The sequence below is a fragment of the Terrapene carolina genome, unplaced genomic scaffold, assembly GCF_002925995.2.
Source record: "Terrapene carolina triunguis isolate 2854851 unplaced genomic scaffold, T_m_triunguis-2.0 Scaffold69, whole genome shotgun sequence".
NCBI classification, from domain to species: domain Eukaryota; kingdom Metazoa; phylum Chordata; order Testudines; family Emydidae; genus Terrapene; species Terrapene triunguis.
In genome coordinates this window covers 24,252,762-24,320,200 of record NW_020664420.1, presented here as the reverse complement: position 1 = coordinate 24,320,200, position 67,439 = coordinate 24,252,762, and the positions used below count along the sequence as shown (strand labels likewise).

The 67,439-nt window shown below is 41.2% G+C and overlaps 1 protein-coding gene across 1 annotated transcript; it reads left to right on the top strand.

Annotated features, from left to right (window-relative positions):
• The first annotated feature begins 18,328 nt into the window (after positions 1 to 18,328).
• On the top strand, positions 18,329 to 46,931 carry EMB (embigin). The gene is made up of 10 exons (XM_024197299.3): positions 18,329 to 18,469; positions 24,207 to 24,296; positions 25,973 to 26,062; positions 28,235 to 28,427; positions 30,592 to 30,680; positions 36,698 to 36,825; positions 40,198 to 40,480; positions 41,541 to 41,574; positions 44,567 to 44,642; positions 45,932 to 46,931. Exons 1-9 carry the CDS (start codon positions 18,379 to 18,381, stop codon positions 44,622 to 44,624), a joined length of 1,056 nt encoding a protein of 351 aa, XP_024053067.1. The 5' UTR covers positions 18,329 to 18,378; the 3' UTR covers positions 44,625 to 44,642; positions 45,932 to 46,931.
• The last annotated feature ends 20,508 nt before the right edge of the window (positions 46,932 to 67,439 follow it).

The following is a 67,439-nucleotide window of genomic DNA, read 5'->3' as shown; positions in this document are numbered from 1 at the left end:
GCAGCGATCACAGAAAGGAAGGAAGCAGATTATCATCAAATTCATGCTTTTCTGTTTGCCCTGATACTAAAGCTGATTTTTTTGGAAAACAAGGTTATGTGTTTCAGTGATACAGCAACAGCCTCAGAGCAGCAGACCTGTGACAAAAAAATATGCACTGATGTCACAAAGGGAGAAGAGTTTAATTATTTTTAGATTTAGATTTAATTAAATCCCTATCAAAACCTATAGATGCTTGTACAGTATCTTTATAGGGCTGATCAGGTTTCCATCTTAACTCGCTTCCTCCCCCCCTCACCCCCGAATGCTGGGTTTCTAGGAGAATGTTCATTTAATTGAAAAGCATCTGCTTTTGTAGTAAATTTCAAGTTTTTTTGGCAGAAAACTTCAAATTAAAAAAAAGATTTTTGGCTGCAAACTTTTTGGTTTTCAATTTTGATGAAAAGTCAAAACTTTTCCATGGAAACAAAACCTACTTTGTAACCAGCTCTGTATGTTTGTGGATTTTTTTTTTTTAAATGTGTTCCTGAAACACCAGCTTTCCTCTCATAGCCATTCATACCCCCCCAACTAAGACTGCTGGGTGGATGTCATCTTTCTCATGATGGCACCACAATCCACACCCCCACGGGCACTATGGGATAGATCCCCAAAGACACCTAAGCATTGTAATGCTGACTGTTGCAGCACCTAACTTTTAGGAGCCTTGCCAGTCAGTGGAATTCAGTCCTGAGTTAGGTGCCTTGCCTCCCTATAAAATGAATAGGAAGAGTTAGGCATCTGAGTGGTATTTGCAAAAGCCAGCACAGTGAGCAGGGAATTCCCTAAACTAGCCAGTTGGAAATGCTGAGGAGATAGGTGGGGGCCTATATTCTGCCCCTCAAAGGGAGTTAGGCACTTAAGTCCTTTTGTGGATCTAGCACTATGTCCATATAGAGGCCTACCTAAATTGTAGCAAATGACATGGAGCACACTTAGGAGTGGTTTTTCAGTCCTCTAACATTTTCATTCCTCAAACCCAGGAAAGGCAGGTCGTCTCAGTGAAGTCTACTTCTCCAGCAGAGGCGTAGCGAGCGACCTCCGTACCCTCCGACCGGAGGGGGCCCCGCAAGGAAGGGGGCCCCTAAAAGTGGCAACATAAATACCGCATTCCAGTTTCTGCATTGTAAGGGGCCCCGCCCGGACATATGTTCGGAGGGGGCCACCGTTCGGAGGGGGCCACGTTCTTTGTTGCTACGGCCCTGTTCTCCAGTCTTGCTAGTTACTGAGTGCCACCTGGGAAATCGTGAGAATTGAAAGTACTCAGAACCTTCCAGGAAGTCCACAGGAATTCACAAGATCTGTATTTCATGCTCAGATTCAAGTTTCAAACTTGGTTCATTTCTTCAAGTTTACCTTTGAGTAGCAAATGAGCATGGAAAGATTTAGTACAAGGAGTGAATGCTTGGAAATGCTTCTGTAACATTGTTCTGCAGTCTTACAGTTGTTACTACTAGAGCACGTAATACTTATTCTGGCTTCAGGAAACAATATTTATCACAGGGAGATATTTTTATTAAAGTTACGTGTTAGAGAACTTAACACCATTCAGAATACAGCAGGGCAATTTTTTTAACCAAAACTGCAGATTGGGGTCAATTAAAAAAAGATTTCAAAAAGTGTTTTGTTTCAACATTTTCAGAAAAATGTTTCAGCTGTTTGATTGGAAGTGACTTTGTTTTGAAGTTCATTTCAACGTCATTAAAAAATTAAAAAAGGATGAAAAAAGTCAAAACACAAAACATTATTTCAAATTGAACAAAATGTTTTGTACAACCCCAAATGATTTTTCTTGTTAGTTGATCTTGCTCATGGGTCAAACACTGGCAGCGCCAACCCTGTAGTACTTTAAGTGAGAGCAAGGACCCAAACATACCACAAATCCAACATCTACTGGGTATATCTTCACAGCAAAGAAAAACCCACAGCTGGCCTGTGGGGTGGGAGGGTCCCAGAGCCTGGGCTCCAGCCTGAGCCCAGAAGTCTTCCCAGCAATGAAACAGCTTTGCAGCCTGAACCCCACAAGCTCGAGTTGGTGGGCACGGGCCAACCATGGGTTTTTTTTTTGCTGTATAGACATACCTACTCTGACCTCCTCATGGTGCAACATAGGTACCCTTAAGGAGTAGTGAATAGGAGGGGGTTGCCTAGACTTGAGATGGCTGGCAGTCTAGGCACTTACTTAAGCCAAGAAACTGACAACATGAGCAAGAATAAAAAAAACATACTAGATCGGACAACACCCAGCCCCAAAAAGGTTCATTCCAGCCCTTTGGAAACTTTGATTGCTGGGGGGGAAAACAATTGGCTAGGAAAGAACAGTTTGTTCAGTGCCAAAACATGAGTGCACACTGGAACATGGAATGTGAGAACTCTATATCAATGTGGCAGAGCCAGAATGATAAAGGGGAACTCAAAAACTAGAGCTACATCCTTTTCCATAGATACCAGTTTGTGAAATATTGGACTGGCAGTGGCAAATTTTTCATAAACTGATGTAAAATAATTTTTTCTTGAAGGACAGAATGTCCATAGAGAAAGTTGCTTTCATACTATCAGAAAAAGCTTATTGTTCTTTGAAAATTTATAGGTGCAGCTCATCATGCAGGGCTTGTCTTCACTACGGGGGTAAATCGACCTAAGTTACGCTACTCCAGGTATGTGAATAACAGAGTCGACATAGCTTAGGTTGACTGTGACACTCTGTATCTCGGGGGAAAAACCCTGCACCACCATGTTCATCCTTATGATTGTATGGTATCCAATGAAAAGTTTGTCATGTTGGGTGTCTTCAGAAGACTCATAATGTTATAGGTTGTAATTTCATGTATATAGTTATGAGGCTGAAAATGTGCCCTCATGGCTTAAAACAAGCCCAGGCAAAACTCTCCAGGAACAGAGGGGCAGTTCACACCTCATCAGGGCATGTATGGGACAAACCCAGCTCATCCTCACAGGAACAAAGGACACTGGCCTAGGCAGCAACAAAGGATCTGTTGGACTCTTGAGTGAGTCACCCCCCCTTCCCTTGGTAAGTCAGGGAGTATGATGAGGTAATGCTCACCTGACCCTGAAGGGGAGGCAAAGCCAAGAGGGAAGAAAGAACATGATAAAAGGGAGAAATGTTTGCCATGCTCTTCCTCTCTCTTCCACCTCCATCTACAGACATCACCACCAAGCGACTGAAGCACTGATCAAAGGGGAGAGCCTGGCTGAAGGGCAACCAGCCAGCCTGTGGTGAGACGCATCTAAGTTTGTAAGGGCACTGAAAGTGTTAGATCAGCTTAAAATACGTTTTGCTTTTATTTCATTTGACTAAATCCAACTTCTTGTACTTTGACTTATAATCACTTAAAATCTATATTAATCATCTCAGAGAGCTGGAGTACCAGTTTCAACTGGAGAGCGCTCAGCCATCAATTTTTCGGGTCTTCACTAGACCCACTAAATCGATCCCTGCTGCATCGATTGCAGCAGCAGCATTGATCTCCCCATAGTGAAGACCAGCCCACATAATGAGCATTGAACTACAAGGGAAATGTGGCCCTGTGACTATAATACAAACCTATGCACCCACAAGATGCAGGAGATAATGTCATAAACCAATTGTACAATGAACTTCAGAGACTTCTCAAACCCCATCTAGAGATTTTTTGCTCATAATGAGGTACTTTAATACCAAGATTAAAGTGGATAAGAACATCATCATGGGAAAAGGAGGAATAGAATTAAGAAATGAGCGAGATGACAGAATGATTTTTGCTTCAGTTCTACATTACTTGTTTATTACACATATAGCACTTCAGCATAGGTGAGTCCATATAGAAGAATGGATTTCTAATGAAGGTACTACAAAAAACATGATCAACTTCATCTTAGTAAGGCCATGCTGGAAAACAAGTGGACTAGACTGCAAAGTCTACAGGAGCCTAAACGCAGACTCAGACCATCAACAGTCAGAATCAGACCAGTCCTTTAAAAAAAAAATTAAGACAAGAGACTATAATGGTGAAGTTTTAAAAAATACAGACACTATGGTAACCTTTCAGAACACCATCAGTGGCTGTTTTGTCCCTCTTAGACCTAAAGGACACAACGGTAGAACCTCTCTGGGCAGAGATGAAAGACATAATTCCTACCATGAGCAAGGAGTATTTTAGGGATGCAATTGTATCCAAAAAGGAAAGACTGGGAAACAGAAAAAAACCTACCAAGAATAAAAAAGGAAGCATATCAAGAACATCTGAAAGCTTAAGATTGCCCTGAGGAGAAAGAAGTACAGACAGCTCAAGAAGGAACTAAAAAGGCTAAAGAAAAACTGGCTTGAGAGAGAAAATGAAGAGCTTAAACCACACTTATAAAAAAAAAAAGTAATGTGAGAGGGGATTTTTCAGAGAGTCAGATTTCTATCAAAGGAGTTACAGGTGTTAAATAAGCCATGTGATGTTCAGGGACCTATGGAATAGATAAAGATCAAAAACTTAAAAGATGGAAAGCATATTTTCATCAGCTATTGAACATGTATAGTCAAGTAGACCCAGCTGTTCTTGAGGCTATCAACTGCAACAAGAGGAACAACATGTATTGGAAGCAGAAACTGAAGCCACAATCAGGTTCCTGAAAAACAAGGCACCTGGTCCAGTTGGTATCCCATAAAATATGGCACAAGAGGCATGGTCATGCTCCTTTGCAGACTATTTAACCTCACTAGGGTGAAGGGTGAAATCCCTGAAGATTGTCAATGCACAATCATTGTATCAATCTTTAAATAAAGTGACCCAATAGACTGCAATGACTACAGACAAATAAGTCTTATAAGCATTCCTAGCAAGGTATTCTGTACAGTGATTTTTGGCTGAATGAAAAGAAAAACGAAGTAAATCCTTTCTGAGTCATAAATTGGCTTTAGACCTGTATATTCCACTGTAGATCAGATATTTATTTTTTGTCATATCTTGGAGACATGCACAGAGTTCAGAAGTTCCCAGTTTTGCACGTTCACTGACTTAGCTTCCACCATAATAAATGACAACAGAAATGAAGAAGGCATTGACAAGAGGATAGCTTGTTAGCAGAAAGTTTGTATTTCTGAATATAAAAATGTTTGGAACTTTAAATCAATGTCCCTGTCGGCTAAAGCCAGATTATATACAATACTCATTTTACCCACATTACTTTATGGTCATGATAATGGGTACTGACAAAGTGTCTGGAGCAAAAGCTGTAAACATTTTAAATTTGGTGACTATGGCATATCATTTTGCTAGAATCTTCTATGGAAGAGTGCATGGTGAGATGGCCATGGACATCCAAGGAGACAGTGGTATAACATAGTATATAAAACCATCCAGGCAAAACCCCAACAGGCCCAAATGGTGATTCAAAACAGCCATGAATGGAATCTGTTCATAACCTCAGCCCTAACCAGCCTTGTTATTGGAAAAAAAGAGATGATTATGATGAAATTTTTTTGGTTTTGCATGACTTGAAATTATTTTTTATTTTGGCCCCTCCAAATATATATATATCTGCACACCTCTGATTCAGAGAACTGGTTCATCAAGTCCAGTTACCTGTCTTTGATAGGGATCCAGAGAAATAAAACCCAGTCTATCAGCCCCCACTCCAAATAGACACGTAGCCTATTGTGCACTCCCTCTATTCACTCAAAACAGCCATTCCCTTTCCCCTATATTATCTTTGTATTCTTTGCTCCTTCTCTCTCTTCCCCATTCAATTCTCTTTCCCTTCACTCTCAGTCCTCCACATTTCTGACTATCACCACAAGTTGTTTCCCCTACTCTGTACTATTGGAGCAGTAAAATCCCACTGGGTCCTAATGAGCAGGTCTTGATGACTCAACATCAGAGACAAAGACCAGGCACCATCTCTAATACACATTTGGGTATTGCCAGGTCAATGGGTTTCCAATCACTTTTGACAATTCCTTTGTTGTTGTTCCATGTAGTTGTATTTTTGCCCCATTAACTGCTTTTATAAATACACCTCTACCCCGATATAACGCGACCCGATATAACACGAATTCGGATATAACACGGTAAAGCAGCGCTCCAGGTGGGCGGGGCTGCGCACTCCGGCAGATCAAAGCAAGTTTGATATAACGCGGTTTCACCTATAATGCAGTAAGATTTTTTGGCTCCCGAGGACAGCGTTATATCAGGGTAGAGGTGTACATGCTACTTTTTTGGGACTAGCGATGCTGTCAGCCTGCCTGATCAGGAAGGTTTCTGGGTTATCAGGAGGAATGGTTGAATTTCTTGCTTCAGTAACCGATAAAAAGAAACCGATGAACCAAAAATTCTCCTGGGCTCTGAGAATCAGTGAGAGGTACTTGGATAAAATGCTACAAGTATTAATTATTAACACAGTGTTTATTTTCGGCAATATCTGATATATTGAGGCTATTTTCAAAGCTCAGTTTGGGCTCATTTCACTCAGCTGACATGACAAGTCATAGCACAGACATTTCAGGTGACTAAATCCACAAATCAACAATAAGCAGTTTTCAGGATGTTATACTTGTTATACTTCAAGATTTTTCGATAGTCAAGCATCTGCTCCAACTCAGAGATCGTTGCCCATCTGAAACTGTTGCAGTTTCCTAATGATTGCCATGTGAAAAGAAGTCTCCCAAAAGTCCTAATATATTTCTAGTGTGAGGGGGAGAGAAGTAGATAGGCAGGGAAGAACACGGAAATACTCTGGACATTTCTAGATGGACATGAATTACACCAAGGATGGATTTAGCTCATTCTTTAAGCAGCTACTGCACTCTCTGCATCTTGAATCATGGGTCTGCCAAAATGTTTTGAACCTTAAAGCAAAGGTGACAATTTATTAAACCCATTTTTTTTTTTTGCCAGAATCTCAGTTTTTCAGTGGTGTCTGGCTGTTTATAACTCTGGTGGTTTGTGAGATATCTTTCCTTAAGATATCTTACCTGAGAGTAATCCACTATTCAATATTGCAAGTTCTGGACCTTAAACCAGAATATTTTTTAAATCCTGCTGAAAACATTTTTTCCTCTACCTCTGTGCTATAATCTGTTAGATATTCCTTTAAATTTTGCTGGATTTTTTTTTCTACTAGCTGCTTTCCTGCATCTGATATCATGAGTGACAGAATCCAGTACCTCATGAAGGAATGGTTTAACGGATTGTGCTTACCTCGTAAATAGACGTTTGTAGGGTACCATGTAACCATGGGACCTAAACAGTAATCATTAGTCAGATGGGGAGACTGAGAGATGTGCCAACTATAGTATATGACATCAGATTAAATGGCTATATACTGCCTATTTAATACATCAGGTGTCTGATTAAAAACTACAGATGGACTTGAACCAAAGGCCGAGATTCAAACGTCTCTGAACTTTAGACATTCACATTCAGATCCAAACTTAGTAGCTCAAACCCATCTCTAAAACCTAGTGATCCCAATGTTTAATAAAAAATGGATTTATTTTCACAGAGCCTACATTTCAGTACAGCAATGATTTGGAGATCTCTTTTTGTAACATACGAATTCCGGTTGGCTTTATTAAGTTATTATGAATTGCTGTATCATGCAAAGCCCGTGTCAAAGTGTATCCACTATCCTTGATAGGGCCTTCATTCAAATCAAAAGAGTACTTTATTTTAATGACAGTGCTTTGACTGGACAATATATACGCTAAGGGAGTTTGCTCAAACTGGGAACAGATACTTCCTCCTCTGTCTGAAGGGAGGTAGGAAGTGGAGAACAGTGGAATAATATAATATAATAATAATATATTATTATATATAAAGTTACCAAAACAGGACAAAGACAGGTTACCACAGCAAAAGGTTGGAAAATGTCATGGGAGAGAAGTGGGGAAGATATGCAGGAAATTTGGGCATAGAAAGCCAGGGCACAGACTGACCAATGTCAGAGGGAGCAAGCTGACCTAGGGAGAAGGCTCCATGTTTCAGAATATAAGCCTGTACTGGAGTAGAAGGACTCTGCCTGTGTCAAAAGGACTCGGAGCCCAGTCCAAAGAATGCCCTGGAGTAGTGAGGAAACTGAGGCAGAGAAATTAGTGTAGGGTTTTAGGGGAGGGGCATTTAATAGATCTGTGTATTTCTCATGTTAAGGAGATTTCTCTAGTTAAGGAGATTTCTTGAGCTGCTGGGAGGGGGAAGCCCAACCAGATCCATGACAACTATTTACTAAATTGTTCCATATGTCACATTAGACATTCAGGGAGAAAGGGAATCTCAGCTGGTGATATTGTATATTGTGTTTCAAACAGTATTTTTGAAGTGTAACATGAATGGCTATCAGAGTTCACTCACCACTGGCATGCCCCCTCATGGTTGGGTGTGGCATAACAGGCTTTTTTCCATCTGCCACACCCTGCCAACAGCTGTTCCAGCTCTATTGCGGTCTCTTCCCATAACTCAGCTCTCCGGCTAGGTCATGATTTAGTCTCACCCCTTTCAGGGGGAACAAAGTCCAAAAGATAAAAGCCCAAATTCCTTACAAAAAGGTCATCATCCCTAACTCTGCATCCACAGTCCTTACACCCTTCTCTCAGGGGACCACACCATCTTACCAATACCTAGTAGGGGAACCCAAGTCCTCTCACTCCACTGGGCTCCAGTTCAGGGAACCTAGGACAAGCAATCAAGGTTCACTCCACCAGACTTCTTCCTGCTGCCTCCCTGGACTTCTTCCTACAAAGCCTTCCTTAGGCCTTCTCCCTCAATCTCTCTAACTTCACCCTACTTCCAGGGCAAGGACTCACAGGGCCCTCCCCAGGAATCCCCCAACAAAATCCCAAAGCAACAAATGTAAACTTAAACCCACTTCTACCCTCATTGGGGTTGACCTTTCATCCCTCTCTAGTTTCTCCTGCTCTGTTCCCTAGTTAAATGCCTTCACAGATTCTCTGCCTAGAAGTCCAGTTCCTGCCTTTTTTCAGGGCACCAGAGCTCGCTCCATTTCTCTCCTGACTGCTTGCCAGACTTCTCTACTTAGTCAAGGAAGGATCTGAGGGCTTACTCTCCCTTGGGCTTTTCTGCCTGGCCATCTCAGAGCCTCCTAAAGAGTGACTGCAGAACTCCTCCCTATCACCCCTGTGCTCTAAACAGCTTCTATTTATAAACTCTTCCAGACCCTCTGCAGCTGGGTTTCATCATAATTAAGCCTGGTCCACCCTCCAGGTGCAGCCTAGTATGTTAACTGGCCTCACACCACATTAACCATGATTAGGGTGGTGCCGCAGAATCACTATCGTTAAGGACGCATCACAACTTCTGTTTAAAGATCAACATTTCTAAGTGCTCAACATGGTTAGTCAGATTCCTTTGAAATTTGGTGTGCCTCAGTACGACAGGGTTAGTGACCCAAATTTGGGGTCACTTGAGCTAGGGGCTGTAGAGATATGAGCCCTGGGGGGAAAAAAGGAAAAAGCTATTTTTCAAAAAAATTATAGGTGTTTTAAGGAAGTTTTTTGTTTGTTTGTTTGTTTGTTTTGGGGGGGGTGAGTATGGTGTGGAGCCCTAGAGATCAAATGTTGATGCAATGTTGATCAAAATAGTCTCAATCTTTCAAGTTTTACCCAAGCTAATGCATGGCACCTACTAAATCTTTGGGGGACACAAATTGAGAATGATTATTTAAGACAGGGGGTCCCAAAAATGTGGGACATACATGGAACAACTTTCAAGAGGGTGCAGCAAGGCCTGGGTCAGCCCCCCAGAGGGCAGAGAGGGAGCACCACCCAGCCCCACTTGGCCCCCTGCCCCCAGCTGCGGCTCCTCACCCGGCCGCAGCCACAGTTCCTGGCTCCATCACGGCTCTGCACCTGATCCTGCCCCCAGCCTCGGCCCCCCCAGCCAGGGCTCTGTTCCCAGCCCTGCTCCTAGCTGCGGCCCAGCCTCGGCCCCCTCCCACTCCCAGCCTCGGTCCCCCCAGCCAGGGCTCCGTTCCTGGCTCTGCTCCCAGTTGCGGCCCCAGCCTCGGCCCCCTTACCCCGGTCCGCCCCCCACCCCCCACCTGTGGCCCCCATCCCGCCCAGCTCCTGGGGGGGAGGAGGGGTGCGACTGTGAACAGTTTGGGGAACCACTGATTTAAGACAATGTACCATTCGGAAAAAAAAAAAGGCGTGAGGGTTTCCATTCACATCATATGCTTTAAAGCTCAACTCTTGTACGCGCTCTAAAATCTGTATGGTTACTTGGATTATTTTCAAATGTGTGTGCATCATGGAGGCATGGGGTGGCATTAGTGATCCAAATTTGAAGTCAATTGGTCAAGGAGTTCCCAAGTTACAGTCTCCCTCCTCCCCCCCCCCCCCCAAAAACAAAACAAAACAAAAACCCAACTCAATTTGCTTGTGTTGCCTTATACTGTTCAACAAAGAGATACTAATAACTGGATGAATCACAGACCTCATTGAGATTGACTGGTGTGAATTCAGCCTTTTAATTAACTACCGATAACTTATTCACAGCCCCCCACCTAAGATAAAAGGAGTTTTGCACTGAGTGGCTGGAGGTTATCACAATTTGTGAGTCATGGATGGCAATTGTTTTGGAGGTGGGATATAATCACAGTCTTTGGGGGGGAAATGGACATTAGAATGCTTCCTGGGAAAGCAGTGTTATTAGGAAAGGCATAGGGGAAAAGAGGAAGAGGGGTTTATGGCTGCAGCAAAGGGAGCAGGATTATGGGGAGGGGGACAAAAGGGGATGAGTGGTAGGGGAAGGGAAAGAGGTTGGGAGCTCAGGTGAGGGAAGCATAGGGGTTAGGGGAAGTGGAGGGTTGGGACACTGGGAAGAGGGAAATGGAGATAAGTGGAAGGGGGATTGGGAGAGAATGGGGCTGGGACACCCATCAGTCTCACATTCTCCCTTCCTGTTTGTGCGCCCATAACTGGGGGGTCTCTTGCCCCTTTTTGGGGTCTGAGACCTCCTCTCTGCCATTCTCATCTGAGCCTGAATATGGGGAGCCTCAAATATGGGGGGCTAGGGTCTGGGCAAGTCCTACACCTTTGGGGGGCGGGGAAGCTGAGAACAGGTATACTCTATATACACCATGGGCTCTAAAGCACTAAGTAGGAGGTTGAGGACATCCAGTGAGATGAATGGAACAGTTCCACATGTCTCATTGTTTCAGGTTGTATTCATCTCCAGGGGATATTCAGCTGAGAGAATCACATTGAGATGAATGGGCTACTTCCCACCTTTACAAGACTCCAGTGCTGCAGAAGGATGTGTAGAGGAGTCCTTTCACTCCATCATCTCTCTATCCTTCATATTTAAAGGCTGACATTTCTAAGTGCTCCAAAAGCGTGCACAGCTTTTCTTGAAATTTGCTTTGAGTTGTGGGAGTGGAGAGTAGGATTAATGACCCAAATTTGGGGTCATGTAATCTAGGGGTTCCTTAGATATAAGCCCCAACACAAATAGCCATTTTTCAAAAAGTTCTTGATGTATTTGATTTGTTTTGTTTTGTTTTTTGAGCAAAGCTAGACATCTAATTATTGCTACAATGTGGGTCAAAATGGTCTCGATCAGTCAATTTTTACCCAAGCTAGTGTATGGCACCCACTTAGTCTTTGGGGGACTCAAATTGTGAAAATCATTTAAGAATATGTTCCCTTCTTCATTTGTGTAGATATGCTGTCTGGAAGGATAACACTGTGCATTTGCCAATAAAGAAAAAAGACTGTGAAAGGGTTTTTATGCAGCAAATTTATGCTTGCCTGGGTAGTTTGAGAGAATGTGCTGACGCCCTACCCCGTCTCTGATGTTGCTAGTCTGAACCTTTGTACATCTGTGCAATAAAGATTTAATAACTCATGTTGCTTCCTACAAGTTGTTTCTGATATAACGTAACATGGTTTTTATTTTAGGGGATGTTTACTGCGAACATAGCAGAATAGTCAGCAGCTGGTCTAGCCAAAAGTTTGTTTTATATCAAGTGTGGAGAAGCTGGAGACAGAGGACATTGTGTTTATGGGAAAGTAGGGGGCAAGGAGAGGATTTGCGGCTGTTGACGGTGTTGGAAATGAGGATGGATGATAGGCAAGCTTTGGATTGGTTGTTTGAGAAAATCAGTATTTTACTATCCCCAAGGGAAGGGTGAGGGCAAGTGGCTACACGGAGCTTTGGAACTGACAGTGTAGGTAGCTTAACTGCTAAGGAAAAAGAAATACATGCATTGCCAGGGTTGCCAACATGCAGATTGTGGGTGATTACTGGATCACAAGGCTGCAGAAGTTTGCAGGAGAGCAAGAAGAATACTATGACAGGGGATTGCTGACCACAGGCTGATTTGGGTGGCGGCCTATGTTGGCATCACACTTTGCCCACTCTGCAGTGTCTAACTGGTGACATAAGAGTATAAGAGGGGTAGCTGTGTTAGTCTGGATCTGTAAAAAGCAACAAAGAGTCCTGTGGCACCTTATAGACTAACAGACGTATTGGAGCATAAGCTTTTGTGGGTGAATACCCACTTCATCAGTGGTTTTGTGGTTTTTTTTTCCTTTCTCAGCTCTTCCCCGGGGGGAGGGGGGGTTGAAAGGGTTTGAGGGTACCCCACAGGAAGGCATTCCCAAGTGCGCCTTCCTGGGCTCTCAAAGGGGTTCTGAACTTGGGTGGTGGCAGCATCTACCAATCCAAGGTCAGAGAAAAGTTGTAAACTTGGGAATAATACAATCCTGGAGAGGCAAGTATTAATTTTTAGAGTCCTTGCAGGCTCCCACCTTCTGCACTCAAAGTGCCAGAGTGGGGAATTAGCCTTGACACCATCTTTCTCTCAAACATATTTTGGAACAGAAACCCTGTCTGTGGTTTCTTTTTCCAGCCCTGACACAAACTCCTGCACCCTCTAATCGTTCTAAAACATGACCAGGAATACCATTCCACTGTGACATAGTTGTCCCGCACTCCAGACACTGCATGTGAGTAGAGTTATAGGAGAGGGGATGTAACAACAATAGAAACCTTTGAATACCAGGGAGATACATCTCCTTCTTGCAGTGGGGAAGCCTGGGTACAGTAGTGGGGAAGACGCCAGGCGGGGGGGGAGGGGAAACACAGTGAATAGGTCAGGGGCATGGCTGGAAAGGTGTGTCGCAGCAGGTCTAGTGGGGCCCAGCTGATTTGTGTTTAGGGGCGGGGTGCACATGCAGACTGGCTCAGTATGCAAATTGAGGGACACGATAAGTACAACTGCCTAAATGACAACTAACTCCTACCAACAACATATTTTCTCCTGTTCAAAAAACTAGGAAATTCAATGGCAAAAAACTATGTTAATGAAGAGTTACGGTTGCTTGGTGGTATGTCATCCCCTTGCAGAAAGCTGAGCAAAAAATCAAACTTCTGAAAATCAGGATATGCACTGTTAAGGTTGCCCATGCAACCTTGACTCTTCCCTCTTCCAGCAATGCAACAACATGGCCCATTAACAGACATACCTTTACTCTGCCAATGCCACAGAATTCCATATAGCAGTATTAAAGGATAAAGGTATTTCTTGAGATATTTTACAATGGAAAATGTTAGTCCTGAGAAGATCAAGTTTAGAATCTCCTGAGATTGGGGGGACTGGATAGACAGATGAGCACAGAAGGGCAGGCAGGATATATATGGCTCTTTAACAAATCATGACATAGGGCACTTAGATACTTTGACCTATGTTCCTGCACATCATGAGCTTTCAGTTCAAAGCTGTGTGCGCAGGGGGAGGAAGCATGATGCTGCTGCAACACCAACCCTCCTGGAGACCTGATATGATGCAAAGACCTTGTTGCATTATTGATGGGAACCTTCTGAACAATTCAACTCTTGCATCTGTTGAAGTAACTGTATCTAGAGAGGGAGGAGAGGTAGCAGTGCTGTCCCCCTCCAGAGCCTTTCGTTCGGAAAATGCCTCCCTGTCAGATTTTACACCCAGGTGCAAAATCTGTCATTAGTTACCTATCAGCTTTTTGCTGACATGGAAAAACGCATCCCTCTCCTCCTTGGTCCAGGGATCCATATCAGGAATAGGTTCCCCACTCATTCCCAGGCATGCATGTCCTGATGAATCAGAAGCAAACCTGTCATAAATGGCGTCCTCCCCACTTGCCTCCAGCTTGGTTCAGGGGATGCAATTCCTGATGCTGGACTGGGAACCTTGTCAGAAGATACAACTCCAGTTATTCTTAGCTTTGTTCCAAGAGATACAATTTATGACAGGGGTTGGCAACCTTTCAGAAGTGGTGTGCCGAGTCTTCATTTATTCACTCTAATTTAAGGTTTCGCATGCCAGTAATAAATTTTAACGTTTTAAGAAGGTCTCTTTCTATAAGTCTATAATATATAACTAAACTATTGTTGTATGTAAAGTAAATAAGGTTTTTAAAATGTTTAAGAAGCTTCATTTAAAATTAAATTAAAATGCAGAGCCCCCCGGACCTGTGGCCAGGACCCAGGCAGTGTAAGTGCCACTGAAAATCAGCTCGTGTGCCACCTTTGGCACGCGTGCCATAGGTTGCCTACCCCTGATTTATTATATGATTCTGTGTCATTCATGAGAAATTGCATTTCTCCCCTGTACTCAGCACTGATCCAAAGGATGCAATTTCAAACAGTTCAAAGAGAAGTACCATAGAAATGGATTCCCCACCAGTCCTCTGAACTTTCCCAGGGAGGAGCAATTTTTGACAGGCATCTTTCAATAATCGGGAATTGATAGTCCCCTTCAAAGAGCAGGGGGATTTCAAAATTATAAGGATTTTTTGTTTTTAAATAAATGTTATATTTCATTAAAAACATCTTTGATTCCAGTTACATTCCAAATGTGAATAATTTTTTTTAAGAATGACCCTTAGAATATTGATAAATTACAATTTCAGTTTGGGAAGGAAACTCAGTGAAAAATAATATGCTACCTAGACTTCTGGGGTTTTTCTCTATCACTGTCCCAGTTAAGAATGTGGATTACCAAACAGGATCAAATTTTCTGCTGACATAAATGGACACAGCTCCATTAAAATCGAAGACTTTACACCCATTTACAGGAGAATTTGGCCCAGGGTTGCAAAAGGAAATTGGGGTTGCTAAGTGATAAATCCAAGCACTGAATATAATGGAAATGAAAAGTCAAGGAAATCATGCGAGGACTTGGGAAGGGCTCCTTGCAGTTCTCCCCCAGCCAGACATAGTGCTTTTAAGGCACCTTTATGCCTTAAAAAACTAAAAGCACTATGTCTGACATAAAGAAGTCACAGTAGTGGTGAGGATCTCTTCCTTTGATATTCAGAGAAATTAAACTATTTTTGAGGAAGCACATATGAGCTTCTTTTGGTACTGAGTCCAAAGGAGAAATTATGTCATCAGCTGTTTTATGCAAAATCCAATATAAAGATCCAATAATAATGTAAAATTTATTACGCCAATTAAAAAGGAATTAAAATCAGTCACTCAAATATTCATACATCTACAAAACAAAAATATAACCAGCCATGAGAAATTTCACTGTTATCGTTCTCCTCCCTGTTATTCTAAAAACACAGAAATATTCTATCTGCTTTTGCAAACAAAGCAATTACAATAACTTCTTTGTTTTAGAACTCAGATACCAGTCTCACAGTTTTGACTTACAACCTAAATCTCCGGGGAAGGTTTAGTTTAAAGCTCATCATAAGAAAAACAAAATATTTTAAATTTAAAACTTACAATTTTTGTCAAGGGTCCATTTACCTCTATAAAATCAAGAGCTGTTATGAAACAGAGGGTAAAGATGAAGTGATAATATTAGTTTCTGAAATATATACTTTATATTAAATTAATCATGTCTTTTTTACAAGTAAAACATAGGTTTCTGAAAGCTGTTATGAAGTTATGTTACAAATCGTTGTAATGAGCCACAAAACCAGTGTTTCTGTTAAGTCTGCGGTTTTAGTATCTAGCAAAGTTATGTATCAGAGGGGTAGCCGTGTTAGTCTGGATCTGTAAAAGCAGCAAAGAGTCCTGTGGCACCTTATAGACTAACAGACGTATTGGAACATGAGCTTTCGTGGGTGAATACCCACTTCATCGGATGCAAAGTTATGAATTTCAGGTCCCAGGCTCATCGCTTGAAGGTGTTGTGCAGGTTTCCTTTGAGGACAAAAACTGAGCGGTCAGATATGGAGTGATCGTTTTGTGAAAAGTGTTCACCCATGAGTGTGTTTTTGTCTTTTATCATTTTTTCTGTGTGAGTTGATTTGAGCGCGTAGCAATTGTCTCTTTTCATCCACACGGTTGTTATTGGGGCACTGGATGCGATATACCACATGTTGTGATAGGCATGTATGGGACCCATGGATCTTCAAAGGTGTATTGGGGGAATACTGATCCTCGTAGTACTGGAGATATGTCTGGAGCTTTTTCATCTATTATTATGGCAGGGTCTGGTGCTGCTTTGATTGGTGTGTCCTGGTCTGGGGGGAGCTTGCTTCTGATGATGATCCTGGTGAGGTTGGAGGGGTTGTTTAAAGGCCAGGAAAGAAGGTTCAGGAAAGATTTCTTTCAGGATGTGGTCCCCATTGAGTAATGGTTGTAATTGTTTCATGATACCTTGTGTGGATTCCAGTGTGGGTAGTAGGTGACAACTAGGGGTGTGCAGTCAGTGTTTGGGTTTCCCATATAGAAGCAGAGCTTGGGAGAAGGAACAGAGAACCTACACTTGGAAAGGGTATAGAGAGGAAGATCCCAAAGGAGCTCTGGCTGGATCCATTACATGTTACCAGTGTGGGTATCAGGAACCCATGAAAAAGGATTGCTCATACATGGAATGCAGATTTGCCAACTTTTGTGGCAGGGCCAAGACTGGAGGAAAGGAAAAGGGACAGAAACGGTCCACCATTTCAGTAATGTTGGGGAGAAAACTTCAAAGGGACCTTGTAGATACAGCCTCAGCTTGCTCTCTGATCTGGCAGGAGCTGGTGAAACCCACTGGATAATTCCAGGAGCAAGTTTGAACATTGAATGTATCCATGGGATAAGAAATGCTGCCCTGTGGCAAAGGTGCCTCCTTGAAAACGGGTTGGGATAGTGGAGGGGTTGCCCTACCCATTGTGTTGGGCACTAACTGGAGCCCCTTCCCAATAGGAAACCGAGCTGGTGTAGGGGCCAAAGTTGGGCAAAAGGAATCCTGGGAGGGGGGAAATGAAACACAAATGGAGAGAAAAGAATAAATCAGAGGAGGAAGGAGTAGATGCCACTAGACAACAGAGCCTAAGTCAGGACAAAAGGAAGGAAGGGAGAGTCCCCTGAGAGATTGAGTGGGGGAGAGGGGAGTAGGGGTGTTGTAAAAAAATAACCAGAGCTCCTAAACAGAGGTCAAGGGAGCTCTGTGGAACTCAAAAGCGTGTCCCTTCCACTACCAGAAGCTGGTCCAGTAAAAGATATCACCTCACCTACTTTGTCTCTCTCAAATTCTGGGACCAACATGGCTACAACACTGCAAACAATTATGAAGTTATGCACAAAACTCAAATGTATTATTTAAAAATAAAGAAATGTCTTTGAAGCAGGGGTGCTAGAACAATTTTTATAGTGGGGGTTCTGGTGATGGAAACCATGTATTTGGTGTTTGTTATTACTACTTCAAGCCAGGGGGTGCAGCAGCACCGCCTGCACTCCTAGTTCCAGCACTACTGCTTTGAAAAGGCTTCTGGTAGGAGCTCCAGGCTGATAAATATAGGCGTGCCAATTTGGGTTGGATGTATTCCCAGAGAATTCATCACATGCCATAATCTTTATTTAAAGATTAATCTTTAATTCCTGGAGACTCCAGGCCAATCCTGGAGGGTTGGCAACCCAGTTAAATATCAACACTAGGTGTAGTGATGCTGGGCCAGGGAGGAGGATTATGCTTGGCAAAGACAGGGCCTTGCTGATAGAGCAGCAGCTTTACAGAAGGTTGGGCCTAGCCTGTGGGTATCGTGCCAGTAGCCCAGAGCTCTCTGGAGAGGAGCACAAACCCCTTTGCCCCCCGATTGAGCCCCCTCTCCCCCATTGTTAGCCACCTGCTCTCCCTCCCCTGCCCCCGCCCCTTCGACTCTTTCCCGCCGCCGGCGTCTGTCCCATTTTGCTCCAGGAGCAGAGGCTGGTGGCAAGCGAGGGCAGGCGCAGGGCAGCGGCTTCTCTTGTCGCCACTGAGCCTGCTCCTGTCCCTCGCGCGTGCTGAGCACCGAGCCGGCCGCCGGCGCGCACGGTAGAGTCTGGCTTGCGGGCGGGAGGCGTGACTCCGGCGCAGCAGCCGGGCACAGAAGGAGTCTCACTGCAGAGGTACTGCAGCTGCCCTGCCCGCACCATGCGCGTCTCCGGCTCCGGGGCGGGCTCCATGCGGCTGCAGCTGCTGCTCTCCCTGGCTGCTCTGTGGCTGTCGGATGCTAACGAACCAGGTAAATATGAGCATCCTCCCTGTTGTTCTCCGCACCGGCCCCCGGCAGCTGCGTCCTTCAGGGGATGTTGGAGGGCAACTAGGCGAGCGAAGCCAGCGGGTCTCCTCCTGCAAGTGGCGTCGCCAGCTAACTTGCTAGGCTAACTTCAGTACCTCCATCCCCTCTTTGGATCATACTGGGAGTGGACGTGGGGACGGTATGGAGACGTGCTTTCTTGTCTCGGTTAACTGCAGCCAAGCAAAAATCCTCTCCGCCCTGAAGCATCCCTAAGGCTCTGGCTTAGCTAGTGAAATTCTCCCACACGCCCCAAGAGAAAATAATCACTTTATATGGGCACGTCAGATTTGTTTGATGCAGGGGTTGGGGGGTTTTGTTTGTTTGTTCCGTCCCTTCTTCAGAAGAAACTAGAGCATCAATTGGAAGACGTTCTTGCTGCTTTGCACTAGACTTTTTTTTTTATCACGCGCCCTTCCTTCTGTGCTTGTGCAATGACTGGAGATTTTTCTTGCTCCTTCTTAAAAACTTTGAGTCAAGTAGCTTGTCTACACTACCAAGTTTTGTTGACAAAACTTATGGCGCCACCCAAAAGTCGACAAAACAAAAATCGCCAAAGAGTGTTCATACTTACTCCCTCTGTCGACAGATCATGTCCACATTGGGGACACAATCATCCACAGGGTGAGCAATGCACCGTGGATATGTATCCCACAGTGCAGTGTTGTGGGAAGGAAGAGCTGATTGCTGCACATCTTGGGATTCTCTCCCAGTTTTCCCACAGCCCCCTCAGCTGCCGAGAACAGCATCATGAGCAGCTCTGGGAGCTCTCCGTGCTGAAGAATGGCAAAGCAGCACAGCAGTCTGTACCCCTCCCCCCGCAGCAGCAGTCTGCCTGCCGCTGTGTTCCTAGTGCAGGGCAGAACAGGAGCATTCCAATGATTTGCTCTTTGTTTGTTCCCCAAAGGGAGCAGCACACAGATACTTCCCCGAGCTTTGAAAGGGAAGGGCCACATGCCTGCAGGGCAGCAAAGATCAAAACACTGAGCAGAACAATCAGGGCAGGCATTGTGGGATACTGGCGGAAGCCAGTTCTTCTGTCAACAAAACCATCAGCACTGTCTACACTGGCTCTTTGTCGACAATAAAGGGAGGGGAAAAAACAAAAATCTCTCCTAGGAGTGTAAGTTTTTGTCTCCAAAACTGGGCGTTTTTCGTGACAAAAGCCCCATTGTAGTGTGTACACTCTTGCTTTTTTGTCACCAAAAGGCAGTTTTTGGTGACAAAACTTGCCGTGTATACAAGCCCTCAGTGTGTACCAGTAGAAAGTGCAAAGTAGTTCTTGCACTGCGATCTTTGAGGAGACATAATTTGACTGCAAGTTAAGGCATCTTCCATGGCTACTAAATAGACTGTGACAAGCTCCCTTTTTCTTGGGTGTGGGGTTACACATAGGTATATTGGATCCTAAAATCCAGGGGCTAATCTAAGAGTTTAAATTTCCTATTTCACAGATTTATTGGGAGGATTCATTAGTTAATGGGGGTACAGTACTTTGAAAATGTCAAGTACTGCAAAAGGTCTAAGAATCAGCTGTCAAGTGATTAAAAAAATTAATTGCGATTAATCGTGTGTTTAAAAAGCTTAATCGCGCGATTAATCACACCGTTAAACAATAATAGAATACCATTTAAATATTTTTGGATGTTTCCTACATTTTCAAATATATTGATACAGAGTGTACTGTGCTCACTTTATATTTATTTTTGATTACAAGTATTTGCATTGTAAAAAAACCAAATAGTATTATTCAAGTCACTTAATACAAGTACTGTAGTGCAATCTCTTTATAATAAAAGTTGAACTTACAAATGTCGAATTATGTACCAAAAAAACCTGCATTCCAAAATAAAACAAAGTAAAATTTTAGACCCTGCAAGTCCACTCAGTCCTAATTCTTGTTCAGCCAGTCACTCAGACAAACAAGTTTATTTACATTTTCAGAAGATAATGTTGCCCGTTTCTTGTTTACAATGTCACCTGAAAGTGAGAACAGGTGTTCGCATGGCACTGTTGTAGCTGGCATCGCAAGATCTACATGTGCCAGATGTGCTAAAGATTCATATGTCCCTTCATGCTTCAACCACCATTCCAGAGGACATGCTTCCATTCTGATGACGGGTTTTGCTCGATAACAATCCAAAGCAGTGCAGACCGATGCATGTTCATTTTCATTATCTGAGACAGATGCCATCAGCAGAAGGTTGATTTTTTTTTTTTTAGAGGTTCGGGTACTGTAGCTTCCGCATTGGAGTGTTGTTCTTTTAAGACGTCTGAAAGCATGCTCCACACCTCGTCCCTCTCAGATTTTGGAATGCACTTCAGATTCTTAAACCTTGGGTCGAGTGTTGTAGCTATCTTTAGAAATCTCACATTGGTGTCTTCTTTGTGTTTTGTGAAATCTGCAGTGAAAGTGTTCTTAAAATGAACAACATGTGCTAGGTCATCATCTGAGACTGCTATAACATAAAATATATGGCAGAATGCGGGTAAAACAAAGCAGGGGACATACAATTCTCCCCAAATAATTCAGTCACAAATTGAATTAACACATAATTTTTTTAAGGAGCGTCATCAGCATGGAAGCATGTCCTCTGGAATGGTGGCCGAAGCATGAAGGGGCATGCGACTGTTTAGGATATCTGGGATGTAAATACCTTACAATGCCAGCTACAAAAGTGCCATGCAAATGCCTGTTATCACTTTCTGGTGACATTGTAAATAAGAATAGGCAGCATTATCTCTTGTAAATGTAAACAAACTTGTTTGTCTTAGCAATTGGCTGAACAAGAAGTAGGACTGAGTGGACTTGTAGGCTCTGAAGTTTTACATTGTTTTGTTTTTGAGTGCAGTTATTTAACAAAAAAATCTACATTTGTAAGTTGCACTTTCACGACAAGAGATTGCACTACAGTACTTGTATGAGGTGAATTGAAAAATACTATTTATTTTGTCATTTTTACAGTGCAAGTATTTGTAATAAAAAATAATACACACTGATTTCAATTACAACACAGAATACAATATCTATGAAAATATAGAAAAACATCCAAAATATTTAATACATTTCAATTGGTATTCTATTATTTAACTGTGCGATTAAAACTGTGATTAATCGTGATTAATTTTTTTGAGTTAATTGCGTGAGTTAACTGCGATTAATCGAGAGCCCTGGACTAAAAAGTCTTTGTTTTATAAAAGATGCACTTTCTGAAAGCTATTGTTGGAAAAGCTCCATGTAAACTAACCATGAGAATATCAATGACAGGCTACTTTTGGCCGCTGTTGAAGATTTTATTTATTTATCTGGAGATCATGGTATTTTAAAATTCAGCACTTAAACAATGGAGCATGAAATAGGACCCAAAGGCTATGGTCTGTACCCTGCGGGTAATTAACATGGTTCTCAGCAACTCCAGGGCCTGCCAATCTATTCGGAGGCAAGATCAGCTTGTTCACAAAGGTCTCTCTCTTGAATTAAGAGTGTCAGGGCTGGATAGATAAGTAGTGGAAGGAAGGCTTGGGTCAGTGGCTTCTCTGACACAAGGCACTTTGTATCTTATTTTGGAGTGCCCTGTACTACAGCCAAAAAGACATGGCCTATATAAATGAACATTTTATTGTTGCTATTTATGGTTTATTAATTAAAAATATTATATAATCCCATCTACTAATGAATATAGCTGGGGAGGGGGGGAAACTGATAAAAATTGAGCAGAGGCATGTAAGATGAGAACTGTTTTCACAAACCTCTCCACCGTGATAGGGTTGTTTGAGTCAGTCTGTGCAATATGAAACTCATGTAGTTTCTTGGCGTCTTCTGTCTCACCCCCACATATTTTTCTTCAGGTTGATATGGCATGGCCTTGTGATAATTTTATTATGAAAACGTGAGAAGATAAAAAGTCCAGAAAGAGTCCTTTTCTACGAAGTCTTCTGTAAGATTTCAAAACCTACTGTGTCTTTAAGCATTGATGTCTATACAGCAGCATGTACATGCTGTCCTTCCATGAGGATTAGAACCCTGCTGCCAGACACAATTCCAGGCAATCCTTGTGTTGATCAGAGCAGTCACCTGCAGCAGTTCTGGGCTTCCAAGTGCCACAACAACAATTAACCTCATTTACCTGATGGATTAGGATTTTTTCCATGCCTCCTTTATTAGTTCCTGCAATGTGCAGTGATGCCCTCATGTTGTTATCCCTACTTGCTTCCACCGTGTGCTGCCAGGGTCTTTGTTTGATAGAGGCAGATAGACCTAACTCAGCCTGAGTTGTTAAAAAAAAGAAAGAAAGAAAAGGCAGGCCAAATGCCAAGCTTTGCTAATCAGCCACCTTCCTCAAGCATGGTCCTGACACTCTAGTAAAGAATGTTGACGCATTTGTAAAACTCTAGGGATATAGCAAATAGGGAAAAAACAAACACAAAACCCACAGTCTGATGCTTCGTTGGAGAAAGCTGTTTGGCTATGGGACAAATGTACTGATTATCTGTAACATACAATTAAATACCTGGTGTCAACCACCATTAATACACAGGCCCCTAGCTGCATTGTCCCTCAACATCATCCCTCCGATCAAATTGGTTCATTGATGACTGAGACTGGTTGAAATGTGAAGATAAAGAACTAGCACAAATGGCATAAGACAAGTCTGGTCTGAACCAGATTGTGGCTCAAAGAGTTCATATGATTTTGAGCTGCAGACACCTGTGAAAGAGGTCAAAGAGATCCTTCTCAATCTATACTGGACAGCAGTGCTGTTGGTAGGAAGAGTAAAGTACTTTATGGAACTGGCAAATATTCTGACTTTGCCTTCTGCTGAAGGCAGTACACAGTGTCACTCCATCTAGACACACCTCTGCTCACAGTTACTCAAAGGGCAGCAGTCTTTCACATCCTGTTTTTGCTACAGTCCTGGCTGTTTAGCAAAGCCTGTTTTTTGTTTCAATCTCAGCTACTTATAGACATGAACAAATTTTGTTCTTTCTGTGCTTTTTAGTCATGAATGTGGCTATCATTTGTCTTTGGCTATTGCCCGTGTAATAATAATTTTTAAATAACTTGAGGTGAGATTATGCCATTTAGTGGAGCCATAATACCCCTTTGGGGGGGTAGAATGCCTTCTAGAGCTCCCAGGCATGCAGAGATAGCAAGCCTACTGCAAAACTGTCAAATTCAGTCAGCCAGTGTATGGGAGCAGCTGAAGACATGACCCTACTTCCTCCTCACCTTTCTCCACCGCCTTGGGGTATCAGGCATTCCCAGGGGAAGAGTGACAGAGCAACCCCTTCCCCATCCTAAGTACACATACTGGAATTTTTCTATCCCTTATTAATTGGTGGGAGGGAGGATCGCTGTGGTTTCCCTGCCTACTGTGTAACAATGTGGGACCAGTCAGAATCTGGCCCATAGCAATTTTAATGAAGACTCACACTACTGATTTACCACTAATATCACACCCTGACAATTGACATGTATGTGATAAAGGAAATTGACTGAATGGAATTCTTCTGCAAGGTAACTATAGCTGTGCACACTGAGCCAGACAGCTGTTTGAAAGAAATTCAGTCCATATTTTTATTTAATTCATGAAAAGAACCAATTTCTAATTCAGTTATATCTGTCCCATCATTTCAACTGAAAGGAAATAAAATAGTTTTAACCCTTTTTTCTCCCCAATAGGTACAGCTATGACAACACGAGATATCAATCAGCAAACTCGAGAGAGCATTTCAGATTATACCGTAAAGGGACAAGACGTATCTACCCCTGGTAAAAAACACAAATCTTAATTGTTATACTACAGTATGCTTAAGATTATAATTCTTTTCTCCAGTTATCCCTTTTCTCAAATGGCTGTGACAGTATGATGTCAACTAAATCTTATGAAGTAAGTACCTCTCATGAATTCTATTCTTCAGAAGGGGAAACTGAGGCCCAGAACGTTTAAGTAGCTTGTCCAAGGTCATACAGCAAGTCATTGTAAGATTCAGAATTTGAACTCATGGGTGGAACCCTGAAGTTAGTGGGAGTTTTGCCTTGGCTTCTGTGGAATTAGGATTTTACCCCATATCTCTGACTTCCTGGGCCAGGCCTAATCAGCTACATCACAGTGCCTCTTAGGCAAGCTGCTCAACCTCTGTTTTAATTCCCCCATCTTAACACTTTTCCTTAAAAAACAAATTGTACTAATCCTCTTGGTCAAAGTTTTGCAAAACTCATTTATTTCAAGCCATTTTTTTCTGAATTGCTATGATTTTGCTGAAGTTTCACGCTGACCATTCACCCAGCCTCAATTTCTAATGGCTCTGTTGACAGTCATTGACACCTCTTGGGATTGGGCTCCTATTTATTAGTGATCTGGGTGCGCACATTTGTCGGTCTTGTTAATATTGTACAGTTTCAGTTTGTGACTTTTTTAACCAGAAAATGTCTTTTTAATTGTGCAAAATATATTTGTTGTTCAAAGCTGCAGTTTTTGGTTTAGTTACTTCCCTGCTTTATTCCTGAAATACAGACAACACCTGAGAGCAAACAGCAGTATTGAATTTGAAAGAAATAGAATTGTGCTTTACAGTGGTTACTGTTTGCATGAGAGCTGCTTATTTCCTCCATTAGTAAGGCTATCTAGAGCTCTGAAAAGGCAGCCTCAGAACAGCTCATTTTCTCCTGTCTAAAAGCACAGGAGTTTTAACTTCTTATGTGGAAAATCTGGAATTTCCCCCCACCCACAGTTTCCATTGTAGTCCTTGCCCTTTAAGATTCGTTCTATTCCTGCAGGAAGGAAGTGTCTTTTAAACATGAATGCAGTGTTATTTAATAGGATTCACTATGCAGGGCAGGAGATTCTCTTCATGATAGGAAGAATTTTTATGGACCAGGGATGGAATCCTGACTCCATTGAAATCAATGTGAGTTTTGTCATTGATTTCAGTAGAGCCAGGATTTTACTCCAGGACTGTATGTCTTGTGGTGGTGATTCTTATTTTCACTGTAATCCCAGCTATTCATAGAGGACCCATTTCATCAAGGTATTTAAGCATATGACTGACTTTAAGCACTTGAGTAGTCCCATACACTGAATGGGATAACTCACACACTTTAAGTTCAGCATGTGCTTAACTGCATTGCTGAATCAACTCCTAGCATAGCTAGATATTTCACTTTCCACTTGTCATGATCATGGCTACAGAGTTGTAGAAAGAGCCAGCGGCCACTTAACATTTTTAAATGGCATAATAATAATGATGATCTCAGGACACTACTAATTTCGTACTCTGACAATTAATACATGGTACACGGCAAAGAAGCTGAGTGGAAATTAGTCTTCTACAAGCTCCCTGCATTTCTATTAAGATTATTAAAATAAACAGTTACAATATATCAATAACACTCTGCTGAATAATGACAGCTGTATGATAATCACTTCAACTTTTCTTTTTTGATAGGTTCACATCTCAGCACACAAGATTTTAATCAGCAAACTGAGGAAAATATATCTAATCTCACATCAGCGGTGTATAGCATATCCATAGATGGTAAATGTGTTTATTCTTCACCCTGAAGCATGTTTAATGTTAGAATTATTTTTCCAGTTATTCTGTAACATCAAATGGCTGTGATAGTACAAAATTATTTGCTTGTACTGCTTCATCTTTATGCCTAAATTGTATTTAAGGTAGGCATTTCTCTTATCCACAGTTTAACTAGTAACACCGGAGTAGGCAAAATCTTAAACTACACGCCTTCTAGGAGAGAGGAGATTAATCAGCTTGGCCCATTATTCATTGTTATTCCATTATAATAGCTGTTTAAGCTGCAGAAAATCAGACTCAACATTTTATTAAAAACACAAGTTGGAGCAATAAGTATTTTGTCTTCTTTGCTAGGAATGACAAAATGTGTGAACCATAAATCACTTTAAGGAGTGGGAAATACACTGTTCTAATGAATCCACCTATAGATAAGTTTAGGGTACACAGCACCTTGCAGGAGACACTCAGCATCTCACAGGAATGGACGCTCTGGGAGGATGAAAGGAGAGCCACAGATGGATCATGTAAGGCAGAAACTTCCAGTTACCCAGCTGGAAGCTATAACAAATTTGTAGCAGAAACAAAAGCCCCAAGCCATCTTCAACTAGAGCAGATTAAAATAGACAGCAGTTTCTAAGTGTCCAATTCTACGAGGTATTGAGCACCTTCACCTTCCATTGGGTGAAATTCATGCCTGTGCATTGGGCCAGTGCAATATTTTGAAGGCTGAACTGTGATGGAAGTGATGCATAGACCTTGTGCTAGACCTCCTTGTGAAGCCACTAGAGTTTAATATTTCCCTAACAGTTATCTCTATCTTTGTACATCTCTCAGTACATTTTCCTCTAGCTACTCAGATGCTATGGTGATTGGCACTATAGAAATTCCTACATCTAACACCAGAGAAGTATAATTTCCCATTCATCTGAAGTCCGGCATTTTAAAAATAATGAATCTTGAATGTCACCCATATTGTTTTAGCCTTCATTATTCATCTGATTCTTCAAATGGATTTTAGTGTAAATTTTGCAATCACCTTGATTCTTGATTATAAACTGATATACAAATCTGGCAGATTTAATGCTCTTATTATATTTTTGCATCTAAGAGATGTCACCAGAAATAGATAGTTATTTTTAGTAAATGGATTGTGGTTGTGACTCCACTCTCCTACAGAAGAAAACACAAGACCCAGGCCTTATACGTAAACTTTAATATTCCTTGATCTGGGGCTTTAACATTCCACCTGTGGAATTTTAAGCTCCCTTGATCTATAAGCCTCAAATGCCTATGTCAAAAGCATATAAAGAAAAAAGTGTTTTGTGGTGAGGCCTTGTGTCCCTTGGAATGATGCTTTTCCACTTCCTGTGTTGTATCTTACTTGTCTCTTAGATTCCAGTTTCTCTGATGAGCTAGTGGGGCATGCTTTATGGCTTCCTTTCAGCGGCTGTTCTTCTCAGAAGGGAGTTGGGTTGTGCAATGCAGTGCAACTCTTATATGCAGGGTATGCTCCCAGAGAGCAGAACTCCATCAGACATACAGTCAGGCCAACAGCAGTTATAGCAGCAGGCCAAGAAGGAAGGTCTAAGGATGGAATGAAATGTCAACAGAGGGCTTGGGGTTATGGAGTCAGAGATTTATTTATATCTTTCAGGATCAAAAGGCTTATTATTCACATGCTTTTTCAGCCTGTAAAAAATGTCTATTTGCAATCAAAACCTTTTTGGTTATGCAAATCATTACACCCAAAAGAAACTGGTTAAAAGCCAAAAATGTGTCATTTTTCCTGTTGGTATGGGAATGTTCTCACGTTGCTGCTTGCAGTATTGGTAGTTTGCCATTGGGAAAGCAACAACAGCAGCAGCAGATGGATCTAAAGATATCTTTAACAACACACAACCAGATCAAGCAACAGTAGTGTTAAGGGTCTGATTCAGCAGCACTGAATTTGGGAGTTGTGCTGTTGACTTCAATGGACACAGAATCAATATCTAAAACTGTAGGCCCAAAAGGACCTGAGGGTGCAATTTTCAAAAGCACCAGTGCAGCTTTTCTGTATTTTCACCAGTGTAAATGAAACCAGAATTTGGCCCAATAATTGAAAGATATCCCAACCCCCCAAAAGGAAGTAGTATGTTTCTTTTAGATAATTTCATCTGTTTTATTCTTTGATAGGGTTTTCCAGTGCTCCAGTGGAAGAAAATGTCATATTATATAATCCAGCTAACATTGCACTCTTGTGTAGCTTGACTAGAGCATCCACTGATTCAGCAACTGATGAAGTGACGTGGAAGAAGGATAATGAAAGAGTTGAAAGTAGCAATGTCTCCATTAATGAAACGAAAAATGTCTGGAGTACTCAATATACGTGAGTCTTCTTTACAGTTTGCCTGGCACAACTAAAGGAATTAAATCAAATACATATGTTGTTGGGTAACCATTATCAGCTTGGGCTGTATATGTGCTGCCGAAGCAAGCACAAATACTAATATCTGATGAAAAATGTTTTCCATGTTAAGGTGTGATATCTATAAAAACAGGTATGTTACAAAAGATATAGACATTAAAAAGGTCACATTGAATGAGGAACAGTACCATGACCCATACATGGGAGCCAAGGATTATGTAAGGGGTTAGGGTCAGCTCTTTCACCTCTTCCTGTCTTGAGGTAATTCAGTCCCTTCTCCTCTCTGTCTAGTAAACAGAGGACTCCTCCAGGCAGCGGAATCTGAAATGGGAGTAGTAGGAGGAGATGGTGCCTGGCTAGGGAGGAGGAGTTGGTTTTCCCTTCTCTCAAGTAACTAGAAAAGTCTCTGTACCAGTGTTTTTCAAAGTTCAGGTCATGACCCAGTACTGGGTCATGGCATGTAAGGCATTGGGTCACCTTGCTCAGCACCCAGGGACCCTACCGGCTCTGGTTAGCACCGTCGACCGGAATGTTAAAAGTCCGTCAGCGGTGCTGCCCAGCTAAGGCAGGCTAATTCCTACCTGTTCTGATACCGCGCTGCATCCCGGAAGCGGCCAGCAGCGGGTCCGGCTTCTAGACAGGGAGGTCACGGGGCTCCGCGCGCTGCCCCCGCTCCGAGCACCAGGCCAGCCAATGGGAGATGTGGGGGGGAGGCGGTGCCTGTGGGCGAGAGCCGCATGGCGCCGCTTTTGCGCTTCCACCTAGGAGCTGGACCTGTTGATGGTCGCTTCTGGGACACTGCGCAGTCCGTGGTGCCAGGACAGGCAGGAAGCCTGCCTCTGCACCCCGGCTGCGCTGCTGGCCGGGAGCCGCCGGAGGTAAGGCCATGCCCCAATCCCCTGCCCCAGCCCTGAGTCCCCCCCAAACCCGGAGCCCCCCCTGCACCCCAAACCCCCACCCCCGGTCCCCCCCCCCAGCCCCCCCCCCCCCCCCCCCCGCACACCAACCCTTTACCCCAGCCCTGAGCCACCCCCCAAACCCAGAGCCCCTCATTCCTGGCCCCATCCCACAGCCCTCTCCCCCGCACCACAGCCCTCTCTGCCCCAGCCCTGAGCCCCTTGCACACTCCAAACCCCTCATCCCCAGCTTCGTTGGGTCATGGGCATCAACAATTTTCTTCAGCTGGGTCCCCAGAAAAAAAGTTTGAAAACCACTGCTCTATACTATCTGTCTCTTCTAAACCACCTGTATTCATTACCACGGGAAGAAGGGATGGAGGAGCTCTTTGTCCTTCTCCTTCCCCCACTCCATCCACTGCACTAACTCCTCGTCCATATATTACATGGTGGATATATTTTGGGGGGAAATATTGAAATGTGTTTAAATCTTCTAAAAGGAAGTTTTATTGGGTATTTCAAAAGTTTCCAGAGAAGAAGACTCTAGAGCCACCATTTTTATAACACTACAAATTCTCCATTGTGGTAGAAATTGGGATAGGAAATATCAGGGTTGTGCACGTACACAGCTCCCCGTTACTGCACATGTGCATGCACAGTCTACATGTGTGTCTTCCATACTGGCTGTGACAGAGCCAATTGGGAGTCCAGCACTTGCTCTACTCCCAGACAATGGGACGACATCCCTTTAAAAATTATTCTATGTGGTGATCTACAGCTGCAAGATCCATAGGCTTCATGACTCATAGACATTAAGGCCAGAAGGAACTCATATAGTCTGACATCCTACATAACACAGGCCATAGGTTTCACTCAGTAAACTTGCATGGAACCCAGTAACTTGTGGCTGATCTACAGCATATCATTTAGAAAGACATCCAATCTTGAGTGTGTGTCTATGTGTGTGCATGTGTGTATTTGTGAAACACAGAAAGAGTACAATGTATGTGCATATACACCCATGTGTACATTTTCTAATTTTTATATTTCATAGAGTTTATTTATTCTCTTTCTGTCAAACTGCATGAAACCTGAACCCCACACTTTTAGCAACTTGTATTTCATGTTCCAATCAATCTTTTCTTGTTTCCTTTTTTTTCTATAAGTGTCTGGTATCTAAAATGTGAGACAGCAAAGATAAAGGCATTAATTATTTCGCTTTTTTTTAGGTTGACGATCAGAGATAGAAACCAAATGGGAAATTACACTTGTGTTTTTAAAAGTGACCAAGAAGTTAATGCCACATTTCATTTACAAGGCAAGTTGTATTAACTTTGGTTGTTTCACTTGAAAATCATATAAACATTCATAGATTATAAGGCAAGAACGGACCATTGTGATCATCTACTCTGATCTCCTATATAACACATTGAACTCTTGTAATCATAGTTGTTAACTATTAATCATTAGCCATTCAAGTTGAAAACAGTTATTATTTCCTTATGGTTAAAACTGCAGCAGTAGTAGCTAAGCCACTTAAGCTAAGTGAGAATCTTGAGTAATTATCCATGCTAGCCCTTCCTAAGATATGAAATGAAGAGTTTTGAACAAAGGCTAACTTTTTATTTAACAATGGATTAAATTAGTTCCTTCCTTTACATGGAAAAGGCTAAAAGAGGGCGTAAGCCTAAATTCTGAAGTGCCCAGCTTGAGGCATCTTAAAGTGGTCTGATTTTCAGAGTGGAGGCTCGTTACTCTTAGAAAAATCAGACCTGTTAATGGTGTCTCAATTTAGACATTGAAAAAGTGAGGCAACCAAATCACTAGTCACTTCTGAAAATTTAAACCTCAAAACTTAATTGAGTTTAATAGGAAAATCACTAGTGACTGGTACAGTTGAGACAGATTTGGGATAAATTCAGATTTGGATGAATATTGGCAATTTCAGATTCAAATAAGCATTTGCGAATTTAGAAAGAATATATATATATATATATATATAAATACACATATACAGTAACTCCTCACTTCAAGTCGTCCCGGTTAACGTTGTTTCGTTGTTACGTTGCTGATCAATTAGAGAACATGCTCATTTAAAGTTGCACAATGCTCCCTTATAACGTCATTTGGCAGCTGCCTGCTTTGTCCACTGCTTGCAGGAAGAGCAGCCCATTGCAGCTAGCTGGTGGTGGCTTGGAACCAGGGTGGACCAGCAGCCCCCTATCAGCTCCCCACTCCCCTAAGTTCCCTGTGCGGCAGCCGCCCAGCAGGCTATCAATTGCCGGCAGTTCAGCTGTCCCTCCCCCCACTGCCATGTGCTGCTCCTGCCCTCTGCCTTGGAGCTGCTCCTGGGAGCCTCCTGCTTGCTGTGCAGTGGGGGGGGGGGAAGAGGAGGGCTAATGTCAGGGTATCCCCCTTCCCCCTGTTCCTGCCCCCTGCTTACTCCTTCTCCATATAGAGCAGGGTGGGGACACAACAGGGCTCAGGATGGAGGGAGCTTGCTGGCCGCAGCTGCTGTCTCAACTTGCTGATCTACTTAAAAAGGCAGTGTACTTAGAGTGGTGTGTATCTCTGTCTCTGTCTGCCATGCTGTCTCCACTCCCTCCATTCGTGCTGCCTTGTAGAGTGTGAGGCTACATTAACAACAATGTGTTAACCCTTGAGAGCTCAGCCAAGTGCTAGTTCATCATTTAGCAGTAAGGCATTCCCTGGGAAATATCCCACCCTCTTCCACCCTCTGACTCCACCACATCAACCAACCTACACAATCATCATTGCTGTGTACAGTATTAAATTGTTTGTTTAAAACTTATACTCTGTGTGTGTGTGTGTTTACACACACACACAGTATAAGTGTATATATAATATATTTTTTTGTCTGGTGAAAAAAATTTCCCTGGAACCTAACCCCCACTATTTACATTAATTCTTATGGGGAAATAGGATTCGCTTAACACAGTTTTGCTTAAAGTCACATTTTTCAGGAACATAACTACAACGTTAAGCGAGGAGTAACTGTATATGCAATCCATTTTAATAGACTATATTAGTGTGTCCATTAAATATATGCATTTTAGAACATGTTAGAAATTTTAGGATGTACCCTAAATACTGGCAGGTGAAATTCAGTTGACTGAGAAACAGGTAAAATGAAAGGACTGTAAAATTTTGTGACATTTAATCCAAAAGACATTCTGCCCCTTGCTAACTTTTGGAGCCATTAAAATGAAAAGAGATGCTCAAATAAGGAAATGTAAAGTGCTCTTGAGGAGCAATGATAAGCTCCCCTCACCACCCAAAACCAGTAAGCAAGCAAACAAACAAACAAAGCATTTAGCACTCACTGGTTTGTTAAGAAAACCAGTGGAGCCAGTATGCAGTACTGGGTAGAACGCTGCTTGGAGACATTTTTTAAAATAAAAAAATAAACCATACAGAACTTGCACTCAGTGGGGCCAGAAACCAGCACAGCTCCATGGAAGTCAGTGGAACTCTGCTGATTTACATCAGCTAGGACCTGGCCACATAACTTTGAAAAAAGATGAAACTTTATCCCTTACACTGCAGTCTGTCGTAGAAGTATGACATCTGCTTCAAACCTTCAACCACTAGAGAGCAAGACTGCTACAGTGCAATTACTTCTGGGTTGATAAAGAAGAAAGAAGTACAGTGTTTTATTCAAACTCTCTTTCGTCATCTGAAATGGCAATATATTTTTTCCTTACGAGCATCTGAATAAGATTTAGCTGAGTGCCTAGTCTAGTGTGTATTTTAAATAGGCCAAAGGAACTCTTATTCTTCTGAAAGTATAAAATAGCTACTATGAAAAGTTAATCAGAGAAGTCACCTCTGACAAAACATGATGAATAGGGACTGGTTGATTTATCATCATAAGATGGGAGAATTGCTTCAGAATGGTCAAGAGCTGCCACTTTTGATGCCATAAAAGCTGCTGACTTGACATCCTCTCAGATTGATGTCACTGTGCGGGAAAAGGGGAAGGAGTGAGATCTGAATCTTCCAGTTGCTAATGTGGTGAGAATAATGTCCAAGCCACAAGCAATGCCTGATATGCTAGTACATCTGATTGCTAAACACTGTGGTTTAAAGTCAACACGACTATAATTAACTCCATGATTACAAACAAGGGATGAATTTAGCACTAACAGCACTTAAGCTTGAATGCTAGAATTCTGTGAAAAAGACCTGGGGTGAAATCCTGGTCCCACTGAAGTCAATGACAAAACTTCCATTGACTTTACTGGAGCTATTTCAGCCATGGTGCCTACAAGAAACAACAGGAATGTAAGAGAAGCTTATAGAAAGAGATTATAGAGGGCATAGGAGCTAACACACACAGAGTGCTCTAATGTATTCATTAATATTAAATGTCTACACAACACATATACATATGTACAATAAGCAAGAAGATATAGGAACATCAGGATCCTGGGCAAACGTAGGCAGGACTAGTTTCAGGAGCTTGGGATCCAGGAACTGAAGCTAGGTGTCAGAGCCAGTATTGGGGTCAAGAGTGAAGCTGAAGGTCAAGCCAGAGTCAGAGTGAGGAGTCAGTCAAGGATCAGAGCCAAACTCAGAAATCAGGACAGGGATCAGTACCAGGTATTGGGGTCTGTGTTGGGATTCCAGGGGTCAATCTGGAGTCAGAATCCAAGTCAGAGCCACGGTCACTACTCGGAGTTCAGCAGCAGGGCAGTCATGAAAGCCAGCTCAGGATCCACACTGTAATTTGAACACTTCTTGCTACACCCTGTGGGCTTGTATATCAAAGAGCCAATCAGGGATCACTAAGACCACTGTCAGTCAGATGAAATGTCCTGTGTGGTTCTACCTCTGCGGATTGTGGGTCACAAGGAGGATCTTATATCTGCCACTGGTGGTAACCTGGGGCTGTTCATTAGCTGGTTCCCCTCCAGGCTTCAGTTTAAATCCTGCTCTTCCTTAAAAGGAGAGGTTTATTTTTCAGTTGTAACTGTTCATCCTTATTTAGGGCTATATTGTGGCTCCCCAGTTACACAGGAAAGGGAGCAATCTAGGACTTTAAGCAATGCTGCATTCTAACCCTAGTGCAAATAGAGGTGGGCAAAGTCATTGCCTACTCACCACCCCTTCTGCCTCCAAGGTGCTGCTAAGGTGGAGCAATTTGGTAACAGTCACTGCATTTCCCTGAGCTGTAATTCTGTGTGGCCTTCAAGAAGACCATGCAGAAGCCTGGGCGAAGACGCCGTACTCCCTTCCCTACATGAATTATGTGTATGGCTTCCCTGATGTATAGTATTAGTCACAGAAACTGCCAGTGGCAGCTGTACTTGTAATACCTAGGACCATATTCTGCCATTGCATGCTAAAATCTTTTTTAATTCAGTAAACATCCTCTGGAAGAATAAAAGGGTTTTCAGATTTCTTTACTCAAATTTGCCTTCTTTATTATTTATGACAGTTCCTTTGCTTCTCTGACCTTTTTGTTTTGTTTTTGCCCTCTTCCCCCAAATTGCACAGGATTGGCAACAGTTTTTACTGATACTGTCCCTTTTTACTAAAACGGGCTAATGATTAAAGTTACTCTGACTTTAAAGGCCCTTTTTAAAGATACGAGTAAAATATGGAATGATGGTACGCAGTGACAGCTGGATTGATGTACATTGCTAACGTGTGTAACAACTACGCTTCTAGTAGTAAGGCTCATCTAGAGTTGAGCAAGTAGTGAGAAATGTTCTTGAGTATTCATTTGAATTTTTTATGAATTCTTTTCAGTCACATTTGCACACTTTTCTGCAATCACAGAGTATGCAAGCAATCACATTTTACTAGCATGAATGCTCCTGGAAAGTGAATTTGAAGACTGCAAGCTTGAATACTCACAGAAAGTGAATATTAAATTTATTTATTTAAATTCACAACAGAAAACGTATAGAATTTACACTTATCCTATTAAGGAAGAGAAAAAAAATTACTTGAGGCAAATCTTCAGCTGGTATAAATTATCATAGCTCCATTGAAGGCATGGATCTGGCCTGCTATGTCTTGTGTGATGACCTAGCATCACTAAACACGTCATCTCATATTCCAAATAGCAAGACAAAGCGAGTGAAATGTAAGAAATAAAATACATTTGAGAAAATCATGATCTGCTAGTAGATATTCCAAGAACAGAAAAAAAGAGGTGACATTCATCAGATAAATTATCTGTCATGGTTTATTTGCTCAGCTCTAATTATATATGTGGGATGCAGCAATATGTTCAACAGAGGATATGGGCTTCTGGGAAGGCTTTAGGTCATCTAGAATGATGATAAAATTACAGCACAAGTAATTCCAAATTAATATCTTATACTTTGTTTCTTGTGGCCCAATACTGTATCTTGCAGGATTGGGCTGGTACTTCACTTGGTATCTACACCAAGCAGTCAGTGTTTGAAAGTATAACACAGGGGTCGGCAACCTTTCAGAAGTGGTGTGCCGAGTATTCATTTATTCACTCTAATTTAAGGTTTTGCATGCCAGTAATACATTTTAACGTTTTTAGAAGGTCTCTTTCTATAAGTCTATAATATATAACTAAACTATTGTTGTATGTAAAGTAAATAAGGTTTTTAAAATGTTTAAGAAGCTTCATTTAAAATTAAATTAAAATGCAGAGCCCCCGGGACCAGTGGCCAGGACCCGGGCAGTGTGAGTGCCACTGAAAATCAGCTCGCGTGCTGCCTTTGGCACGTGTGCCATAGGTTGCCTACCCCTGGTATAACATTTCCATCACCCCTTCATTTTTTTCAATCAAGACGAAGTGAAAACTGTTCTGCAGCAATATTTCTCAGCACACAAAACTGACCAAATACTATTATTTTATGTTATTATAGTCTGAAAAGAAGTCTTGCAGTTTTGGAAATTGAATGGATTTTTATGCTTAGCTTATGTATTCATATAGATTGTAGCAGAATCTGAATCATGGATTGCTCACAGCTGGGTATGGGGGTGGGAGGGTGGAAATACCACAAGTCAGTTAATACTTTAGCTTTTAAAGTTACTTTTTGATAGCTACTGCACTGATGCCAAATCCTGCAACTGCTCTGCAAGCAGAATTCCCATAGATATCAATAAAAATTCTGTAAGTGGAACACCAGCCAGAAGTAACCTTTACATAGTTCACACATTAGAAGCTATATGCTATACAACAGTTTGCAAATTAATTGAGGATATGAAAAGAGAATGGACTTGCTACTAATACATTCTTAAAAATTAAAAGCTTTGATGTGATATATATTTCAGTTAAAACCCTTACAGCTAACTTAGTAAATTTTCTCTATTTATTCTTAGTACCTCAGATTGAAGGAAAAGAGCATCACGTAGTCAGTTATGTAGGAGATACTGTTGTCCTGGTATGTAAAAGTCTCAAATATATTCCCATCAACTGGATCTGGTACATGAGTAATGGAAGTGACCAGGTAAGATTTCCCTTCATTGGTCACACAAAACAACGAAACAACTGATTGCAAGCACATTGTCCTTTTGCAGAGTATAATTAATTCATGCTTCATATACCTACAGCAGCTTTCACAAATCCTACCTTATTCTTTAGATAGAGTTGATATGAATTCACATGATAAAACTATAATCTATCAGTGTAGGTCATCATAGATATCTTTACCGAGGACCTGCACCATATGATTACAATCTAATGGACTCAAAACAAATCAGATGGGTGGGCCCAATCCAGAGGTGTTCACTTTATCCACATTCAGTCAAAACTTCTGTTGACTCCTGTGGGAGCTTTTTTTGAATAAGAACCGAGAGACATACTGTCCTCCATAGGGAAAAATATGTATTAGCTCACAATTCAACTTACAATTTCCTCCTAATCATCCTGTTGTGGGACCTAGTTAGCCATCTCTCTTAATCCTCAGGAGTCTGGAGGGCAGGCGTTTTGTATGGAGTCCAATGGCTTCACAGTATTCCCAGTGTCTCCACAATATACCCTGGGTTCCCTTTTTGTTCACGCAACATGGCTCCTCTTCAGAACCCATATATAGATGGTCTCCCACCTTGTTGCTGTCTAAAATAATCTCTCAGATTTTTTGCAATACAGAGGGGAAGGAAGCACAAGGTAATGCCGGGAGCATAATCATTATCTTATGCTGCTGTATCACCACTGGTGTGAGGAATGATGTCCTGGAAGACATCTGTGCCTATCTGCCTGAGCTATCCACAACTCTGGAGTCCCAGCCCCATGGGAAGATCACTGCTTCTACATTTCCACACCATCCATCCTTCCCCTGCAGCATCTGTCTTCTAGAAGAATTATAGGGGAGCCCAGGGTCCTGAATAAGGACTACAACAGTACATTTAGGGCAGATATTTAATTTTTCAGTAGAGACCAGTAGCTTGGAAAACTCTATAGGAAAGACAGAAGGCTTTGTTTGCCTAACAAAGCTTAACTAAAATGCAGCATCAAGTTATCTGGATTTTTATCCATTTGGGATGAAAAGACAAAAGAAGGTAAGTGGTCTGCCCAACTGTATACAGTAATTTAGAAGTACAGCCTTGATTAGAACCCAAATCCATATGACTCCTTGCTCTAATTTCTAGACCAACACAGCCACATTAACCCTTACAGCTATAATGTTCCTTAGTCATTTATACCAGGTCTCACCCTAACAATAACTAGGATTGGTTACATTTTTCATTTTTGCCAACTTTTCGCTTTGATGAATGATCAGTTTTTAATTTGGAGATGTTATTTAAGTGGCCATCACACTCTTCCAATTCCCATTATTTATAAATACTTGAATTCACATGTTTACACCAGTGTAGCTCCACTGACTTCAGTGGAGATAAGCCAATTTACATCAGCTGAAGATCTGGCCCAAAGTTTCAACATTAAAGAAATGGTGCCAGTAAGTGGGAAAATGCAAAGGACAGCAACAAATGAAGTTGAAGTAATAGAAACAAAACAAAAATGTTGATCACATTCGGAAAATAATGTATGTTCTGAGACCAAGTCCTGAAGGTGCTGAGCACCTCCAACTCCTATTTTAGTCAATAGGCCTGATCGTACATCAGCGAAGTCAAAAGCAAAACTCCCATAGAGTCCAGCAAGTGCCAGAAGATCAGGCTCAAGGGACGCGGCAAGTATTCAACGCTTCCCAGGTTTTATCCCTGAATATATGTAGCTTATCTTTAGCTGTACCACCTCAGGCAGTATTACTGTCAGATCACATAAACCAAGCAGGGTTGGGCCAGGTTAATAATCTCCAGGGAAAAAAACAAATGCTGGTAGAATCAGTAAAAAGTAACAGAGGGTCCTGTGGCACCTTTAAGACTAACAGAAGTATTGGGAGCATAAGCTTTCGTGGGTAAGAACCTCACTTCTTCAGATGCAAGAAGTGAGGTTCTTACCCACGAAAGCTTATGCTCCCAATACTTCTGTTAGTCTTAAAGGTGCCACAGGACCCTCTGTTACTTTTTATAGATTCAGACTAACACGGCTACCCCTCTGATACTTGGTAGAATCAGTGTTGGTAATTCACTAGACTGAATTCTACCTTCAGAGTCATCAGTGAACTTAACTGCTCAGTGAGGTGTTGTGGGATGCACAAAAGAGGCATTTTAGCCAGGCAGACTGATGATCCAATAAGAATTTAATCAGGAATGAGCACTGGGTCTGCCAAAAGTGCCATGGTATTTTTAAGTGATCGAGAACGAGGTGTTACATCTCATCCAGAAGTGAGCACCTCTAGCAGCACACTGAGCAATTAATTCACTGATGACTTTGAAGGTACAATTCAGCCTAGTCTACACTAGGAATTTACATTGGTATAGATAGCTATGTCCCTGGGAGACGTAGCTATAATGACCTAGCCCCCAATGTAGACAGTGCTAGGTCGACAGACGGATTCTTCCATCGACCTAGATACTGCCTCTCAGGAATGTGGATTACCTATGCCAATGGGAGAATCCCTCCCGTCGGTGTGAGTAGTGTCTATACTGAAGAGCTGCACCAGCGCAGCTGTGCTGCTGTAGCATTTTAAGTGTAGACAAGCCCTGATATTTGTAGCACTTTTGTTTTCCTTGGAGTTGCCTAGCTAAAATTCCTCTTATTTGAACTGAATAAGATATTCTTTCTTCACCTGTGCTGTTATGTATTGAACTGAACAGTTGTGTACTGTGGCTGTGTGGACATAGCTTGTAATTAGTCTATAAAGCAGGGATGTCAAACTTACCTTGGAAGAAAGGGAAGAATTCTATGTTTAATTATGATCTGTGAGCTGGGATATAAATTCAGGCCTATATGCGCCACACAGTGCCAGGTGAAATGCCCACTGGTATCACTTAATGGTTTGCACAGATATCTAGAGGAGCATATGGCCTTTATGCAGTAACTAAATGTTCACTTACTATTATTTAGTGCCTTTTCTTGAATTGATCATACACTGTGAAGCCCACCACTGTTAATTCCCCTTTGTTTCTCATCCTTCCCCATCCTTCTTTCTCCATTTCTCTCTCTCCCTTGTCTTTGTGAGTCTTCTCTATTCTTTTCTCTGTATTTCCTTCCCTGCAGCAACTCCCAGTTCTAGTGCGGTGGAGTTCACTCCATCCCTTGCCCCATTCCATCTACTATGCAAAGTGTATTTACTTGGATAAAACATTTGGAATGGATACATTTCGATAAAATGTGCTACATATGCAACACCATTTAATGTTATAACTAATGTTACCTGTTGTAAATACAGGGATTTTCCACTTTCAAAGTATAAAGGATTTTATTAAACATTTTTGACATTGCAATCATATAATTTTTAAATGTCTTTTTATATTAGGTTGCTATTAATGATTCTTTGGTGCCAGATAAGTATATAGTCGATGAAAAATATGCCAACATAACGAAACTCAAGATTCTGAAGATCTCAGAGAAAGATGATAGATCATACTGGTGCCAAGCTGTATTTAAACTAGGAGAGAGCAAAGGAAAAGTATCCCTTAAAGTTCTCACCTATATGACACCACTCAAACCATTTCTTGCAATAGCTGCTGAAGTTATTATTTTAGTAGCTATTATTTTCCTGTATGAGATCTACTCCAAAAAGAAACAGATGCATGCAGGTACGATCTCTTTGTTTTTTTAAATAACACTTAGCACTTTTTAATACTATAATCTGTTAGATACAGTGGCATACTCTACACACTGTTTCAATTTAAATTATAGTCAAGGCCAAATTGTGGCTCCTAATTCTGCATGATAGTTGTCTATGTATTTTTCTCTAAATGAAAATATCTTCTTTTGAGTATTAATCATTATTTCAGTTTTAATTTCCTAATATTTAGGGTCAAATTCATGTCCTAAATGCTTTTAGTAGGGACACAGGTGCCTATGTAGAATCTAATCCAACCTTACTCACACAAGTAAAATTAGCAAATAAGGACTTCAAGGTTTGATTTTAAATGCTCCCAGAACAGTGAGTGCACAAACCCTCACAGGCACTGATGGAGATTACTCATGTCAAGAATATCATAGTGGAGAGGGGGAGGGTAGCAGTGTATTAAAACAAAATGCATTGATCACGGCCCCTGAGCCCAAATATCCCTTTCAGATATCCATTCTGTGATATGAGCTGGGACAGACCTGCAGAGTGTGATCTCAGTGGATTTTGGAAGAGGCTGCTAAAGTTGCATTCCATAGTTTAGTGGTGGCTTTTCAGGCATTTGCCAGTGCATAACCTGAGGGCTGAATTTATCCCAAGGGTCTGAAATGTTAAAAGCACGGATATGTGACTCAAACTGCCATGTGTTCAGGACAACTGATGGGATGTAACTTAAATGTCATTTCTGTACAGAGAAAAAGCTCAACGCTCAGTTTTATAAACTGTTGGAGATTCCTCAAACTTTCCTAAAAGAAGACGTTTGTGGGAAATACAACAGCTTAATCTTAGGCAGGCTACAGAAAGATATTTTGAATAAAAGGGAGCATAGTAAAATTGTACTTCAGCTGTGTATCCTGTATGCCGATTAGTACAGAATTTCCTTGTTTACTGTTTTACTGATTCTTTTATATGTTAGACAATTAATTTATTATAAAAATGAAGTGAAATAGTTTTCAGTGTCAAATAACTTCTTAACAGTAAACACATAATATAATAACCATACAGTTTTCTTTGTCCCACAGAAGATGGAAAAGAATTTGAACAAATTGAGCAACTGTAAGTAGTGACTATTATTTTTACAATACTTAGACTGTACTAACATTTAATGGAATATTAAACAGCTTTGACACTAGGTAACTCAGAGTCAAGAACAATATATTGCTCTTAGCTTATGACATTGTAAGGTATAAGTATGAATGCTGAAGTATTGTTTTAATTCCATTCCCTAACACGTTCCTAGTTCCCAGTTCTCCGTAAGTCCAGCATGTGTAAAATGCTGCTGTCTGCCCTCTTATTTATTTTGTCTGGGGTTTTTTGGTGGTAGGGATGTTTTAATTTATTGTTTATCACAGAATCGAGCTGGTAGAATGGCCTGAAACTGTTCCCATCAAAGACTATAACTTACTCAGGATGAGGGAGATAATTCTCAGATAGAAAACGCTTCCAGAATGTTTCCATCCATTCACTTGTACTGTGTTTCTAGTTTAGTCTGCATTATGGGGCACACAAGGCTTTCTTTCCTGTATATAGTACATGAAAGACCCTTCATACTCTAGAACTGGTGTGGGTAGGTTATGTGGTGGGGGCATGGGGTGGTGATGATTTGGGGAGCTTTTATTGGCAGTTAACATCACCATGCCACCATGGTAGTGGATTTTGGGGGAAGGTCCTGGGCAGGAGCTGTAGATATGAAGCTAGTTCGATGCACTAGCCATTTTCCCATCCATGTGGTGTACCAGAGTACACCAGCCACAAGAAGAACTGCAACACTGTGGCTGAAGAAGCAGGTGGGAGGCAGCTCTGCTGCTGCTCTGTAGCTTATGGGTGAATTTCTTCCCCCAGAGGCTTATGGAACTCTGGATGCACAGTAAAGACAAGCTTTAGCCTTCTTTGATATCCATGCTTATACCAGGATTAATGTACTAATTTATTGAAATAAACTATAATTACCTTACAAAGCACAATCACTTTCCCCTATACTCCTCCACTGGCTTCCCATTCATTTAAAGAGCCTATTCAAAAGTACCCTTCCTTCCATGGAGTTGCTCTAGGCTCTCATGAACTTTGTTTTTCTCTACTCCCCTCCTCGCTTCTTCCTTTCATCAAGAGCTTGGTCTCCTCTTTGTCCTTCTGTATGATGTCCGCACTGCTGATGCAAACGCCTTTCCATCTGGAGTAGCCTCCTGCTATCCCTCTCCCTCTCATTTCCAAAGCCAACTAAAAATATAGTATTTTCTCCCTTGATTATATCTCTTAGTTCCTCTTTAGCGCTGTTGTTATTTATTTAACTCTATAATTATGTTTACTATGCTGGAAAGTGTTTTGGGATACAGTGGCTATGTCTTATGTTGAGGATTGAGTAGCTGTCTTACTTTGCCGTGTCTTCACATTGCCGTACTTTCATCACAAACAATCTGACTGAAACTGGGATTTACTGTTTTTAAAAGAGAACAAAATAAGTTCTTACTCATGGTATATAAAAATGCACATTATTTTCACTGGAAAGCCTGCAAAGTGTCCTTTGAAGCCATTTGATCTTTATTTAATACATTATTTACCTACGAGGTTGGAGTTCTGTCCTACTGGATAAATACACACTTAGGGAGTTTTTATAGTGTGTACTGTTTGTGTGATTGCTAACGCTCTCTGGCATTAAATTAAACAGCTATATATTAGTAGCTGTTTAAAGCACAGAGTTATGTACCAGATGGCCTGGAATTTGTCCTTTGGAGCCATTCCATCAAATTCTAACTTTTTGTGATGTGTGTTGCTGTCCTGAATCCTTATGATTGGTGACATAAATAATAGTCTCATCAAAAAAGTGTATTGCAAGGGGGACTGGATGGTTCAGGAGTAAGTAATGGGAGCAGCCGAACTTTTCATGTCTACACTAGTTAAATCTAGCCCAGGTCTGAGTTGACCAACAGCAGTTACTATCTAATAGCGGTAGGCACAGGGGAGACTACATGAAATGAAATGATAGTTTTAGTCCTTTTCCTACTGGACAAGTGTCCATCACACAAAAACCACGTTAACAATTGGTGCTAATGTGCCCCTTTTTAGCACGGTCATCAGAGAGAGGCTAAGGATTGAATGCTATGGAGACTAAACTACACTCTCGCCCTTAGGTGGTCCCTCCAAATGGGTTGGGCACATTGGAAATCATATATCTTCATTGCCTGTAGTGTAACTATGTATTTAACAGATAGGACTGGATTCCAGGATTGCCTCTTTGACATTCTTCATAAGAACAGATTTCACTCCCAACTTAAAAAAGAATGAGGGATTTTAAAAATCCTTTAGAAAAATGGCCACTGAGCAGATTCAGTCCTGTAGCTAGACAAAAGCCTTCTTGATTATCCAGAGTAACAGCTGAAGGATCGGGCCCTATGTTATTAATATTTAAAAGTTTAACATTTTGGCCCTTTTTAACCCGAAATACCAAAAACGGAGGAACCATACTATACACTGTTTCATCAGTTTTTGGTGAACTGATGAACCATACTGAACACTTGCAAAATAATTTAATAATAATAAAATCAGTATCTTTCTTATGTTTTGTTTATAGAAGTGTAATTTTAAATGTGTTTTTATTATACCTCAACTTGGGAACAATACCTTATATCCTGATTTTCAGCACAAAATGAATTTTTACTACTGAGTTATTGTAGTAGGAACACTGACACAACCTATTATAAAAACATTCATGTCAATTTTTCACTGTAATAATCCTTTCCAAGGGTTTTATGGTTTCAGGAAATGACTGGGTTGAATGCAGAAAGCACTGGATGGTTAGGCTACCTGATTCGTAAAGGTCTCTGAATAGGTTATTTTGCTATAATAATATTTTATGTAAAATACATATTTGTTCTTTTCCTTTTTCTCATGCCTTCAAGTAACATCACAGTGGAAAAATTTAAAATGCTTTTAGTGCATGCTAGGTAATCAGATCATTGGATTGGGATGAACACTATGATTTTTATTGTACAGTCTATACATGTTAAAAGCTTATTTTGAGTTTTGGATTTAAACCTGTTTCTTTCTTCAGTAAATCAGAAGATAGCAATGGTGTAGAAAATAGCACCACCAGGCACCGAAAAGTTTAAGTCAGTTCCTAAAGGAAGGTAAGTAAAAGAGAAGACATATTAGAGATTTACTAGGCTCTTTATGAGTAGAATATTTCAAAGGACAAAAAAAAATCTTTCTACTGTCCTTATCTTGTACATTTTCAATATACATTATGTGGGAGTGGCACAGAACTGGAACAAATAATATGTACAACTCATTCATGACTGAAGAGCCCTTAGCATTTAACTCAGAAATCAAGCTTAGTGCTGTTTTCAGAGCTATATTTTAATTCATTTTTATTATCTTCATCATTACCATCATGAGTACTTTACTACATTTACATAGCACTTTTTTAAAAATGGGGCCCAAACATGAAAAACCCTAATCATATGCATATCAAACTTTAAATATGCCAACAGTCCCATTAAAGTCAGTGTGACTGCTCACTTGTATAAGGACTACTCATAACTAGGAGTTTGCAGGATTAGGCCCCAAAACAATAGGGGTAGATAGCACAGTGAGGGTAGGGAGTGAAGGAGTCCAGGATAGTGGGAAGGGCAGAGTTCAAAGTAGATGACATGGCATTAGCAAAAGGGAGCAAAGACAGGGAGGGAGATAGAGGACCATGAGCAACAGAGAAGAGAGAGAAGTAACAAATTGGTCATTTTGAAAGAAGTGAGTGACAGAAGGGGTAGACGAGGAGAGTGAGTAATGCTGAAGGAGCGCAAGTGGTGGTAGTGAGAAAGAGGAAATTCAGAGACAGGTTTGAGCTCCCTGATTCTTTGCCCCAATCACAGTCCTGGCACAGACTACTTTAACTTGTGCCAACAGGCAATCTTTCCCAATGGATTGTCTGCCAGCTGAGGATAATAGTGCACTTAGCCACTCCCCCCACTCACCCCTCCCGGCACCTGATGTGTCTTCTGTGACATGGGAGATTGGCATTCAAGGTGGCTCCCCTGGCTTTACATTCACTGGCTTTTCCCCCATAACCAAGGACTTGTAGAAGGCTTCCGCCCCCTTTGCATTTAAGGACTGGGAAGCGAGTCCCACATGAAGAGAGTGACCAGATCAGAATGAGATTAAAGGTACAATTTTCAAAAGTGCCTAACTGATTTAGGATCCTAAGTCCCCCACTGACTTTCAATGAAACATAGGCTCCTAACAGCATTGGAAATGGGACTTAGGCACTTTTAAATGTTTTTTTACCTCAAATCCAACAGTGAGTCAGAATGAAGTTGGAGATCAAATAAAGAAATTAGAGAATGTAAACAGTAGGCATTAAACAATTGATAGAATGCATCTGTGTCAATAAACAATAATATGTATGTTCTGTTTAATTCAGGAGATTTTAAACCAACAAAAAGGAAATATCATTTGACCATCACAAAACCACAGGAAGATGTACATGGCTATGCATTTCAAATATTTACAATGCTTCTAATTAGAGCTCATTAGACTTGTAACAAAAATAATGAAGATCTCCTATTCTGCTTTTAAAATATAAACATGAAACTGCCTCTTTGTCAAATAGTTATTCTATAAAGACTATACTGTATCCAGACATTATACATATGTACTCTCAAATATCTGTTGTTGTGTTTGTGTCTCCTTACTGGTAAAAGTCGATCTTTATGCTACTGAGACTTCCTGGCCTCAATCCAATTGGTTAAGAAGATTAACCTGTATAATTTTTGCTTCCCTACATTGGGCCTGATCCTGCATTCAGAGATCATCCAACACTCTTAGTGACTTCACAGTGTGAGCAGATGATGCAAGATCAGGACAACTATAAGCTGATAATAAATTTTACAATGTAAGTTCAGATTCACAACATCTTAGAGAAAATATTTTTTACTGGTAGACAGAGCAAATACAACACACAAAAGCCATTTTTTACACCAAAGGACTAATCAAAGGGGAATCTTTATCATATTTTTCAAACGATATTAAGGGTTTTATCATTTCCTATGAAGATTCTTTAACCCAAATTTGGTTAGCATCATTTGCAATTAGGAAGAAATAGATGGCGAACTCTGGAAATTTAAGATGATACACATTGCCTTAAGATTTCCTGTCCTAACACAGAACCATTTTTTGTACAAAAATGTGACATTTTTTACTTTATAAACTACCAAACAAATGAATAAATAAGCTTGACATTAAAAGGCCCTAGCATTGATTTATATATCAAGAGACTGCCTTTACTAGGCATCCTCATGTTTTGACAAAATATCATCACATGTAATGAGTTCAGTTCTGCTCTATCTTTATTAGAAGACAACACATCTGAAGTGACCGTTTTTGGCCGTCCTTTTAATGGACACTTAAGACAGATTTGTATTTATATATTGCCTTTCATCCCAAAGAATCCCAAAGTGCTATTTTAGGGCAGGAAGTGAATGAAAATAAACAATATGAAATAAAATATCATAATAGAATAAAAATAACCTGTTACCAATTTAAAATCCAGGGAGAATGTTGTCTACGTGGAATGTAATTAAACAAACTTGAATGTAACCAGAACATTTGGGTTAATGCCCCATCTCTTACACAAATTGCCATAAAGTCTTCAATGACTTTGGCAGGGCCCCACTCTTACTTCTTATCCAAAAGACAACCTTTCCAGGAGCACTGTTATATGTACCTCTGTGTTGTAGCATCCTTGACTATTCTTTGGTAGACTCCCATCCAAGTACAGAACAGGTTTAATTCCGCTTAACTCATGAGATTTGTCAGGATCTACTCCTGGGAGAATTCTGCGCCACTGCATACGTGCAGAATTCATGTCCCACGCAGATTTTTTTTCTCCACAGAAAATAGATTCTGCCAGGGAGACACTGCAGTTTCACCTTTTGCCCACGAGGGGCTGCTGTGCTGCCATAAGAGAGGGCAGCCAGCTGAGGGCCAGAGCAGCCAGCCATGGAGATGGAGGGGGCAGTGGCTGCCTTCCTCACAGAGCCCTGCCCACGGGGCCAGCTGAGAAGGCACAGGATATGGGGGGGACAAACAGAGCAGGGCACATGGGGCTGTTGGGGGGGATCACATAGACTGGTGTTCAGAAGGGCTAGTGGGGGGAACAGACTGGGGCAGGGGCACAGGAGCTAGTGGGGTGACAGTATTGAGCCAGGGGTTGAATGGGAGTGGGGTGCAGGGAAACATGGGGATGTGGGGGTTGCAGGGACACATGAGGCCGGGTGGGGTGCAGGGACACACGGGGACAGGGGCAGATGTGCCTGACTGAATTGGAGAGGCTAGGGATCAGACAGAGTCTGCATGGGGGAGGCTCCCCAACCCCCTAACAATCCCCTTCCCTCTCTTCCCCCCCCCGCAAAAAAGCCCTGTTCCATACTTCTCCCATCCACACCCAACAACCCTCCAGATTCACTCCCAGGCTCCTTCCCAGAAATTATTTCCCTCTCCCTCAGCTCCTTGGTTACCCCTGACTCCCCCAAGATTTGCAATATGTTTCTGTATTGTAGTTTAAGTGAATTATTACTCAAAGTTCTGTATTAATATGTCTAGTAAGGCATCTATTTGTCAAAAATATTTCCTGAATCTTTTTTGTTGTCTGTATTGTTACAAACATACTGGCTGGCTGGTATTTTGAAATAAATTACCAAAATAATTGAAACTGGAGTGATTATATTGTATTATTTTGACAAATAAAATATGCAGAATTTTGCAGAATTTGAAAATATTGTGCACAGAATTTTTAATTTTTTGGTGCAGAATTCCCCCGGGATTAAGGAGCACCACACAAAGTGGTAAGGCTGCAGATAGCACTATTATATAGCATTGCCATTATGGCTTATGGTATTGTCATAGAACAGCTGAGAGTCGTAGTAGTTTAATTTTAAAATATGCTAGTTAATTATAGTATGTACTCAGTAAATAAAAAATGTGCAAGCTATATAATCAACTACTTTTCCATTGCAAGCTCCTGCAATTTATTCCACAGAAAATTTAAGAATCCCTTGTTTATTACAAGGGAACATTGTGCATGTTATTTTTCTCCTTCATTTGAAAACAGTCATCAAAAACCATTCCCTCTTTGTTCTCATTGTATATTTTAAATAAAATAATAATATAAGCAAACACACATCATTATGTGCAAGTTTCCTGTTGCAAGAGAAAACAAAGCATCTCTTAAAATCTTAAATTGCACAGCCCAAAATGGCCTTTTGTCATTTGGCCCTCGAGAGAGAGAAAGAGAAAAGAAACCACATTAAAACACACCAGGCAGAGAATTGGAAGGGAATAAAACCTCATTTACAATCTTCATGGGTCTGGAAATTGTAGCTGCTGATTGTATTGTGGGTTGTTGGAAATCGATATCCAGTCTGACCTGTTTTTAAATGAAACTAAAGAATATGAGTTCAATGATTTGTAGCCTAACCAGCACACATTAAAAAGCCTAAATAAAAGCAATGAGCAGAACAGAAGTTTGAAATACTTGGATAAAGATCATTGATAAAGATTTCCCTTGTCCAGATACTGTGCTTAATTATACTCAGCCTCAAACTTTCTGTGCACTGCACATTAAACCAAGAGTAAAACTTAATTATAGGTTTTTACATGAAATTTTATCATGGTTAGATTTGCATTTATTGTTAGAACAAGTAAACATATATGCAACTTTTTAAAAAAAAGAAAATACTTGACTTGCTTCTTGTATATTGATCATCTGAAAATATAACATTCTAAGATTATGGCTTTTTTGTAGAAAGCATAGTAATTAAAAAGTATGATTAATTAAACAGCTTTTATTAGATGCCATGTAATGCAGACTGAATATATTTTTTGCAACAAAATAGTGGCATGGATAATATTCTAATAAAGAAAATATCTGAAAAAGCCATTTGTTAGAGATAAGGACAGTTTATTCATGATGATAACCACAGGGCCTAGTCCTGCGTTGCTGGTGCATCCGACATTCCCCTTGAAGTTAAGGTGTGAAATCCTAGCCCCCCATTGAAGTCAATACGATTTTGCCATTGACTTCGATTTCAGTGAGGCTAGGAGTGCACTCCAAGAAGTGGAGACTCTGGTCCATTGTGTCTATTGGGTCTATAATATATGTTAATACTATACAATGTTAATGTAATACTATATAATAAATGCCAAGTAATGCACTTTGGAAAACATAATCTCAAGTATACATATAAAATGATGGGGTCTAAATTAGCTGTTACCACTCAAGAAAGAGATCTTGGAGTCACTGTGGATACATCTCTGAAAGCATCCACTCAATGTTCAGTGGCAGTCAAAAAAGTGAACAAAATGTTGGGAATCATTAAGAAAGGGATAGATAATAAGACAGAAAATATATTGCCTCTATAAATCCATGGTAGGCCCACATCTTGAATACTCAAAAAGATATATTGGAATTGGAAATGGTTCAGAAAAGGGCAACAAAAATGATTAGGGGTATGGAACGGCTGCCATATGAGGAGAGATTAATAAAACTGGGACTTTTCAGCTTGGAAAAGAGATGACTAACAGGAGATATGATAGAGGTCTATAAAATCATGCCTGGTGTGGAGAAAATAAATAAGGAACTGTTGTTTACTCCTTCTCATAACACAAGAACTAGAGGTCACCAAATGAAATTAATAGGCAGCAGGTTTAAAACAAACAAAAGGACATATTTTTTCACACAATGCACAGTTAGTCTGTGGAACTCCTTGTCAGAGGATGTTGTGAAGGCCAAGACTATAACAGGGTTAAAAAAAGAACTAGATAAGTTCATGGAGGATAGGTCCCTCAATGGCTATTAGGGAGGATGGGCAGGGTGGTGTCCCTAGCCTCTGTTTACCAGAAGCTGGGAATGGGCGACAAGGAATGTATCACATGATGATTACCTGTTCTGTTCATTCCCTCTGGGGCACCTGGCATTGGCCACTGTCAGAAGACAGGATACTGGGCTAGATGGACCTTTTGTCTGACCCAGTATGGCCATTCTTATACTCGTCTCTTGATACTGGCTTGTAATTCCCAAACTAACATCAGTGGGAGTCATGTGCTCCTAGAGAAGAATATAACCCAGAATATAAAAAAAGTCTTTCTTCTTTTAAATAATAGCGTTCACATATTGCTATATAATTACATGCTGTTTCTCCAAGACAGTCAAAGCACAACAACCAAACATGAAAACTTTGCTTTATACAATTGCAAGTGTCCTTATAAAGGAGTGCATACAGGCAAGACAATTTAAGACAGTACCAGAAAGAGAGGTTTAAAGTGAACGTTACATTGTGTGTCTTGTATTCCCTTCACCATCAAAGTGACAGCCCTCTAAATTTTCACATTAGACATAATTAGTGTGTTCTGAATATAAATAAATAAAAGTATTTACACCAATGGTGGATTCTGAATTTGAACCATGGGGCTTCAGTCTGAAATTTGTGTTAAGGCCAATGGAAATTTAATGGTTAAAGCGTAAATACCACACTTTATAGTTGTGACAGTGCATCAGGGAAAAGAGACTGGGAGACAAGTTAATGCAAAATTACTGAACAAAAACGGTAATAATTTATAGTGTGTTTGCACTATATTATAGAACAGCCTGCACTTTAGAAAATACCTAGGCATGTTTTAAAAATGGTGGTGATGGCAGCTGTGAATAAGAACCCAAAGAATGATACCATTTATGTTTATTTTTTCCCCAAGTGAGGATGCCTGTTTATTATAATTGCTGTTGTAGCATCACCTAACTTTAAAATTACTAGGCTAAATCCTGAAAAGGACTGAGCACCTGCAATCCTGTTGACTTCGCTGAGAGTACACTACCTCATAGGATTGTGTCTCAGGCGAGGTCCACACTTCCCGCCTGATTCGGCGGGTAGAGATCGATCTTCTGGGATCGATTTATCGCGTCTCATCTGGACGCGATAAATCGATCCCAGAAGCACTCCCCCATCGACTGCGGAACTCCTGCTCGCCGAGAGGAGGAAGCGCTGTCGACGGGGGAGCTTGCCTGCGCCGCGTGGACCCGCAGTAAGTAAACTTAATTCGATCTAGGAAACGTCGACTTCAGCTACGCTATTCTCGTAGCTGAAGTTGCGTTTCCTAGATCGATTCCCCGCCCCCGTGTGGACCAAGCCTCAGACGCTCAGCACTTCTCAGGATGCGATCCATTATCAAGAAAGGACAATACAGTTATGAGTAAACTGGGCTTCCCATCTCACAGAATCTCCAGAGTAATCGGTGTCTCTAGTGTCCAATAACCTCACAGTTTTCTGGCCCACTATCATCTGACATTGTAATACCACTGCAGAATGTAGAATAGTTGCTATAGGCAAAAGATCATGATGTATTTATTCTGTGAATCAGAAAACCAAAAAGTGCAGGAGATGGACAACTGGATATTCCATGAGAAAGAATAACCCAATTTCTATATGCACAAAATGGTTACTTATGCATACCTTTTTAACATGCAAATATAGGCTTAGTCAGGACAATTTAGATCACCAGTTTTGAAATGTTGACCCTGAAAAATCCATCAAGAACAAAAATCCTATGAAAATAATACTAAGGTCTAGTTCCAGTAATGAAGGGCAAGCAATACAGAATCAAAGCCAAATCAATCCTTTAACCAATTTTCCTTAAAAAACAACATACACATAGTTCTAGTTGCAGGCATTTAATTCTTCAGATCCTTATGCATGGAGCTAGCTGTAATAGTTGACATGTATTTATGGGCTGACTGTGGATACTACATAGTGTTTGACACATCATGCACTCTAAGGCCAAATCTTTCTTATCTTACTCAGGGCTGGTCCACACTAAGCCCCCAGTTCAAACTAAGATACGCAACTTCAGCTACGTAAATAACGTAGCTGAAGTCGAAGTATCTTAGTTCGAACTTAAAGGTATTTACCGCGGGTCCACACGCGGCAGGCAGGCTCCCCCGTCAACTCCGCCTACTCCTCTCGCAGAGCAGGATTACCGGCGTCGACGGCGAGCACTTCCAGGATCAATTTATCGCGTCTAGACAAGACGCGATAAATCGATCCCAGAAGATCGATTGCTTGCCGCCAAACCAGCGGGTAAGTATAGACGTACCCTCACAGGAGATGTTCTGTTGCCCCCTCTCCAATCCCTCAAATATCTCCCACTAGAGGAAAAGATTTGCAGGAAATTCCACAGGTAGACCCACATAGAATTTTCCCGCCACCTTGTTCCCTAATTCTATAGATTGCTCCATGGGAGGAGCAGTCTGGGCCCATATTTTCCTGTTGAATGAGCATCAAGAGCTATGAGACAAGACACAGATTTAAGATTGGCTGTTGATAGTGCAATTCTCATCTTTGAAAGCTCAATCCTTACAAAATACTCCCTTGGTTTTAAGACTATGCCACTGCTAATGCAGGATGGTTTAACATTCAGCTATAAGCCATTTGTCACAAAGTGCTGAGTGGGAGCAGAAAGAGGTTTTCCACTGAAACCTGCATCCACATTTTTCTTTCTGGGCGAGGCTCCTAACAGTGGTTGAAAACAAGCTTATGTAGCTGTGCTAGTTTTCACATGCACAGGTGCAAAACATGTTCTATGGCTTTGTGTATGTGGAAGAGGCATAAATGTTAAATCCTTGGCAATTTTCATTATTTTCTACCACCTTTAACTGCTTTAGCAGATTTACTGCAGGATTTTTTTCCCCCCACCAGATCATACATTTGTAATTTATTATAACTAATGGCTGCATGACGCTGCTTAAGGTTTGTTATAGTTACAGAAGTCCACATCTAGAATCCTTATTCACAAGAAATTTTCACTCACATGAGTTGCCCTTTGAATTCACTACTGCTAACAGTTTCAAGAGTTTGGCTCATTATAAATTAAATATTTGCTTATAAAACTTTAAATTTGCATTGTTGTTCTAACTAAAAATAGTGATTTTTCATAGGAAAATGTTTTGCTAATAAAAGAGAATTCTATTATATTTGTTTTGTTTAACTATAGATGAATGGGGAAAGCAAATCAGATATTACAACCAACTGACCTATTTTTGGATTAATTTCTCAAGTTGACAGTAAAAATTATGCAGGAAGGAATTCATTTATCATGCTTTTATTCAGTTCAATTTTGTATTTTGCAATATCTTTGTGTGTTTCAGAGGAAACTTTAAAACTTTATTTTTCTATCCAAGGATTACTGAGCCTAATGCTATTTATCATGCCTTATTTTACATCTTGAATGTAGGTCTGTATTCACTCATCTATGTTTTATTGTATTTTCTGAGCTATATGGTATGTGTAGTAAAGAGAACGTTTTTTTCCGTATGTTTACTGTATATGCAACAACAAAAAGAACTAAAATACAGGTAGAGGCAATTGGCAGTACTTTATATACAATTGAGAAGGCTGCATAATGTGTATTTGGGTCTTTGCTATTGTATTTGTATCTTACACTTGGGTGATTATCAAAGAACATAAGAACAGCTATACTGAGTCTGACCAATGGCCCATCTAGTCCAATACCCTGTTTTCTGACAGTGGCTAATGCTTGATGCTTCAGAGGGAATAAACAGAACAGGGCAATTATTGAGTGATCCAACCCCAATCATCCAGTCCAGCATCTTGCAGTCAGAGGCTTACAATCTTAGTCCTTCAGTTTACTCTGGTTTCCAGATCCCATACTCAGTCTCGGAAGGCCATGAGCTGCTGGCAATGAATGCACACATACACCACCTGCCCACAAGGCAGGTAATCATACACACGGCATTCAGTGCAATAAACTGGATAGCCCCCACCCTTCTGCTGGACTTCTACCTGCATTATTTTTACTTTTGCAGGTTTTTTGTTTGTTTTTGTTTTGGGAGGAAGAAAGGGTGTTTATTGGTCTAAATTTAGAGAATGGTAGGTGTATCTGGCTTTCATGCTCCCTCTTTAAACTCCCTTGCAAAACTTCCCTGTTTGCTGCTCCTGTTCACTAGTTCCTCTGTTCACTTAGGAGCTGGCTTTTTAAACCCCCATTCTCCCTGAATAGCCCTGCCCCCTTGTTAAGGGATCCTAAAGGGATTAGGGTTTAAAGGATGGCAGGCTAGCGCCTCATTAGGAAGCTCTCAGCCTTGCCTAGCAGGCCACTAAGCTCAGCACACAGCCCCCCAAACAGACCACATTGTAAACTTCAATCAAGCAGGCACAGGGCAAGCAGCAAGCATGCAACAATCGATCAAACAAACTAACAGGCTATGGCTCTTATGTTCTATTATTGTATATTGTTTTTGAGAAGAATCTATTACACTGTGGAGCACAAGGAATGCATCCCATTTCATCTGATCATTTCACAACTTCACAACTGCCCAATCACAGTTCTAGGCAACACACCCATAAAGTATTAGTCACATCTGCACACTCATACAGACTGTTATGAGACAATGTAGCTGCATCGTAGGAACTGACAAGCTACATTGCCTGCTCTCAAAGTAAGTGTATATACAGTAACTATTGTTACTCTCTCCACTATTTCTGTATACACCTCTACCCCGATATAACGCTGTCCTCGGGAGCCAAAAAAATCTTACCACTTTATAGGTGAAACCGTGTTATATCGAACTTGCTTATAAGGCGGTAAAGCAGCCCCCCCACCCCGCCCCCGGAGCTCTGCTTCACCGCGTTATACCAAATTCATGTTATATCGGGTCGCATTATATTGGGGTAAAGGTGTACTTGGTTTGAGAGCTACTACATAGTGTCTACCAGTAGATGGCAGCATTTACAATTCAAAAAGTTACCTAGAAGTTTCTCAATAACCCATAGGTATGCTCAGATGGGATTTAATAATTCTGTTCGAGGTAAGATAAACCAACTATTTTCTTTATCACAGGCTTAAAAGTGGATTTTCAGTGGGACTTTCTTAGTATCCTTTATTTCTCTTCTTTCCCAACAACAACATGGTAACAACTCAATCCTATTATACGCCCAGAGCCAAATTCTGTTTGCCTTATTTACCCAAAGAGTCCCACTGATCTGAAGCCACTAATGTCCTGCAAACAGTAGCAAGGGTCACCAGAATCCTGTTCTAGTCAGCCCCTTCATCTGTCTGAATGTGTCTGTTTTCCCCTGGCACAGGGAGAGAGACAGATGCTTGAAAAGGGAAGTAAAGTATACTCTGAGCCCAGTGGGCCTCTACCAGCAGCTGAATTCCTCATCCGTATGGAAGAAGAGAGGGTAAAGAATAACTTTTTCTTGGCCTTTGGGGGAGAAGAAAAAAAGAACCCCAAGGGCTCCTAGATAGGACCATGAAGGAATATCCTTGTTGCTACTGGCTCCTGCTTCCCTTCCACCGAACCGTGGGGTAGGGAGGGAAGAACTCTTGTCCTGGTTTAGTGAGCATGTAGGTTTGATGCCTGTGAGAGTCTGGGCTGAGCAACTGTGAGGATGAGCACATGGGTGATTTGGGGATTGACTGACGGGAATTGGAGGGAGGGGGCATGGTGGTAGGGGTAATTGATTGTGTGAGGTGAATGCATGGGGAGGAGTGATAGGTTAACTGAGTGGTTGGGGGGAGGAGGGATAAGGTGTGGTGCTGTGCTCAATTTTCTCCAGTGACTGAACAACATCTCTGGGGCCTGATGTTGGCCTCCCCTGCCTGCTGTCCCACAACTGCCTCACATGAGATTGTCTACTGGGGTAAATACAAATACAAACAAAAAGAACCAAAAAGATGTACTGATTGCTGGGTTATTAAAATAATAATATTAAAAATTCCCCCTACTGAAACAACTGTTTATCTCCCCAGGGTGGTAATACTATTATTAGTCTAATATTGGTTGTTGATTTTGGTGTGTTGGGAGTAGGTGGTAGAGGAGGCTTGTGATATACAGGAGATCAGACTAGATGACCTGATGATCCCTTCTGGCCTTAATTCTATGAATCTACATTAAAAATGGAGATGAGGGAAAGATGGTGAGAGAGTAGAAGCAGGTGATTTTATATTTTGTCCTGACCACTGCAAACTTGCCCTGAACCCTGTATTCTGCTCATCCAGTCAGACAGCTGAAATAATACTATGTGATTACCAAACAGTGCAACACAGCTCAAATTTCAACTATGAAAGCCGTAGTCTGGAAGAAATATGTAACAAATGTTACTGAATAATTTAGAGTACCAAATAGTGTACATTCAAGAAAATACAGATCTGCCCATAGACATTCCACTAAAGCGAGAAAGGGAAAATTAATCTATTTGTTACAAATTATTCAAATAGCAATACCTATTAAATATCTGACTCCAGTGTTCTTCAATGGGTAATGCAGCACATGATACCATATGTACCACAACTAAACAATCTTCTCAGGCTTTCAGTAAACAACAACCAAAGGTCTACTTTTCGATGTGGGCTCACAAGGGTGCCATTTACACTTGCACAACTGTGCATCAGTCTTAGAAGGGTATTTTGCATGCAATCAGGTGACTGGGAAAATATGGAGCACATTTGACAGCTAGAAGCTGAAACATAACAACTTGTATTAACCACACATGTAAATACTGACTCATATTCAAGCCTAGAGTTGAACCAGTTTGTCTGAGCTGTGACCACTTGGTCTTGACCACTTCTTTGAGGTGTATACAACTGGAAAACTCTCCCTCAGCTGGATATGCAACACTAAGATCTACCTGCCACTCATCTGTTCATGTACAGAGACATGCTGGTACAGCTAACAGTTGTAGGATCTCCCTAACAGTTCATTCTTTCAGATTTACTCTGTGACTTTCTATTTCCTTGTATGAATGGAACTACACTAGGGGTAAGTATGCCAAACCAGGCTAATTGACATCAATAGGAACTCCACACTCTGAACAAGTGTAGGATGTGCAACACAGGTACAAAGAACAGATCTGAGATGTCGTGGAGACACATATTTGGAATATCACGTGCTGTTCTGCATTTCTTTATAAAATAAATATATAATAAAAATGAAAAAGGAAGTGCAGGGGATGCTACAATAGAAGAGGAACTCAAGGATCTTAGTTATTCCAAAAGAGAAGATTAATGGGGTCAATATTCTTTAGTGCCCTTTTATTACTAGTGATGATATAGTGATGAGGACAGGGCCTTGCTGAGGTGCACATGGAACTGAGGGAAACAAAAAAGAGGATATTTAAAGTAATGCCAAGTACAAACAAAAAAAATGGCAGCTTAAATTAAGGGCATTCAAGGAATTTGGAAACAAATCCTTTCTACAGCGCTCAGAAAATAGATGTAAACTACCAATGGCAACAGTGCAGTAAATACTATACATTGTACAAATGTAGTTTAATCCCTTGATGACATCATATTTATGGATGAAGGGTCTGGTGCAGAATTAATGTTTAATAAGGTCAACATTTTTAACCTCAGGAGCCTAACGTTAAATCTACATATAGGGGGACCTAAGTAAATGGCCCGGTTTTCAGAGATGCTGAGCATCCACTTGTTCTCCTCGAGCACTGGGGAGAGATTGTGCTTCTTGAAGATTACGTTTTTCTGATGGTGGTCTGACTCCAAAGGCAAGCTATGGACACAATTTGGCCCTTAGCTGGGTCATTACATGCTGTTGCACAATTAGGTTTTGCTGGTACAGCGGTTTGATCAAATGTTGTGGTTTTGTTGTATGTCCAAAGGGCCATAAAGGTCACTGCCCCCATGGATATACACAATGTATCTACGGAATTAGAGAAATACTTGGAAGAAGGAAATCCTGTGAGATACACCAACTCAAACAAGTGGGATGTACCTAGATATTCTTCCCAGACTCTTTCCATCCTTTAATATATATATATAATTTATGAAAACTGATGTACTCTGACATAGTATGCTTCAGCAGAGATAAATAAGAGCATATCTGTCAGATCAGTTAGCCATGGATAGTAATGTCCTGATCCATATTTATTATGTTGGACTAGACAGAACAAATGACAAAGTGTCTACAGCATCCTCAAAACCATGTATCTATCTTTGATGATGAACTAAACTGCTATAGCTGAAAATAGTCCACGTGATCTTCACTTTTCTCTTACCACAAGTACTGATAGTTCAAATGAGTGAGTTAAATAATATTCTGAGCCGGCTCCTGCAACATTCTCCAGATTTCTGAACCATTTAAAGAGTCTCAAGCTGCTGGATTATTGTCTGTATTTTGTCAGTAAGTGTCTAAATGAATGTATGCTAAAGAGACCGGATCTGCTGCTAGAGAAATTCAATAGCCCTAAAACCAATGGCAGTGGCTGCTATTCCAGCCTGTTGTGTTGACAAGGGTTTGTCTTGGGCCCAATCAGGGATTAGATATTAATAAAACCCTTGTTCACTGCTACAGCAGTAAACAATTAAGTGTGGCCCAAGATTTTGTGTCAAGTTACCCCTGGCAAGTCTTATTGTAACAACCACCACTAAAAATTGTTTTAACCTTTAATTAAAGATATGGGAAAAGAAGGATAAACTGTTAAAGCCTTTGAAATGTAAAGTATTAAGTAAGGCTTTCATTTTAACAATATCCCTGATTCCCTTTTCCTTTAGCTGTTATAGGAAAGCATCTCCCCCCTTGTTTGATGGGTTATTTTTAGATGGTACTAAAGACAGTAATAACTGCCCTTTTGGGGGAAAAGAGAAGTTAGCTGAGATGGTCTGAACCTGTTTTTGTTGCTGTTGTTGTTGTTGTTGTTGTTAAAACCCAATCCCGTTTCCTTGAAGACAAAGCAAGACAAACACACAGACACAAGGGGACAGACCCCCACACTAAGACTGAGGGAGACAGGGAGTGATGGAACTAGAGGGGACTGAGATGCTCCTCAGCTGGGTTGTGACCCAGTGGAGAGGGAAGGCCCAGGTCCCCATACCTTTCCCTCTGCCCTTTGTCTGAGCAGTGGAACCCGGAGAAGGATAGACTATAACTTGGCCACCAGGCTCTCAGAATGCCCAACCAGGCTGCCCCAGGACTTCGGGGACTGCTGAGTCGCAGCCTACCCACAAGGCCTGTTGGGCCCTATGTGACCCTGCTATGGGAACAGAAAAAATAGCAAAGATAGAAAATGCAGCTTCTGTCTCTGATGCTGACTCTTACTTGCAACATTGCTGCTGGATAAACACAGCACGGTACATGGTTTTAGTAGTCACTCTGAGATGTGGCCAACTTCTGCCAGCATCGGACTGTTTAGGGCATTGCTCTTAGCTGCCTCACTGGCCATGGACTCACAGCAGTGTTGCAAAATATGGAGTTGCCTTTGCCAGCTAAGCCAGACTCTTATTAAACAGAAAGGAAAAGGAGAGAGATAGGAAAGAGAAAAAAGATAATGTGGGGGAAGAAAAGTCATACAATAGAGGGGTGAGAGCAGGAACCAAGTCTCACATTCCAGGTGTTCAGGATTTAGCCAAAACTGATGGGAATGGTGAGATCAGCAGCAGATCTCTCTGGCCTGCTCTAGGATCAGGATGATGAAGGCCCAATAATGTCATGGTGGATCCCAAGGGCACAGAAAATGGTAGAGGTGGCTACCATGATGATAAAGCTTGCTTCTTTCAGTCCACCTGTCCCTGGTGTTTAGTGACCCCTCCTCCCCCATATAACTAATGTCCAGGAAGGGGTGGCAGCCTTATCCCATTAACAATAACCAATCAAAACACATTTTGGTGATTTCAATTATAAACATTTCCTCCTATTTCTAGAATCTCTCAGATCATTGTCATGCCAACCTGTGACTTTACCAGGAGCCTTGAAGTATCCTTATCACAGGTTTTTTTAACCTAAACAATCCAGTTTATACCAATCTCCAACTTTTGCTGATTTTTATCAACATTTGTATGTAACAGGCTGAGATGGACTTTTGTTGTATTGATCAACTTAGAGTTCAGGGCTCTGCAAGCCTGTATTCCATAGTATGGAGTAGTGGCTGTATATGGGCATCAATGCAGCTTAAGCCTGGCCCCAGTTTGGAGGATGGATGTCGCCTCCCCAACCTTTTTGTTCTTCAGGTCCAATTTCTATTAATACTACAACGGGTGGGAAAGCAATGGAAATTTCCACAACAGATCGAAAGGATATTGCATAGTTTTTCCAGTACTAAAGGCTCCTTCAGAGGGCTAGCATGTGCTTTGTATAAGATATCTGATCCGAGATGCTTCACATCTTAAATAGCCACAGTAGAAAAAACAATAGTTCAGACATTTAAAAACGTGGGGCCAAATTCACCTGTGCAATTCAAGCAGCCAGAACTCTCTTTTCTACATCAAAGGGGATCCAGCTCAAGTGTAGGCCTAGAAATATCCCAGTGGGAGAGAGAAGTCCCCATGTAGGCCCTGTCTCAAGCCGTTTTGGGCTTTTTAAAGCGTCATCATAACCAACACCTTAAACTTCACCTGGAAACCAAAGCCAGCCAAGTGCAGATCACAAAACACTGGTGTGATGCTCGTAATAAAAACAACACTTTATAAGCAGGCAGCTGCATTTTGTATCAGATACAGTTTCCAAATGGATTTAAGCTGTAGCTGCATGAAGAGAGCATTGCAATAGTCTAACCTGGGTGTGACAAAAGCACAGATAACAGTTGTAAGATCACAACCCCCCTAGCCAAGCACAAATGGACAAAAAGGTGTTGTGGTCCCTGCTGCAGTATGCTAATCTAAAACAGGAGCTCTAACACTGTCCTTAAGATGTGAACTCTGGTGATTAAATGAGACAAACACCCTCAGTGAAGGAGGCTAACTATATCTATGCCCTATCCTACAGCAGCTTCCCCCAACCTAACATCATCAGCTCAATCTTCTCTGGATTTGGGTTTACATAGTTTGCTCTTATCTGTCCCTTGTCTCAATCAGGCAGCATCATCTCTGGATGACACAGAGACAAAAACCTGGGTGGCAGCCTCATAATAAAAATACTGTACCATGTGCCTTCTAACTAACCCTTCCAGTGGCCCCAAAATACACTTTGAATAAAATGCATAGGATGAGTCACAGTGGAGCTGTGACTCCCAGCACATGCCCATGTGTGCGTATGTGGAAGGCAGCAGGAGGGAATAGGTGGAAGAGAAGTGCTAAATTGAGGGAAGGGAGCAGAGAGCAATTGTTCAGAGTAGGTGGATGGGGTCTCTGGGGCAGCATTAGAGTGGAAGGCGGAAATGGAGCAGCAGGAAGGAGAGACTGTGAGATCTCTAGAGCAGGGGTACAGGTATAGGGAGTGGCCAAGCAGAGGGAAGGAGTGGGTGGATGGGTGAGTGTCTAGAGAAATGTCACCAGATTTTGCTGGCAATATCAGTCATGGTGGTAAATTCAGACAAACTTTATTCACACCCTCCTCAGTCCAGAGTAGTTCATTGCGGAACATAGGAATTGCAATGCTGAATCAGATCTGAGGTCCATCTAGTCCAGTATCCTGTCTCTGACAGTAGCCAGCACCAGATGCTTCAGAGATAGGTGTAAGGACCTCCAACTAGGCAGATATGTGTAACCTGCCCACCACTTACAGTTTATTCTGATTTCTAATAGTTAGAGATCATTTTAAACCCTGAAGCATGGAAAGCATCTGGAAAAAATCTTTCATGTGATTGACCAGGGATCGGCAACTTTTGGCATGCGGCCCATCAGGGAAATCCGCTGGCGGGCCAGGACGGTTTGTTTACCTGCAGCGTCCGCAGGTTTAGCCGATCGCAGCTCCCACTGGCTGTGGTTCGCCGTTCCAGGCCAATGGGGGCTGCGGGAAGTGGTGTGGGCCAAGGGATGTGCTGACTGCTGCTTCCCGCAGCCCCCATTGGCCTGGAACAGTGAATTGCAGCTAGTGGGAGCTGCGATTGGCCGAACCTGCAGATGCTGCAGATAAACAAATCGTCCTGGCCCACCAGCAGATTTCCCTGACAGGCTGCGTGCCAAAGGTTGCCAATCCCTGTGATAGACAATGGCACTTCTGAGCGGACCTAAACCTGCTGTGTGATGAAAATGAAACTAAGGCAGAGCAAACATAAGTACAAACAATATTTTGTAGCTATATTCATAAATTGTTCACTCTCTATCCATTGATAACACCATTGCCTTGGGTTGGATTAAGCCTAAAAGTGGCCTGGTTCAACACTACAGTGATTGAACTGAGACCTCATGGTAGTGAGATATTTGCAGCATGAAAATGTTATGATGCAAGGTTGAAATATTTTATCCTGAGGGCCAGCAATTCCAACCAAGGGTGGTTAAAGAAAGTCAAATAACCAGGTTAGTAGAAAAGGAGTCAATGGTACAGTTCAGGTGTAGCTTAATCTAGCCTAGTGCAGGATACAGGCTAGCAATTATTTATATACTTTATTAAAGCATCAGCACTCTTGTGGTAAACAGAACTCATCATCTTTGTTCACTTAGTGCCTCTTCCCCTCTGTAACAGTTCCTTTTTAATGGTCTTTTAGAAAAAGCTAAGTGATGCGCTTTTTTGTTTTCATTTTTTAAATTATTCCTAACCAGTTGACTAAGTGATCTGCCAGCTAGAAGTGGATTACTCCTCAGTGAGGTCAGTCAGGAAACTCTGAGGAGTTTCTCAGAATGTCTTTTAGACTACGAAAATTAAACAAAAAATACGATCGGAGAGAAACCTTCACCAGACTTGCAAAATCATCATGAAGATTTGCTAGCTCAGGCCAAAATGCTACTCATCTGCCCTTTCCATGATGATGATGAAAAAGCTAATGAGATTTTACTCACCTAATAAGAAGGTGACTAGAATTTTGCAAGGCTGCCCTAAAGTAAACAAGACATTCTGCAAATTAGGTAATTCCTGCTTAAATCCTTTCATATCTCAGTTTCCTTTTTATTACTATAATATATATCCTTTGATAGACAGTGTGATTTTTTTTTACTAGATGCTTCACCCCCACATGGAAGAACAGTCTCTGACCAACCCCAGCAAAACTAAATGACTCCCACCAGCATCTTCCTCTGCTCCTGAACCCAGTAAAAGGCTAAGATCTACCAGATATAGAAAGAAAACATAATGTAAATGTTTAATAATAATCATAACACAGGCTCAGATGGAGTCACAGAAAATCTCTTCAAAGCCAAAAGGACATGTTCTAAGACAAGATATCAAAGGTCTTGTCAATACTACAAAATTAGGTCCATTTAACTACGTCGGTCAGGGATGTGAAAAAGTTAAACTGACCCAAGTCCCTGTGTAGACAGCATTAGGTTGAGAGAATTCTTCCATTGATCTAGCTACCACCTCTCGGGGAGGTGGATTACCTAAACCAATGGGAGGGAATCTCCCGTTGGCTCAGATAGCATCTACACTGAAGAACTACAGTGTTGCAGCTGTGCTTCTGTAGTTTAAAGTGTAGACAACCCTAATAGGCAAGAGTTTGGCTAAGGGAGGGCAAAGAGAGATGACTATTGAAGAGAACAGAGCAGAAACGATTCCTGAAAGAAGTCAGTGTTAGGAAAACAAATTAGATTTTAGTGCAGTGAGTCATTAATTATGGAAGTTTCCCTTGAGTAGAGGTGTTTAGCTAGGAGGCCTTTGAAGTCATTGATTTAAATGGGATTGAGGCCCAGCATTTTATTATCTATACACTTTTAAAAAGAATAGAAGTCAGTTTTCTTTTTCTAAAGTGATTTTTTTGGGTCATCTTGACCATTAACATTCCTATTTGTTCTAGTTGTGAGCAGAAAAAACATGTTGATCTGTTTAAGTTTTCTCCTTTTGGTGGCCATTGTTCAAGTGCAGGTGCCTTGGAGTGAATCATCAATTTGTTTGAGTTATTGGGTATCAGGTCACCTCAAGGATACTGGCAGCTCTCCAGTAGGGCTCTTAAAAGTTTCTGTAGACCTAAAAGAGTACAAGGCTGAGCCAAGCAGCAAAAGAACCTGCAATTGAATTCCCTCTGCTCTCACAAGATTCCATCTGTCAGTGTCTACAACAGTAGATGTCATTTCAATCAATGAGGTTTTTGTGGAGAGTTTCTGAAAATACAGGGCAATTCACTGGGTAAGAAGTAAGAAAGGAGAGTTGAACTGAATTATCCAAGGGCATATCAGACACTCAGCAAGTTAAGTAATAATAATCATAACACAGGCTCAGATGGAGTCACAGAAAATCTCTTCAAAACCAAAAAAGCCAAAAATCTAAGACAGGATATGTTCTAAGACAAGATATCAAAGGCCTTGTCAATACTACAAAATTAGGTCCACTAATTTCCAGATACTGTACTGTAGAAAGAAAAATGAAAGTTAGATTTTACTGTCTAGGTGACATTACGTTGCATTGATTTGCATGCTAAGTCAAGTCTTTGTCTCATGCTGAGCACTTGTACATTAGAATCAGTTTGCATCCAACAAGATAACAGGAATGGGAATATTAAGAAAAAACTGAAATAGCACATTATATCAATTCTGATATATTTTTAGTTTGATCCCAAGACCTGAATTTTTATAAAATGCCTTTTAAAGGCAAAAGCGTTTGAAAAAATAACAGTTTCACTTCTCAAATATTCACTTGTTTAATGCAATCTAATTCTAAATATAGCTAAATATAGGGAATGGTAAAGTATTATAATTATCCCTCAGTGGAAGTGCTGAGATACCAGCATAAAATAGTTAAAATTCAAAAACAAAATTTTTGGGAAAAAAGAAAAGAAAAGAAAAGAAAAGAAAAGAAAAATAGCAGCAAGGTTATCAATGGCTTATTATGTTTGTTGTATAATTCCGAAAACTTCCTGTTTTTACCTTGTGTTACATTCCAGCTACAGAGAAAAATGTCTCGGTGCTGTGCAACTTGTTCTTTGACCAGAAGATGTCACTTTCTTACCATCATTTGCAAATCTAAGTTCAAAGATGAATTGGTAGTATTTTGGAAAAATAGTGGGGATATGAGCCCAATTTTGTCACTTTTACTCATTGTAGCAACTCTTACTCACTAGAAGTGAGTTCAGGGATTATTCCTATGCATGAGGACTACATGCATGAGTAAATGCTGCATAATGGTGTCCCTCATCGGTACGGGGCAGAGGGCATTCAGAATATAAATGACAAAGTAATCTTTGACAAATACTTCACCCGGAAGTCAAGCAAGGAGCTGCATTGTGACATCACTGTTACAGATACCATGAATTCCACTGGTGCATGGAGCTAGCACACAATGACAGGTAAGGGGCTTTTTAAATGCAGACTATAAGCTTTGCCTTAGGGTACTGAAGATGAGTAAACTTGTCTTCATTGTAATTCATCTCCATTTCCTTCTCTGTTGTCATCCACTACCTAGAGCCCCTGTCCCTCTCTTCTGAGCAATATATGGCCCCTCCATCCTTTCTTATCTCCTTGACACTGCTTCCAAGCCAAGTTCTGGATCATTCTCTGCTATGCCAACTTCTCAGTTCCTTAACACTGCCTTTCCTCCCCTGCCTAGACTGCTAGTCTCTCTTCCCTACATTGACCTGCTCCGAACTCCATGTCAGCTTTATCCACTACTGAGCCTCAACTCCACTTGTTAGCCTCTTCCACATTGCTGGTTCCCAACTTGACTGAATGGTAAGGAACCAGCCTGAGAGACCAGTGGATCACACTGAGTGTGCAGGGGAGAAGAGAAGGAGCTTCTCATGAGGGGGAGAGAGAGTGGGATTAGTCTTCTCCAAGTAGGCAGAAAAACACCATCATCTCCAGCACAGTGCATTCAAAGGACCCCTTTGTATACTTAGGAAATATATGAGTCAGATGCCAGGCAATAGTGAAAGGAGTACAACAAGAGTATCTCTACCCTGGTAAATGCTCAGCAATAAAACTTCTAGGAGGGCATTTGCAGTGTGGTGCAGTGAGGGAACCCTTGAATAGCCTCAGGGGCTCAGAGTCTTTATGGGGCAGGAGACCATTAGAAGCTAGATATTAATAATTATTATTTAATTATTATGTGCATATTTATTAAGATCCCATGATTGTCATTTCTAGATACTTTAAAAGGACATTGTCAACTTTCTATCTGAAACTTGTATGTAGTACAGTACAAGTAATTCCTAAAGTAACCATAACCAGTTCCTGGACACTCATTTCCCTCCTGCAAGTACAGGAGACCCAGTGGAAACCCATGTTCCTACATCAGCCTCCCAAACTCCATCCATTCTGAGGCCTCCTCCTGTTTTCCACAGAAGTCCTTCAACAGGAGCTACATCCTGCAATCCCTCTCTAAGAGGTTGGAAGTGGAGGCAGGTCAGAATCTGCAGAAACCAGGTTGAGGAGGCATGGAACTTGTTTGTATGAGCTGCTTTGCTCTCTTCTGGGCCTCAAAGTGTCCTGATCACAGAGTGACTGAGTAACCACTCTCTGTCCCACTATTACACTGACCTGGCCATCTTCTGAATTAGTGATGCCACCATGGAACCCTCCTCTGAAGGTCTCAGGATCTTGTCGGTACAGTCTAGCTTCCAGTTTTCAGTACATTTCACATTATTTGTTTAGATTTTAACTACACCCATCTCTCTCATATTCTAGTCTCCACAGATAAATTCAAGAAAAATTAAATACAGAAATTAAAATTTTATAATTAGTGAACTGCCATTACAATATTAAAACAGAAGATTAGAAACTGGTCAATAGTTAACAAAAGTGTCTGCCTCAAAAGATGCTTTCATGAGGAGAGGCCTCACAATAGTTTCCTTAATAGCTACCGTCACACTGCCCCTTATAGGTAGACAGTGATAATCTCTACTGATCATAATTCTCAACTTATCAAGGCCCAAATATAGGACACAATGTGTGACAAAGGCTAAAAATGAGGGACACAAATTATTACACTTCACATTGGGTCAGAGTTCTGCTTTTCATATAAATGACTACCATCTTACTTTCCTGATTCTTTGTTTCTTATGTAAATAATTTTCAACAGTAAATGTGAGGGCACAAGGTGTGTGTGG

Excerpts from the sequence above, each read along its gene's own strand:
- EMB (XM_024197299.3), top strand. The coding sequence starts at position 18,379 with ATGCGCGTCTCCGGCTCCGGGGCGGGCTCCATGCGGCTGCAGCTGCTG. Across the intron at positions 18,470-24,206 it reads GTCGGATGCTAACGAACCAG|GTACAGCTATGACAACACGA; the intron begins GTAAATATGAGC and ends TCTCCCCAATAG. Across the intron at positions 26,063-28,234 it reads GTATAGCATATCCATAGATG|GGTTTTCCAGTGCTCCAGTG; the intron begins GTAAATGTGTTT and ends ATTCTTTGATAG.